This window comes from Merops nubicus, unplaced genomic scaffold (assembly GCF_000691845.1).
Source record: "Merops nubicus isolate BGI_N331 unplaced genomic scaffold, ASM69184v1 scaffold1375, whole genome shotgun sequence".
Taxonomy (NCBI): Eukaryota; Metazoa; Chordata; class Aves; order Coraciiformes; family Meropidae; genus Merops; species Merops nubicus.
Genome location: NW_008611394.1, coordinates 2,630 through 74,718, shown reverse-complemented (window position 1 = coordinate 74,718; position 72,089 = coordinate 2,630). Strand labels below are relative to the sequence as shown.

Genomic DNA, 72,089 nt, shown 5'->3' with positions numbered 1-72,089 from the left:
TCAGCTTTCAGTGCTGTTAAATTACTAATAATATAGTCTGGTGAGAGCAGTAGGGTTATATTCTGGGAACACTACCAAAGAGATAAAGAAGCTCTTTCATTAAAGTCAGAGGAGAGCTGAGAAGAGGGAGCTTGCTGTGTGTTGCTCGTAGTGCTCTAACACATTGTTTGACTAGTATCTGTTTTGATTTTGGTCCAAGCATCTCTACTTGGAAAAGACCACAGTTATCTTATCAGTCCAAGCTGTTATGAGCAATATTAGTGAGAAACCAGTACAAAAGAGTTGTGATGGATGATAACACAAACCCTTATTCACAGGAAATTAGATTTTCTAAGTGCTGAAGAGAATCATTACAAAGCTCAAGTACTAGTAAGTAACTGTTTTCTCCATTCTTTACCCTGGGGAGGCAGCGCTAATGTTCCTACAAGACAGAAGGAATGTTGTTTTAATAATTGAAACTGTGCACTTGATCTTGCATACAGATCTTTTCTTTCATTACACTTAAAGACAGTTCTGGTTCTTATGCGGCTTTTCTTCACAGAGGCACAGAAATATATATTGAAGAAAACAGGATCCAGACTCTTAAAATATATTTATCAACCTGCATCTTTTATGTCTCTGGGTCATTAGGGTTTCAGTTTTTGTTGATTCGTGGTTTTTTTTATTTTTCTGATGCTGGTTAGGTAGACACCTCAAAAGAAAAAGAAAAACAGAGACTTTATTTCAAAGGCAGCAGTTAGTGACAGGATCTTTAAGCAAGTGTTAGGTCAGGTTCAGGTAATAAACTATCTGATGTAAGTGAAGGTTAATATGCTTCATTAGTTCTATGTGTTTGTAAGATTAGAAATATTGGTATCTTCTTTAAATCTGTTATATAACATTATATTCCGTTCTGCACTTGCTAAAGCATTATTGATAAATTTTTACTAATGACTAACTTGTCGGAATAGTAAATAGGATCACCAAGCATCTGGAGGGGAAGAAGATGGAAGCAGTCCATCATCAGGAACTTGTATATGTGTTTTGCAGGAAGCTCACTTGCAGCACTATACCAGGTTCTTCAGAACGAGGGTTACGAGTATGAGTTGTTAGTTTTTAGCAACTACTATGCTTATTGCAGACCCCAGTAGATGCACAATCCCTACTTCAAAGATATAACACTCTCAAGTCACATTTGACCCAACTAGAGATCATTGATAGGCTGTACTTAGAGAAAGAGGTTTATAACTTACGAAGGGTCATTTGCTCTCATTTTTGACAATAAATCATTGTCTATCTTATAAGTGATGTTATATTACTTGCAAAAAAAAAAAAATCTTTTTAGTTATATTTTAACAACTAATGTAACGTTTGTACTATGAAAAATTTGGTTTATGCATCTCGGAAGGTGCTTTTTACTCCCATTTTTTATCCCCTGCTCAAAAGTGCTATAATACAAATCCAGTTTATATTATAATTGCATTTTAGCAACCAAATCCAAAACAGAATAGCCTTAGTTACTTCATTGTGACTACAATCGTCCAGTGTGTACCTCTCATATTTTTTATGCAACTTCTAATTCTAATGAGTAACACTATCATTTGTGTTACACAATAATATGCAATATCATTGTGCAATAAGTGATGCCCAAGCAATGTCAATCTGTTCAGGCGGTGAAGATACCCCAATCTTTACAAACATGTATGCATAATACAATGTATAGTCAATCGGACTAAAGGTCAATTCCTCTTCCATATAGTTTCTGTCTACATAACTCAATGCTAAAAATGACTTCACGTCTACCTGTTCTTGAAAAGTATATTGCTTGATGAAAATTTATACAATTTCATCTGCCATCAGTATTATAAATTTATGATTGCTGATCATTATTGTTCCTCTATATTATACATTTTAATCAAATGTTCCCTGGGGCAAGTTTTCATTTCATATTGTTAGTGTGATTCTTATTGGAGTACAGAAATAAATGTCATGGAAAAACACCCAATAGCAAAAGGCAACATTTTTTTATAGATGGTTCAAATCTTATTAAAGTCCCATTTTGACATGTGTAATGAAATAATATACGCTAATTTGATATTCTCTCTGTGAAAAGAAGCTGTGTTTTACGCAATCGCAGATCTTTTGAGAGTATATGGGCATTCCAAGTGTAAGCAGTCCTGTGCTTCAAATGTATGCGTATAGAATATAGGGTTTTTTTCTCTTGCTTTTAGCTGTAATAGTAAATGGAAAAAAACTTAAAACCTTCTCTTGCTGCAGATTTTTTTTGGCACAGTAAGTTACTGAACAAAACAGAGCTGCAGGCAGTTCTGAGTATTGGATTGCAGCTTTCATAAGGGAAGTGGTTAGACTGGAAATTTCTCGGTCATCACAATACAGTTTATATTCCAAGTAGGCAGCCATAAAGGAGGAGGAAGAAGATAGCCTTCCAGATATCTCAACAAATCTACCCCTGGGTTTGAGATCTGGAAAAAAAGTAACAGCTCTAGTAGATACTCCACTATGTTACTTGTATGTATTTCATTAGACCACTCAGAATTTCTTACAACACATCCTGTTACTACCTGTTTGGTTGTTTTAACACTTAAAATACAGTAAAGAATATTTGAATAAGACCAGAATGTCTAGCAGTGAATATTGATGACTTTCTGTACAAATATGGAAGGGTAAAGAGTAAGGCTCTGTTGATCAGGAATAGGTTACAGAATGAAACAACTAACTGTCCTAAGTTTCTAAAATATTTTTCCTGATGACTTTTTATTTTTACAGTCAAAGGGAAGGTAAGATCTCATCATCAGCCTATAACTTAACCTGAAAGGTGACGTGCATTCTGCCCCCAGTCCAGCAAAACATGCTGGGGAAAAAAAAAATGCTTCAAGGCTTTGCTGTCCTAACACCAAGAATACTCACCATCCCAGTAAATTAGCAGTCCTAAAAGTTTTATTTTGCTCAGACTTTGTAATATGATTTTGTGATTATAAATATATCATGCTTTTGTCATTCAGCATATTAGCTGTAAGAATGTCATTGTGCTTGCAATTAAACACATTTTAAAATTTTGACATTGTCTCCCTGCTACAATTGCTAGTAGAGAGTCATGCTAGATAATGTTCTGCTTTGTAGAAAACTGAATTTATAAAATTCAAGGATTTGTTTATTTCTTGAAGGAGAAAGTATTATCACATTATCTGTATCCTTGACATCATTTTCCTTAAGTTTCTCATGAAAGATGCAGCTAATAATTGAGCATAGCTTTTAGCCTATAAAGCCACATCTTCTTTGACTTTTTAAATATTGTTAGTTTGCGAGTTCCATTTAGTCTGCAGAAACATCCATTGAAAGCACAAAACTGCTGCTCCTTTACTTCTATCTTCCTTAGGCGCAGTGCTCTCCAAATCTAAAATTTTCAGACAGATTTATTCTGAAGTGTCCTAGGAACAGTCCAGCTGTTTTGATTAAGTAAAAACACAACAACCTGGAGAATACTGGGCTATGTTTGTGAAGAATGTGAATGTGCTCTTCAGGACCCTAATACTATAGAGAAACTCAAAACTTTTTCATATTGGAAGTAACTGATAGATTATTTCTTTAGTTCTCTTGCTGTTGCTGCTGTTGGCTTTGTGCTCCTGCAGTCACTGCGTTTGTGTGGAACAGCATTGTAGGGATAGGGGCTCTGTGCACTACTTGCAGGCTTTGCTTTAGTTTTGCATGGTTCTTCGGTAAGTCCAGAGCATTGCTGAACAAGTCTTAGAAGCTTCACTGTAAGTGAGACTTCAACAAATTCTAACACTGTTTCAGAAGATTATCTTAAGAAGCTTGGGTTTCTGCTGTAACAAGTCTCAATGTGTCACTCAAAAGGCATAATCCTGATCGTTAGGCTAAGCTTCACAGAAATTTCTCTCTCATATTTTGTTTTGAAAGAATTACTGACATTGCCTTGAAATACAATATTGTGTGTTGGAACCAGCTCTTAAAGAAGCTCTTTAAGAATGGAGAGGAGCTCTTTTAAACACACATTTTCCAGTGAAGGCAATTTTAAATAAGCATTTCTTAGAATGTCATTTATTAAGCTGTAATGAGCCCTGCGATATATAAGGCAGAAAGATAAAGTTTTTGGAAATCTGAAAAAACCCACAGTCTAGGAAGTATTAGCTAATAATTTGACAGGGGAAAATAACATTTCTTTTGCTAAAGCTAATTTAGGAGGGGTAGGATAAAAGTGGTGCAGCATCCTGTTTAGTAGAGTCATTATCTAAGGGGATGAGATGAAAATATCAAATGCCAAATGAGATATGTTAGTTGCACAAATTTTTATAGGGAATGTTTAACCATAATAAAGTATAGACAAAGTCTGTACTGATTAATTCCCATGGCGAATTTAGATAATATTTTGAATATTGTATTTTGATTAATATATTAATATAAACATTATATCTTAATAGTTGTGTTAATACTCATATTGATTAATAATATTATCTTTAGTATAATAAAAATCACATGTAGAAAAATAACATTACAACTTAAAATACCACAAGAACAAAGGTTTTACTGGAAAATATGCTTTCTTTCCTTTGATACGTCTTCCCTGTAGCTGTAATTAAAGGATAAAATTCTTTTGAAGCAGGGTGGTTTCAAATAATGCATGACTCAGACCTTAAAAGCAATTAGGAATGGATTTTTTTTCTATATAAATGTAAACTCTTGTTTACTTGAGTGCATGTATTTTCTATCTGCTAATAAAATGCATTTATTTTAATTTTATCAGGTAGTTATCCTACCTGTCAGGGTTGTTACAGTTTCTTTTGTCATCAGTAGGACCCTAAAGGCTTAATCACTTCCAGCTACAGCTTTGCCAGCAGGAGAGGTTATTATCCATTGCTTTCTCACAGCAATTTGTCAGTCTGGGGAGATTATTGTCCTTCCAGATCTATTAGCTCAGCCTCAAAAATAAACTACGTTACTGTAAACAGTTTCAACAGTGTTTTGCTACCATGTCTAAGGACATATATAGGTTGAGTAATGAGATTTTATTTCTGAATTAACTCCCATAATGGTTGTGCCACTGGCTACTCAAGGAAAGAAAGAAAAATGGTGTATTTTACTTTGGAGTACATTGTACCTTGAAAAATAACCAGGTTTGATCTTAAGAACTCATTAAGCTATACTTTAATAAAGTGCTGTAGTAAATTGGTTATTGATTCTGAAATAGTGACCGACAGGTGATCAGGCTGCTTTCTCAGTGCTCTTTATCCTGATAACTCCTTTTTTATTTTTTAATTTAGCTAGCAAGTATGAAGTTGTCCAGTACTAGTGCTATAGATGGCAAAAGCATTATATTTTTTAGTTACAAGGATTAAAGACTGTAAAAAGCTCTTAATAATTTATAAAGGAGTGACACTTTGGGGGGAAAAAAAATAATTCAAGTAAAAGTAATAAATACCTACTGATTTTTTTTTTTTTAAAGCTAAACTAGCTAGCATTAATATAATTATCATTGCTTATTTATCTCTAACAGTTCCCCAAAAAATTAGAAAAGATATTTAATCAGGTATCTTTTTTTCTCAATCAGTCCAAAGTCTTTTATTAGGAGAAGAAAGTCTTTTATTTCTCAAAGAAATTCTTAGAGTTTGCCCACTTCCTGAACCCCACTAATTTTCTCAAGTTTCAGGACTCAGTTTGCCTTTACAGGTAACTACAGTGAGAATGATTCCCCTAAATGTGTTTTTTACGTGATCTGGAGGAAAAAAGAAAGATAGTGCTAACTCCATTCTTCTGAGCTGACTAATAATCCTCCTTGTGACACAGGTCAGCAAAACAAGTATTTTCTGGGAGGTTTCATTCCCACTTTCAGTATTCTGGCTTTCATGCAGACATTCTTGGTGTAACACTCTACTTCTAGAATATCAGCATCAATTTAAAAATCACTCTTATATATAAAAAGACTTGGGTGTTTTGTTGAAAATAGTATTTGAACTATTTCATTATGTTTACTCTATTGTTTATACTCCTATTTTTATTGTTTGGTGTATTTTTTTTAAATTTTTTCTTATTTCTGAGGACAACAGAGCCAGTAGAGAGATTTTATTTCTTAATAAGAGAATGTACATGTAGGTCACAAAAATCATCGTTAGAAGATCGTATCAGAAATATCTGAAACAATTATTGGTCTTCAAAAAAAAAAAAATCTAATTTCTGTCAGTGTCTGCAGTGTCTTAGTACTGTAGGTCATCAGCAACATTTTGTTCACTATATCCTAGTAGACCTTTCAAAACTGTTGAATTATGAATTCTTTAAAAGAGTGAGTTTATGCCCATTTTAATATAACTGAGTTTTTGTTTTGCCTTAATCATCCTTTGTAGCCCTCCATTGGACTCTTTCCAGTAGTTCCCTGTCTCTCATGAACTGGGGGGCCCAGAACTGAACACAGTACCCCAGATGTGGCCTCACTAGGGTAGAGTAGAGGGGAAGGATCACCTCCCTCAACCTGCTGGTCACACTCTTTTTGATGCAGTCCAGGACATGACTGGCTCCGATCCCTTTTGACTTTCCTGGCCACAAAAGCACCCTGCTGGCTCATGGTTAACTTTTTGTCCACCAGGACTCCAGGGTCCTTCTCCTTGAAGCTGCTTTCCAGCAGGTCAACCCCTAACCTCTACTGGTGCATGGAGTTATTCCTCCCAAGGTGTGGGACTCTGTACTCACCCTTGTTGAACTTCATTAGGTTCCCCTCTACCCAGCTCTCCAGCCTGTCCAAGTCTTGCTGAATGGCAACACAGCCTTCTGGTCTATTTGCCGCTCCTCTGAGTTTCGTATCATCATCAAGCCTGCTGAAGGTACACTCCATCTCTTTAACCAGGTCACTGATGAAGATGTTGAACAAAACTGGAGCCAGTACTGACCTCTGGGGAACAGCACTAGCTACAGGCCTCCAACTGGACGCTGTGCAACTGATTACAACCCTTTGAGATCTGTTGTTTGGCTGGCTCAATCCACCTCACAGTCCACTCATCTAACCCATATTTCCTGAGCTTATCTGTGAGGATGCTATGGGAGACAGTGTCAAAAGCCTTGCTGTAGTTAAGGTAGACAACATCCACTGCTCTCCCTTCATCTACCCAGCTAGTCACACCATCATAGAAGGCTATCACATTATTTAAGCATGATTTCCCCTTGCTGAATCCATGATGACTACTCATGATAACTTTTTTTTCCTCCGTGTGCTTGGAGATGACCTCCAGAATGAGCTGTTTCATCACTTTTCCATGGATGGAAGTGAGGCTGACAGGTCTGTAATTTTCACTGTCCTTTTCCTTGCTCTTTTTGAAGACTGGAGTAAACACTGGCTTTCCTCCAGTCCTCATGCACCTCTTCCCTTCCCTGTGATCGTTTAAAAATTATGGGAAGTGGCATAGCAACATCATCACCTAGCTTCCTCAGTACTCATGGGTGCATCCCATCAGGGCTCATGGATCTGTGAATGTTCAGTTTACCGAAGTGATCTCTACCCCTGTCCTCATCAACCAAGGGAGAGTCTTCCTCCAGACTTTCTCTCTTACCTCAGGGTTTGGGATTTCTGAGAGCTGGTCTGAGCTGTAATGTCTGAAGCAAAGAAGGTATTCAGTTACTCAGCCTTTCCTGTATTTTCTGTCACCAGGGCTCCCATCCCGTTCAGCAGTGGGCCCACATTTTCCCTAGTCTTTCTTTTACTACTGATGTGCTTGAAGAAGCTGTTTTTGTTGTCTTTTACATCCTTGGCCAGCTTTAATTCTAAGAGGGCTTTGGTCTTCCTTATTGCATCCCTACATACCCTGACAATGTTCCTATAATCCTCCCAACTGACCAGTCCCTTTTTCCACATACTGTAAACATATTTATTCTATATGAGTTTTTCCAGAAGCTCCTTGCTCATCTATGCAGGTCTCCTGCCTCCTCTATAAATGCCAAACTATAATAACAACAAAGTCCAGTGTGTTTTATTCAATTGCAGCCAACAGCAGAAGTGGTCTAGAAAAGAAAACTAAAAATCCCCAACCACCTGGAGCATTCTGTAAAAGAAAATAGCAAGTGGACTTGCTTGCTTTTAGGGCTGTCAAAGCCCAATACCCAGTAGGACCATTTATTGTAGTATAGCAAGAATGTTATTTTCAGGATCCCTGGGGAATCTCTCTAAACTGAGCAGATTTTCCCTGGCAAGAGCCCCCAGCTCCATAACCCTTGCTCTCATGGGACTTGGCAAGTATATATATTTTTTTTTATTAGTGAGAGGACCTTTGGAGCAGGGGGGATTTCTCTACTGAAAACTTGCTAGCATTGCAATTCCCAGTGATCTTCTTACCAACTTTCTCTCCCACATTTATTCACTCATAAATTGATCCTTTATTTGCTCCCTTTAACACAAGCTGGTATATGTTATTGCATATCATTACTTTATTCTGATTTAGCTGAGAATCTTGAACAGTACATAGAAAAACATTAGTAATGGGGAATGGAAAGAAATAGGGATTTTATGTGTAGCAAATAAATTACAATTGATTTATACCAGGATGTCTCAAGTTCAAAATCCAGATGTATTTTTTGACTCACACCAAGTAAGCTGGAGAAAAATGAGATACAATATGCCCTTCAGCAAATCATTACTTGTCTGGAAACAACTGAGTCAAAGCACAGTGATTAGGACTGATAGAGCTGTGGTCCCTGCACATGTTCTTCCTTCACAATTGAAAGCTCTCTCAGGCTCAATGTAAGAGTTTGCTCCACGTAGCTTGTGACAGAGCACTGCAACTTCTTTGGCTGAAGTTAAAATCAAGCATTTCTTCCTATTCAGTAGCTGCAAGTAGTCTTTCTTTTGTTCTTTCTAGTAATTGTTTGAGGTTTTAAAAAATAATTTGTTATTTATAAACATTCTGTATGAGATTATTTCCTAAGGATCAGAGTCAGCTTGCATTATTGCAGTAGATATTAGGCAAACATAAATTAATGTCTTTATCCTCCCACATGCAGGGGAACCTAAGTGACTAGTAGAGAGATAAAGAGCCACTGACAAAAGCAGAAATAAGACATAAAATACAAATCAATGCATGGTTTAGATGCCTTTATTAATATTTGCAGCTCTCCATGTTTCTATGTAAAACTTCAGTCTAATTGTGGCTCAATGCACAAATAAAAGAGTTTGGCTGAGGAACAACACAATCCAGTTCTCGATTCCTCATATATGTACTGATACGAATAGAAAGAGTGAAAGTCTTAGCTAGAAATTCGGAGAACAGGGTTATGAAAAGCAGAGACCACCAATGGAACAAAGGAAGACATCAACTTTATATTAAGGTAATTAGTCTAAATGAATTACCTAAATTGTGGAGAGTTTCCCCAAGGCAAAAGGGAATCTTGCTGCTGGAGGAGGGGCATGGGGAAGAAAGTTTGAGAGATGTTTATCCAGGTTGCAGAGCAGCAAACAGTAAGTTTGTCAGGGCAATACATTTATGTCGAGGCAAGAAAATTATTTTAGTATCAGATTTTGAACAGACTGCAGGAAATACTAAACTAGGAACACAAGTGAGAACCATAATGTGAAGGTTATAAAGAGAAATGGAAGCTGACTGAGGTAAAAGAAAATAGAGCACTAGCAACTGAAAACTGCAACCACAGAAAACTATGTTTTAATAGTTACAAAATCAGCAGGATGTAATCAAACTTCCCAACCTGTTGCAGCAGTTTATTTCTTTTATGTTGCAGTCTGAATCACGGCAGGGAAGATCTGTAATCAGCATTAGCATTCTGCAGTCAGTCTTTGTGTGTGTGCCTGTGAGCGCAATTGTCGGTTCACGGAGAAATGCATCTTTAAAACCCATCCAAAAAAAAATGGAGGTTTAAGCTCTTATTCAGTAAGTGACCTTTCTTCTGTTGTGTTATTCCTTCCTTAAGTGCTTTGCAACTGTTAGCAAGGCATCAGAATGGAGAGCTGGTGGCCAACCATTTGAAACTTTTTTCCTAATGTTTTTGTGCAAAGAATTGAAGTTTAGTTATAATCCGGATTTCATATCTCCTTGTTCAAGCAAGTAATTTTATTATGATTTTTGGCTGAAGAAAGCAAAAGGACTTTGCTCCAATTATCCTCATAATGCTCTGTGAATTAATCAGCCTCTTAAGTCTTGTAATTCATAGAAAAACTAACAGCAACAGATTTTTTTTTTTTCAGATACCTATTGCATGTGTTAAATAGAACTCATTATTATGACAGTGTATAATCATCTGACACTTTTCATGCTCCTGTTAGTTACTAATTTAATGGGTTTGCTATACATTATATGCTTCAGCTCAAATAGAATAGATACCTTTCAAAACACTCATGAACAAAGCTGACAATAAATGCAATTTCTAATATAGAAAGTAGCTTGGAAAATCTCTTTCGCAAGGATTAGCAGGAAAACATTTTTTTGTGTTCCTTCAATACTGAACAACATTCTGCACCTTCCCCCCAGCTCTGTGATGTAGAAAATGAGCTCATAGTTCAGCGCTATGTGAACTTTGGCAGCAGCGTAGGCCTAAGAAGCTTCCACTTTCCCAGGTTAACCATTCATTCTTATCCCACCCAAATACATCACAGCCCCAGGCATACAGACAAAGTTATTTGCAAAGATGTGTTGTCAGCTGCATCAGGAAATAGAACCAGACTTTCAAAGGAAAGAGCTGTTCTTAACCCATGTGATGCTGTGATGGGAACTGGTATCAGGGAAGAGAGGACTAGTCAGGCACCCTCAGCTCAGGGAGTCATTGAATCACTGACTTAGTCTTACTAAAAAATAAATTTTTCATTTTTTGTACTTTGTAAATTATTTAAACTATTTCAAAACTGTGCAAATGCATCCTAGTATTTCACATATTTACAAAGATGTGACTCCTGAATTTTAATAAGCCTTTAAACTATACATGAATTTTTTATCAGTTAAGTTCTTACATTCATCACTGCTAAGGAGAATTGGTTGGTTTAAAGTGGCTTCTTTAATTAAGACTTTTAGAACACTAGTGAAAAATTGACAGTATTTGAACAGCGCTATCCAGATCATTAATTTTTAACTCTATCCGAGACTAGTCTCAGAATGCAACTGTAGTCAAGATGAATGAAAACATTGAATAGAAGTTCTGCATTTTAGAACATATTTGTGTAACAAATTACAAACCAGTCCTCTCAGAGGATGGGATTTACAAGAATGTAAAGTTACCAGTAGTAAGAGCAGTGTTTTATTTTGTGTGTTCTGGTTTCATTAACAATGATGTAGCTACTCTTGTAGCTTTTATAACTGTGTGTATAGTTCCAGCTTGAAGCACACCACAGATGACAGTCTTAGCAAACACTAAGTTAATTATAAATACCTAGTATTTTTACTACTTTGTAAGTAGGGATAACGCCCTGCATCTAACTACATTAAGTAATTCATAACTCAACTCTCTACCAAGAAAATGTAAACGTAAACTTCATGTTATACTTGTTTCTAAGGCCCATTGATCATGGGAAGTACTGATACTCCTTTGTTCTATTTCTTCTTTATAATATTTTTAATGAAGCACTTAAAGAATGGTACTATTTTTAGTGTCTTTAAGTCTCTTTGCAAAAGAGAAAAGTGTATTCTTCATTACTTTCTTCTGCCCCTTTTCCATCTTGTTCAAAAATGTTATTGTTAGGGAAGCAATACACAGATCATCAGTGGAAAGTAGAGCACTTTACCTCAAGACTGGCAGCTTAGCAACTGAAAACTACCAGTGTTTAAGAAAGGCTTGATGCATTCTGTACAAAGGTGGTGTAATGTCACTGTAACCACCCAAAATCAAAATGAGCTTTACGCAAACCACCAAAATCTGCAGAAAAATATTGGCAATACAAGTATTAAACATAAAACTTAAGCTCCAGACATATCCTACTGAACTCTGTCAAAAATTTGCTGTTGACTTTGACAGTGAGCTTGGAAGTGACCTACTCTTGAATGACCTAGGTCAGAGCTGACTCACTTGGGGCTAGTTCAGCAGAATTGAAAAGTGTGCGCTGGTTTCATTGCACCATTTTGTGAGAGTTCTCTGAGCTCTCAGTGAGCTCTCTCTCCTAAGAATTAAATTCATATAAAGCCTTTAAAAAACACATTACAGCCTAGAGCACTGCAGGTTAATTATTTCCACTCAGAATAATTAGATAATAGTGTGAACACTCTGAACGTATACTCCACAAATTACTCATTAAAAGTATCTCTTTCTGATCTTCTCTAACTCTCCTAATGAGTGTGAAAATATTTTTCTCTACAGACATGCTTGTTAAGGGGTGTTATTGAACACCCCACACACAAGATTTGGGGGAGATACAAACCCTTGCCCCACTAGCCAGCACTAGACACATGGGCTGTGACCTGTGGTCTCACTCCAGCTGCTGGCACAGAGCCCCTCATTCACATGGGATCCTTCCAGTAGCTGTTTTTCAGGGTTGCTGTGGCTGAGACCCTCACCCACTCCAGTGGGTGGCACTACAGGCCAGGGGCATCTACACCCTGATCTGACCCTAGCTGCTGTCTCTGGAAAATATAAGCCTGTTTGGGTCCAGCATTGTACACGCTCACATACGCCATAATATTTAGGTAAGAAGTGAAATGTAGAGGTAAATATCTGAAAGGTCTCTCAATATTTTTAATATATCTCTATTTATTTTTTTATTCTAATTCTTATCTCCTCTTTAACATTTTTATTTTTCTATCTTTCCAGTTTCTGCTGCACCCTTTTTTTTTCATTCCAACTCATCTCCTATCACCTATTTGATTTCTTTCCATCATCTGTCATTCAATTTGATAGACTAATCTTTTTGTCTTCAATTGCTCTCTCTCTGGTCTTTTTACAACAGTATTTTTCTCTCTGCTTTTATATTCCACAGCACAGACGCTGCATGTCACTGGCTGTTAGTCCCCTTTTTAGAACTGATCCTTCACTTTGGAGCATGAGTTATTTTTCCTCTGCTACAAAACTTAGTGAATCTCTGCTAAACCAGATAAACTCAGTTTGCTATCACTATTTAAACACAATTAGTAATTCAGCCTCTTTAACAGGCTTTTTTATGGGTTCATGCTGTGTGTACACAGCCTGCCACGCTGTGCTTACCACCCCCGAAAGTGAGGGAGGGATGGGAGGGCCCATTTCACTGCTACTGAAGCATCCACCCTGTTTAGGCTGTGATAAAGCACACTTACTCTTCAGCCTTTGCATCCATAAGCCATCTGCAATATCTCAGGTCCCTCAGTCTCACTTGCTTTCATTTGTCAATTTATTTCTGTTGCACCAAGTTGCTTGTGACTAGACATAGCAATTGTGACTTTAGTGTCCTTCCTGCATTTGAAATAAAGCATGCTTGAACCACATCAAGATTTCATTTTGCCCACAGTTTATATTTGCTGCTTGTTTTTTTGAGAGAAGCTGTCATTCCATTAAAGCTATACAAACACGTTTGAATCAAAGCCCAGTGAAAAACAAGAAAATAGTTATTTTCTCTCTTTTGGTTCCTACATACACACTGGATTTTAAGTCTGTTGAAAATGTTATAGGCAAAGCTGTTAGCTGTTAAGCAAAAATGCTCAACTACAGAACTTCAATTCTAAAATTCCTTTGAGCGATACTAAATTAGGAATGTCATTAAGAGTAACGTACAACTATTTGATTGCTCAGGATAGTAAAAGAGCCTGACTTAAAGCTATTATACTACACAAATGTTTAATTTTTATTTTTTTTAAATTTCTCTGCACTATGTACTACACTCTTCTTCAAGTATTGTTCTTCTTTCAACTTGTCTTCCCTGTAGCCTGAAAACTACTTCCTCCTAATTTGTCTTCTTCCTACATCCCCACAAGATAACTTTCTGTTGATGTAATTTATTGTGTGATCATTAGTGTATATTACAGTTAATTAAAAAAAAAAAAAGTACTCTTTTCATAAACATCAGAAGGGGGAAAAATGGAGAAAACTGCTTAGTTCAGAGTAGCAATCAAACAAGTCTGATACATTGTGCATTCTCTCATATGCTCACATGGTCCACTTCAAGTGAGGTTTTTCTAAAGCAAGCAAGTGATCTGGTGTATATACATTTCTTGTCATAGGAGACAGCTTAGTTTTACACAAGTTCTGGGACTGTCTGTACAAGTGTGTTAATTGGTATTAAATAAATGAAGTGGTATTGAAAAACAAGTACATTTTAAAGCTTTTTATTGAAGAAACTCTCTGTGATTTTCAGTGTTTGTGTTCCTACAGATGTTTATAACAGTTTTAGATAAAGTTTGCATTAAACTTTCTTACAGAAACTGCAACATAAGCAACTTTTCAAGTTGAAAAGCTGCATGTATGTCAGGGGAAGACATGGTCCAAATAATAAGGCTGTATATGGGAAATTTAATGAAGACTGTAAAGATAAAAGTGTGGCCATTTCTCTGTTTTATGGTTTTTTATACTTTGGCACTTCTTCTCTCCTGTGTTAATAACTTTTTCTTCTCTTCTTTTATCCTTTTACATTTGCCAATCCCACAAATGACCAACTGTAGTTACTGTTTTTGACAAGATCACATGCTCTTTTTCCTTCATTTTCAATCCGTGTTCAAGTACTATTGGCCTCCAGAGTTCCTGATTGACTTATTAGTAGAGAAGTATGGCTACCAGCTCCTAGTCTGTGTCTGTCCTTCAGAGGCTGATTTAAAACAGTATAAGGGAATTTAATATGGAAAGCAATCTGATTTAAAGGTAGTCCCTAAAATGCTGACATCCATTTTTTCAGCTCTATTCCTTCATAGCTTCTCCTTGTAGCAGATCTAATGTGGTTTCTAATAGGGCTTTATTAGTCCATGAAACTGATAGGTGTATTTTGCAATGAAAAACAGAGACTGGAGCAGTTAATGGAAGAATCACTAAAAATACATAGGTACAGAAAAATGAGATTGGCAAGAATGTTTATCTAGCTGGGCAAAAACGCTGAAGATCTGTTGACTAGCCTGCTGGCAACTCACATAGTTCCTTGGCAGGTGCTTCCAAAAAACTGAGGCTGAGACTTATAAATGTTTGTCTTGGGCCATTTTATTTCATTGCCAGACTGACTACGCAGAAGGAACATATACTGTGATTTGGCTCTCTTCCACAAGTCCTGAACTGTGAATGTGAAATCTGTGCTTCATTTTGTCTCCCTTGCCTCTCTATCTGTGCTGAACCATTAACAGTTTAGTGGGACTGCCAGCCCTTAAGGCCCTGGTAAAAATTCCATCATACAGCTGAAACTGAGTGTAAACCGTTACGCCAAGAAAACATGTCATACATTTCTTTTTTTTTTTTTTTGGTTTTCAGAATCTGTTACTTCCTACCAAAATTTGAAATTTAGGAAAATTACTTGTGCATCTTGGCTTTCAGGTGTTATTCTAACCCTCTTCCAAAAAGATCCCATCCAGAGCTAATGCAGCATAGGCATTTTTCACATTTACATGGGAAGATGTAAAATTCTGCAGGTGAACAAAATCTAGCAGTACTGGGAGCTTAGCTGTGCTGCCAAGGCATTGGATGTGCCCAGGGAATTGTAAATACTGCTGAGTAAAAACTGGAGAAAGACAAACAGTGGAAGCTCATCTGCTGTCTTTGCCAAACATAGGAGGGAGACTTAGAGAAAGGAAAAAAAGTAAACAAAAATTAAAAAACAAAAATAATAATAAAACAAACAAAAAAACAGCACAGGGGGAAAAGGAGTGGGGAAAAAAAAAGACATAATTTTTATAGGTGACTTTTCTCTTTTGTTGAACAAAGAATTTGTTGGGAAAATTGTTTATAGTTTAGCTAACTATTAAATAGGATGATTGCCTGTTCCAGAAGCTCTTTTAAGTACTCTGATGACTGTACCTTCCATATGGACATTTATCACCCAAATCCCATTGCAAAAAGGCAGCAATGAGATGGGAGGCAAGGCAGGAGGGTGTTTCTTTGAAGAGGGGGCATTTGATGCAGGCAGGAAAGGTAGGCAAGGGTCTGGGTGCAAGGGCAGCCACAGCACAGTCCATCTTGTGCACTTAATGTGGATATGAGACAGACTACGTGGTTTATGTGCTACACCAGCAAAAAGTGGCTTACCTGCCCTCACTGTTATGCTAACTACAAAGAATTTGCAAAGAAAGCAATCACACTTAGAGATGTTTTGCTTCTGAAAACTCCTGCAAAAATCTGTTGGCTTCATAGTCTTTCCTGGGGTATTCTCACCTGCCTCTGTAACAACAGGGCAATAGGTACTATGTACTGTCCTTCTAAAGCCGGGATCATAGGTCTTAAAAAAGTAAATGTGTAAAGAGTTAAGATATTCTAGATATAGACATGTATGATTAGATATATATGGTAAATTATAAATCACATTAGAATGATAAAATTTTCATATTCTAACATATTTTCCTTCTCTATTTTAAAGTATTTTATGACTATATTAATTTATTATTTAAAGAGGAAAACAAATTGTGCTTCTTTGTGTATTTTTTTTTGTCAGCAGCAATGTCAGATCTACATCAGCCTGTCAGCTTTGTGATATTGGAGTGACTAGGTCATACATTTACAGTGACCTGGAGGCCTTTGGCCAAATATGATTTTTAAAACTAACAATTAAAAAAAAAATTGTAATGACCATACGTATGCAGGGTATGCATCATATTAATATTTTATTAATAAAATTGTAGAGTTACAATTCTCTAGTTTAAACATCTGTAAATCAGACTTTTAAGGCATTATGAGTTGCAAATACAGATATAAATCATGCTAAATGGCAATCAGTACTACAGGATGTCTAATCTGTTCAATATCTATATTCAGAGCATATATGAGTACTGCAGTACCTAGATAGGAGAATACATAAGCCATATGCAAATTACAGAGTGTTTTCTGAAGCGTGAGCACCTCTTGGGACAATCACCCCCAATTCCAGGTAGTGTTGTATTGAGATGAGTTCTAGGACACTCCCACAGTGAATTCCGGGGAAAAGTGTGTCTCAAAGTTTAATTTTCATTGTAGAGGAACAAATTATCAAACTTAAGAGCAAGTGGCACTAGTTAACTAACCTGAATTTGAAGAACCTTCACACTTAGCCCAGGGGAGTTTGTGACTGACTAGGTTAGGGATAAAAGCTGTGAAATCTCTAATCAGCTAATTATTTAAAAAAATAAATAAATCAAGAAGAGTTTGTAAAATTCAGCTTCATCTGGATATCTCTTTGCAGGATAAGAATTACTATTATTCTATTCTATAAGTTCGAAGAAAGCACCATCAGTCCAGTCTATCATTATCTGTGTTGCTGCTTCACAGTTTTTCATCTTTTCATGAATAGCCATTTCTGAAGACCTGTAATATGATAAGAATCTCTTACTAGATAATAAATTTTAATCTATTTTAGATTAATTAGCTTCTTAACGGCCACAGTTTTTTACACAACCTGTTTCAAACTGGGCAAATAGCTACAGTATTCACAGAAATTACCACAGTATTTCACCTTAATTAACACTTCTAATGTTTCAACATATGTTAAACACTGACTCAGCATAGACACAACATGCAACATTTTCTCTGTATTAAGTAGTCCTTTACACATGAAAAATCACATTGAAGGCTGTAGTACTGATCAGGAGGTCATGACAGTGGACTGCAATAGCTGCAGATTAAACTGACTGCAGCCACTGGAAGTGAAAAGCTTCTGTGCTGCTTCCTCATACTGTGAGAAGATAAAGCAATTCCTTCACCTCTGCCCTGATCTTAACATCAACATTTTAAATTAGCTGCCAGAAGTGAATACAAAAATTATACTGACCTCCTAAGTTACTCCTTTGATATTTCTCCCCTACATTTAATTTTATTTTTTACCTTGATCATACTACTGCAAAACCCATATAGTTTGCATTGGATACCATGAGCTTTTGTGTGAGCATAGAAGTAACAAAATTGTTTGCTTACTCAAGGCTTTGAGCTTCAAACCCTTTGGAAGTAATATGTCCCTTTAGGTTTTGCAAAGCACTGTATCTATCTTCAGTAATTGCATAGGTTGTGGACCTATGTAATTATGTAAATGATAGACGGTGAGTAAACCTTTGCAAACCTTAACTCAAATTGACAAGCTAGATGTAGATATTTCTAGATCATATCTATGCTAGAAAAATTTCTAATTAAAAAAAATCTTTAAGGTGAACAAGTTTTCTTTCAGATATGATACTGCAGTCACTGCCAGCTGAGACTGCAAGGTATCCATTTAAAGGCTCAGGTTTTGTACTGAAACTAAAAATATGGAGTTTGAGACACACATTAGATCACAGATTGTCTTTTATTTTGTGCATTTATCTGAACAGTGTTTCTGAGTTGAGCTGATGGTTAAGTGCTACAGATAATAAGTGTATTCATTCTTATTATTTGTATTAAATGGTTTTGTCATTTCCAGAGATGGTCATTTAGCTTCATCTGACCTTGTGTTGAAACTGCATTGTTTCATCCATTCATCAGAGCTGCTTTTCTCATAGAGGCAGAACTTGCCTGGTAATAGTCAGTTGATTTTTGAAGGCTGTGATTGAGTTTTCTCAATTTCCTGGTTTTCCCCATTTATTCAATTTAATTTCTTTCAATGTTTTACTGACATATAAACTGAGAAATAGTTTTTCTTTCATTTACAAAGTCTAATATCCTTAAAGCCTTCTCACTTTCTCTTTCTGTTCCCAAATACAAGTACAGACTTTGTCAAGGTATTTGGTGATGGAGAGACAGCTATTTTCCATCATGTCACTAACATCAGTATTCAGCACAAGTTCAATAGTGGGGATAACTAGGGGTTATCCTGATGACTGTGCTGCTAGCACAGAAACAGCCAGTCATGTCTTTCATTTCCTGCCCCATCTGTTTTGAATTCTTACCACTGTAGCCAGAGTCATCACAAAGCAATATTCATGTTTGAGTCCATCCAGTAGAGATGAAAACTGCAGGAGTTGCATAATGTCCAAACCAAGCTCTACCTTTCTCAGGAACATAAATCATTTACTCAGCTGTTTACAGATGTTGAGTCTGTTATTTGCAGCAAATATTCATCCAGGAGATGCTTGCTCATATCACCCATTTTTTATAAAATGGTTAGTTAAACTTCACAGGTAGTTACTTTGACATTTTCCTTCACAGTAAATATTAGTAATGCTGTTCACCTAGTTTATAGCACATGAACATTAACTATTCAGCTATGTCAGTATTTAAAAATTAAAATATAAATAATACTTTTTTGATAATATATATAGAATGTCAAATATTAAAGAGAAGGGAGACTGGCTATATATCATGGTTGATACTTTAATATTCAGAAAAGGCAAAAGTACCAGACTGGTTATCACAATTGCTGAATGAATTATATGGGAAAACTCAGCCGTGGAATGTGACTGCCAGAAAGGACAACAAAAGATAACTTTGAGATTTTGTTTGGTTTTGGTTTTCATATTAAACTTCAAAATCAAATAGACTTCAAAGTCTTTAAAATATTTTAGTGTTAACATTTTTACAAGCACTTTTACCTTGTGTTGTTTCAACTACATAATCTGATACCTCTCTGTTAGATGTTTTGAAGTGGGTTATAAGACCTTTACAAGAGATGTACACATACAACAACAAAATGAAAAAAAAAATCCCTTCTACTGGAAAAATACCAAAAAAACCCCAAAACTATTTTGTTGTCCTGCTCAAAAATCCTGGTTGCCCTTTGCAACTCAGGATGGCTGCCATCTGTCTGGCCTTCTCCTAACAGGATTCTGCTATAATGATGAACTCTGCAGCATGTACAGAAATTGTTCTCAAGCCTGTGTTAACAGTCCTGATAATATATTTTTTAGGTTTCCTCTACGCTCAGAACAGTACCAAACGCAGCATTAAAGAGCGACTTATGAAGCTCTTGCCCTGCTCGGCTGCCAAAACGACATCTCCTGTTACTCAAAGCAAGTTTTATTTTTAATTTTATTTTATATTTTTTTTAGGTTTGCATGCATCGAAAGTTATACTTTCATTAATGGCTCATCTGAGAGACAAGATATCTGCTGAAGTAACCATATGCTCTGCTGAGGTTTGAAATCAAGTGATGAACAGATTAGTGGGCTGGTAGCAGATCTGTCCCCAAGAGCAGGACGGCAAGACACCAGTGTCAGGGTCTGCCACGTAGGAGCTGCTGGGTTGGCACTTATGGTCTGCAAGCTAGCTGAGAAGTGGTTCACTGGTTAAATTAAATGGCTGCTCTCAATGAATTTGAAAAGTGGTATCTTTATGCATACATGTCTGTCTGTGCTTGCTATCCAATACACAGGATAGTATCAGCAATGCTGGTCTGGGAGGAAAGGCTTGGCCCTGCAGGTTTTGACTGTGTAACTTCAAACTATTTAGGGAACGGGACTTAAAGTTTGTGTCTGAGAGAGAATTAATAATAAGAAATTTTTTTTTTTTTAAAGCCTGTGAACGTGATATAAATGAATAGCACACTGACACTACCCTTAATGTCTTACTATGCTGTGAGGAAATCAAATCTCTTCAGGGTAGCTAACAGGTAAAAACAGGGGATGAAGGAGGAAGGAAGAGAGATCCATCAATCTGTACATACATACGTACATATGCATACCTATTTAGAGACAGATTATAATAGTAATACTGATGTCTTCCTATATAAATTGGCTACTATATCTGATTTTACCCTTGTGGACCAAATTCAGTCTGGATTAATTTGGCTCAATTCTAGCCATTAATCTAAAATTAGAAGCTGAGTGGTCTCTGTTCTTCCTGTATTCTCTTCTGATAAAGTGTATCAATCCATCTAAAGTTAAAAAAGCCTCCAAAAGCAGTTCCCCATATCCAGTGAGTATGGGACCGAACTGGGACCTGTGGTCATAACAAAGTTACCTTGGGTCACTAGATATACCCCAAGGTAACTTTGTTATGACCACAGGCCCTTATTAAGTGCTTAGACTTCAGTGGTATTGACCTAGGCTTTCTTTTTGCTGTCCCACCTCACTGCCTTTCATCTATTTCCCTACTTTTTTCCCTACAGCAAAGACTGTTGTACTTGCTTTCCTTACATATTTGAGATCTCAGAGATGAATAGGACTAAAGATGTGGATGCACAGTGATTTTCATGGTGGCTTCAGCTGATGTGTTTTACTTGAAAATAGGATACCCTAAAAAAGTCTATTACTGTCATGACACCTGATAGTAATTAATTCTGTAGAAGTTGCTTTCAGCTACATGACCTGAGTAATATAGCTTTAGACTATAAAACTATATTCTGTTTAAGAATACCTTGGGTTGGAAGAGACCTTTAAAATAATCTAGTTCCAACCCCTCTGCAATGGGCAAAGACATCTTTCACTAGATCCAGGTTGCTCAAAGCCTGGCCTCAAATACTTCCAGTGACAGGCTATAGAGTAGAAAAAGGAAATAGAAGAGAAGGGATAGGAGGTTTGATCTGTTTGAAGTTGGAGAGCAACACATCTTTATTCCTTGCACATTTTAATGTGAGTTTTTTGTCTGCACAGGTAACAAAAATGTTTTGAGTTCATCTTAATAAGCTTGACCACACAAAACTTGTATTTTCTTGCTAAAAGTTATAAACCAGAAGAAATACCAAAATAAAATTTACATCAAGTATTTCAAATTTGAGAACCAGGAATTAAAAAAAGGATGCATTCAGCATGTTTCTCTGTACTTTTGTCAATAGTGAAGTGCCATATTAAGTAAGAATGTTATATTAAATGAAAATACTATATTAAATAAGAATAACATTGTAGACACACTTTTTTATCATCCCATTTTGACATTATGTACTATTTTATTTCTGCTAACATGAAAGGAGCAACATTGTAATGTACTAGGAATGAAGCCAGGACTACCTGCAATAACAATCACATAATATGAATTCCTTAGAAATTGTAAGGGGAATATATTTAAAACAAGTAATTTGTTGAAATATGCATAGCCTGAATTTTCACTTCTGCACTTGATTTCTATCACTATGTGCAGACAAATGTTACCTGAACAAACAAAACCTTATTTCAGCATTCCCCTTGAACAAAACATGTCAAACACTGCTGCTTCATATTTGTGTGCTTTAGCCTCGTAAGCCTAAACTTAAATCCTTCCTTCCTTAGCTAAATGCATGTTTTAGAGATAGGACTAGACCCAAGAATGGTTTTGGAAAAGAAAAGTGTGTGTGCATGAGTTATTAAATAGAGGAGCTATAATTTGGGTTTGGTGAAGATAAATGCATGTGCACAATTTTTACAGGTGTGAACCGAGCCCTAACTTTGGACATGGTTCTCCAGCTGCCATTATTTGAAGAGTATGTCTGCTTTTTTGCATTGCTTTTACCATTTCATTCTTTAATGAACAATGAAAGGTTCAAAACATATCTCCTATGGCAAATACATTAAAAACTGTCTTTACTGTTTAGTTAGAAAAAAGCTACCCATTAATTAAATCAGTAAGAATATTTTGCTTAATATACTAATGACTGAATATTAATTGTTTTTCTGTTTTTCAGTTGACATATGTTAGCCTTTTATGAAAAGAAAAAAAAAAGAAATCTTAATTTTCTTAGGCTGAAGGAACTAGGAACTAGAGAAGTGAAATAACTAATTTTTCACTAATGCCATAGAAATAATTAATGTTTAGAAATAGATATATTTTCACACATTTTCACTGCATTTTTTAATTTTTTTTTTTTCCCCAGCCTGGATAACAGCAGTCACATGTGAGGAAAAAATTAAAATCCTGCAAGTGATTCATGAATGCTATAGTATTTTAACAAGCATAGTTGGCACATTATAAGGAAGTTTACGTTGATGTTATTTTTTGTTTATATCTATAACAGACTACAGCAATAGAGTGTGAAAAGAGTATTAAACTGAACCTTTTCATTAACAGACAGACATCATCACCACACTGCAGTCATCTACATTCTCACCGATTCATTGAAACATAACAAAAATCTTTATTACTAAGGTTATACCAAACATTTTGCTCAGCATCACATTGTCTAGCCTTTATCTCTAGCCTCGCATTTATTGCATGTAGTCATTTAGCTTCCAGAAAATCTTGTAGTTGTCTCTCTAGGTAGCCAGACGTTTCTAAGCATGGATGCTTAGAGAGATCATTTACAGTCACTTTCTGTCTAAACAATAGTCCATTTAACTCTGATATAACTCATGCAGTATAAAACACAGATGACTTTTTAAAAATATTTGTTCTCAGGTCGATTTCTTTTGCCAGTTTAATATAAGCCTAGTGTTGACTTGCAGTTGACAAGAAAAATTTGACTGCATATCCACAGCATGACATTGTTACAGAGACTTTAGTGACTATATAAAGAATATAAAAGATGAATGCATTAAAACATGATGGAAAGGCTTTAGAAACTGTGCAAAAACAAATCCTGGATGTTCTGATAAGGAATTAAAATGGGACTCAAGAACTTTGCTGCACCTTCCATAGATTAGGAAGACAGTTTCTTGACTCTGGAACTACTTTATTCCAATTTCATTGGAAAGGCAGGATTATCAAGACTTCTTTTTTGCACCTCAGTACATCTTTTTAAAAGACAGCTGAAATTTTCTTATAGTCCTGTGAGTTCAGATACCAGCCCTTTCAAACTATTATCAAACAGCATAAAGTCTATATAAAGTTGTGTCAGGTATTTTGTCAATAGCTTTTAGCTAGGAAGTTTTCACAAAGATGGTAGTGGTATACAAGTTCATTGTGATAATGTATATAAATATATAAATGAAAGAGAAACATATTAGAGTTTGTCCATAAGCCAATACACGGTGGGCATTCTGAGTTAAGACTGGAAGTGACACTGGTATCATGTAGATGATGTTGAGATCATCTTCCCAATATGAGTGATAATGGCGACATCTCTTTGACAGGAGAAAAGACAAGGCCATACAGTTTTGTGAAGATTTCTTCAAAGAGTTTGTATATTATGATTATAAGTGTCTAAATGTTATTCTTTTTTTGTTTAGCTGAACTATATCTTCTGATGCCAGATATCTCCCCAGTTGCTGAAAGCTGTTAGCATTGTAGCAGAACAAAAATATGTGAAGATATAAGAATAATGTTGTTTTAATGGAGTGTTCTAATATTGTGCTGGTATGAAAACTGAACTGATTCAAATTGAACTCATTTTAATAATGCAGTTGTACACTCTGATAAAATAAAATATATATCTTCAGCATTCTGGAAGTGACAATTTGGTTTGTTCTCTTGAGTTATGTTTCTATAGTTGGTATAACTCTTAAATCAGAATAAGAGAGTGATTTGATTAAGTCTGGACTACTACATAAGCTATGTTTAATGCTGGGATTACATAAAAATAGATATACACATTTGTATTTTTTATCAGATAGGCTGGCGCTCTATATAAAAATATGTATAGTGTGAGTTTCTTTAGCTATTTTATTGAAGTTTTACATTTAATACTCTACCTGGAAAAAAAAATGCATTGTTCTCTCTCATTGGTTTAGGGCTGCAGTAAGCTGTGAACTTTGAATGTGCATATCCAGATTCTTACTCATATAATGGTGAGGTCACTAAAATCATCATGTTCACCATTCAGGCTGCTCACCAGCAATAATCATGTTTTCCCTGAAGAGTTTGTTATACCATATCCAAAATCAGGTCAGCTGTTGAATGTGCAACATCAATCTCACACACTTTCCTAAGTGCAACTTCACAATAAAAGGAGAACACTAAAAACCCCAGTCTGATGCAGTGAATTCACATCCATTAACTAACCATGGGGAAAGTTCCAGTATTCTGGAGTCAGTAAAGTTTTACAAAATTATTTTCTTTGATCGGTGAGTCATAGAAACAGAAAAATCATATATAATGTGTCATGCATGCCCTTGCAGAATGTTGGCTTTCCAGTTTATTGCTGTTTCTACTGATGTGATAAGATCTAGATAGCTGGATCCTTATTGCTGTTCCCTTTTCTTTGCAGCCACAGAGCAGATAGATACCCTTTTCCTATGAGTTTGAAATGAATATATCATTTGTCTTTAAAGCTGAAAAAGCTGTTCTTTAAGAGAATGTCATTTGACTAACCTTTTTTTTTTTTTTTTCCTGCAACAGTTAGATATTTCTACATCCTATATGTCTTGCTGAGCTTTCCTTCTCTGCTTCTTGTATTCTGCAGACACTGTAGAAGATGAAATGGAAATGGCCACAATACGACATAGACCTGAAGCTCTTGAACTGCTGGAAGCACAGAGTAAATTCACAAAGAAGGAACTTCAGATCTTATATAGAGGTTTCAAGAATGTAAGCACTTCTATTTAAATTTACCATCCCTTTCTAGGATGGGCCACTACAATCTCAGCAGCATAAGAATAACTGGTGGTGGAGCCTATGGTATTCAATAGCTAAGTACTGCATGTTTGGTGAAGTGAGGAAACAATCACTCTGCAACAACTGGGCTACTTAATGACCCAAAGATGCAGACTTATTAGGCAGTATCAAGAAGAAAAGAACTATAACTTTGTATACTAGATTTTGTTCAAGAATAGGTTGAAAAGTGTTTGAGGTTGCTTCTCTAAAGTTGCAATAGTGGGAGAGAAAGTAAGTCCTGAAGAATTTTGCCAGGAAGAGAAAAGATTTTTGGCTTTTTGTTCACAGTAGCTCTCACAGGAAGTAATTGGCTTAAATTGCACTAGAATAATTTTTTTTTTTTTTTTTTTTTGTTAGGAGAACAGCAGTAGAAGACTTTAGTTCTTTCTAGTTCTACAAATCTATAAACTTGTTAGAGCCTTTTACTAGGAAGCATTAGTTGTGATTTTTTGCTGACACATGCTCTTTTGGCAGGCCCAGCGTTTTTTATTGGCAGGGATCCTTACTGATGATTGAAGTATATGGGTGCTGTGTACTTGCTCTTCTGTGGTTCTGGGCTTGGTGTTGGCGTGTGAGGCATCCATGGTTAGCATAGCAGAGAAAGAGGGCACAAAAAGATTTTAGTTAGTTTTAGGTTCTGATTCTATATTAAAAGAGCTGCCCCTGGTTTAATAATATTATTTAAAAAAAAAAAAAAAAGTCTTCTTTAAAAAATAACCTTATTCTCTCAGTTTTATTTGACTATGTTTTAGGTGATTAACAGTTCTGTAGGATATTATATGCTATTAACACTGGATAGAAAATACTTGATATTAAAAAAATAATTATAACAATTGCTTTCAAATCATTGGTTTGTAATTTTAATCCATGTACTCAGCTGTGAATGCTGCAACTGTTCAGGTGCTAAGTCCCCTGCTGAGCTGAAGGTAAAGATAAATTTAATTGCATTTATCACCTTTTATGGCCTTTGGCATTTAGCACTCAAATGAAATTGTGTAACAAAGTATAATAATGCTAAAAACACAATGGAGCTTAACTGTGGAATCAGAAAGAATATTTTCAATAGCCTGTAAAATAAGTGTAAATCTTGCAGAATTCTTAGATATCATGTATTTTTAGTGAAAGCAAGCCATGCTTTCACTAGAAAAGTGAAACTTGCAAAGCATGTTTTTATCAAAAGCTTATACAGAGTCATTTAATGTGTCCTGTCTGGATATCATCCTTAGTTCCAGAAGGCATGTAATATTGGCATATTAGTGATTAACAGTGATTGCTCTTAAAAGCTTTTCATTTCCTCAGAGTACCAGAGAACATTCCCTTGCTAATGACAGTATTCCCTAGACAGTGAAAATCATGAACTAATGTTCCTAAATATCTAAAGCAAAAAGTTACAAACTATAGTGGATAAAATAAACCTTCTGACTGTTTCTTTAAGAACAAGTATGTTTAGAGTCTCAGAAATGAAGGACCGTGATAATTCTCTGGTATTACTATGGTAAGGAAAAAGAGAATAGGTTATAAGGAAGTGTTTTAATTGATTACCATTTTACTATTTTTTGAAAAGAGGAAATCCAGCTCTTTGTATGCTTTTATATTGTAAGTAAGGTCTACTTACATCAAAGGAGTGTTGATGGTGATACACAGCAATACATCTTTATTCAGGTGTTTCATTTCCTTATCAGTACATGATAATTCAAGACGTGTGTATAAATACCTTTGACTATTTAAAGTTAATGAGCACAAACTTTTGCTTTGTTTAATCTTGTTTAATATAATACCAAAATTATCAATTACTTTCAAAAATGCTGTAAAGTGTTCCCAGGGCTAGTGACTGTTATAAATAAGCTTAAAGCAGTAGTCTTTAGACCAAACATTATACTCCAGAAAAAAAGGAATTTAAAGCTTTCATTTGAATTGGGCTTTGTTTTGTTTCTCATATTTATCAGTTTCTACTGCAAAATTTGGTGCTAGATCACAGTTCCATAATCACTTCAGGGAATCGGTAGAGCAGGTTGATGGAGGATGAAGATGTGATGAGGAGCTTGCCTATGGTGGTTAAGTTCATCTTTCCTTTCATATATCTAGCTTTTATCAAATACAGTTTGAGCAGCTTTGGTGGTTACTGGTACAAGATGACATTACTGTGCCTCCCATGGTCTGTGCTTACTTGGTCTCCCCTGACTGCTCAGTCATTTACTTCTGCCTGCCACAGGCCTCCTCCTTTCTCCCTCCTCTTCTTTCTTGTCCTGCTTAATGTTGTCCTGCCACTATCTCCACCACTGTGTGCTTCATGCGTGCTCCATGCACTAATATATGCTGGGGGTTACCCAGCTGGAGAGCAGCTTTGCTTTGTTGAGCATTAGCCAGCAATGTGCCCTTTCAGCAAAGAGAGTAAATGGTCTGGGCTAATATCCAAAGTATTGCCAGCAGGTGGAGGCAGGTAATTCTTCCCTTGTGTCCAGCTCTGGGCTCCCCAGTACAAAAGAAATATTGGACATACTGGAGGGAATCCAATGAAGAGCCACAAAGATGGCTAAGGGACTGGAGCATCTCTCATATGAGGAAAGGCTGAGAGAGCTGGAACTGTTCAGCCTGGAGAAGAGAAGGTTCAGTGAGGACCTTATCAGCATATATAAATACCTGGAGGGATAGCATAAAGAAGACAGTGTCAGGCTCTTTTCAGTAGTGCCTGGACAGGGAGAGATCACTCACCAATTAACATCATAGGCAAAAAAGACCCAGCTTGGGGAAACTGGTTTATTAACAATCAAAGCAGAGAAGGGTAGTGAGAAATAAACCCAAATCTTAAAAAAAAAAAAAAAAAACAACAAAAAACAAACACCTTCTCCTCACCCCTCCCTTCTTCCTGGGCTTAGTTTTAGCCCAAATTTTCTCTGCCTCCTTCCGAGTTGCACAAAGGGGACAGGGAATGTGGTCTGTGGTCAGTTCATCGTACATTGTATCTGCAGCTCCTTCTTTCTCACACTTTTCCCCTGCTCCAGTGTGGGATCCCATTCATGAGAGTCAGTCCTCCACGAACTTCTCCAGCATGGGTCCCTCTCACAGGCTACATACAGTTCTTCATGAAGTACTCCATCGTGGGTCCCTTCCATGGGGTGCACTGTTTCAGGAACAGACTGTGCCAGCATGTCTCCCATGGGGTCACAACTCCTGCTAGCATTCTGCTCCAGTGTGGGCTCCTCTCTCCATGGGTCCATAAGTCCTGCAAGGAACCTGCTCCAGCGTGGGCTTCCCACAGGGTCACAGCCTCTTTGGGCATCCATCTGCCCTGGCATGGGGTCCCCTGTGGGCTGCAGGTGGGTATCTACTCCACTGTTACCCTCCATAGGCTGCGGTGGAGCAGCCTGCCTCATCATAGCCTTCGCCATGGGCTGCAGGGGAATATCTACTGCAGTGCCTGGAAAACCTCCTCCCCTCACTGACCTTGCATCTGCTTAGTTATTTCTCTCACATATTCTCATTCCTCTCTACAGTTGCAGGCTGTTGTGCAGTTTTTATCTCCCCTTAAATATGTTATCACAGAGGTACTACCACCGTTGCTGATGGGCTCAACCTTGGCCAGAGGCAGGTCCATCTTGGAGCCAGCTGGCATTGTCTCTGTTGGACATGGGAAGCTTCTATCAGTTTTCAACAGAAGACACCTCTGTAGCCCCACCACTACCAAAAACTTGCCATGCAAACCCAATATACTCAGTATCCTGTTGTCCTGATTTGACCAGGATAGGGCTAATTTTCAGCAGTAGCTGGGAGGGAGCTACAGTCAGGACAGACTACTGAACCAGCCAATAGGTTATTCAATACCATGCTGATGTCATGCCGGTGACAGGAGGTCCAGGGTCATGGCATCCGGGGTCACACCATGGTTTCTATTCAGAGCTAATGTAGTCTGTCTTTGTATCTCTTGCTTTATATATTGTTTCATTATTGTTACTGTTATTACTGTTGCTTATTGCTCTGTTTGTGGTGTTGTATTAAACTCTCCTTATCTCAGCCCACAGGGGTTGTATTTTTATCTCTTTTCTTCTTCTCATGCAGGGGGTGGGAGGAGGGTGAGCAAGTGGCCACATGATGCCCAGCTCCTGGATGGGTCTAAACCACAACACCTGTTTTCAAGAGTGACCAGATAAAGGAAAGAATAAAGAATAAGGGCAATTTAGAGTGATAATGCCCTTAACATACTCTTCTATCACACTGCACTCTCCTACTGAAAAACTTTCTTTGCTGAAAGTTGTGTCTTCATCTTTTTATCTTACATACTTCAACAAAAGCTTCTTCAAAAAACAGTGATAATTACTTTTTGAGCCTGCCAGAGTATTTTGACATCTACAGGATCTTGTGGGAAATTAGTTCCATACGTATTTATGCTTTCTCTTAAAAAACCATATCATTTCTGTGTCAATCCTTCTGCCTTTTCTTTTAATAAGATAGTTACAGTATTTCTGCTGTGAGAAAATGAGTAACCATTACCATGACTTCTTCAAAATATTCACTGTTTTACACGCATCTAACACATTTCCTGGTTAGTCTCTTCCTAACAGAAAGATTTTTGTCTATCTAATCTCACTCCAGGCTAATGATTTCCCTGAATCCTTTCTACTTCAAGGATGTCTGTTCTGAGATAGGGATGACAGGAACTTCTTACAGCTTACGTCCAGATATTTATTGTTTATGACTTCAAATTCCTTACCTATAGATCTGATTGACTTCAGATGAGAAACCAGCACATACTCCTTTATTTCTGTAGTGTTGGTAATTACAAAGTTTGATTTATTATGTGTTTTTTACTTATGAAAAAAATAAGAATGTAAACCTCTAAAGGTATTTTAATTGACTTTATTTTCCAGTGTAGGCGAATTACATGCCAAATCCTGCAAAAAGTAATTTGAGCAGAAGGAGCATCGGGTCTCAGATAGCATCTATGTGTATGTGCACACCTGAAAGCTTCAGAGAGCCTCAGATGACACTGTAGTAGAGCTGAAGCTCTAGGAAGTATGGAGTATAAGATAATTGCAGGAAACACCCAAATAGTTAAAACATTTACCTTGGCAGTGGCTGTTTTGGTAGTAGTCAAGGGCAACATTTTAAAATACATGAGGACTTACGTTAAAGCAGATGTAAGGAATTAGGGTAATCAAAGGAAAGCCAATACCTACATTTGGTAGTTCAGCCATTTTAAAGCTTCTACACTATCCTTTAAAAATTAGTTTAATGGAAGTCCTAAGCCCTCCCGAGGTTCAAAAGGTTGTCCCTAGCACTCTGGTTTTACAGTGATCCTGCACTCTTGTTGATGAATTGTTGCTCAGCTGCAATCACAGTGGGACCTCTCCGTTTTGTATTTGGCTTCCTGTCATCCCATTTCTTGTAAATTGAAATTGTGATTGCTGCAGTCATTAACCTTTCAAACCAATGGCTCTGTGGCAGGCCTAGTACAAGTGGTACTTCACAATAAATTGCAGACTATCAAGCATGCACTCAACATGCAGTCTTTCTTTCTCTTTTGTCCATTGATAGGTCTCTCACAGTTTTAAAAATGTCCCTGGGCTATGGCACATTTCCATTTTAAAAATACTTAGATAATGGTTTTGCTACATAAAAGATGCTCCTGTGCTAAACTTAAACATTAATGATCTTTTAATTTTAGTTGATTATTCTTGTCAAAAATTCTGTCAAACTCTGTGTTGGAAAACTAATAGCCTTTTCCAGAAAAGAGATCTTACCCAGCTTTATATCAGAGAAAGTGTAAATTGAAGTCATGCATGCATAAAAATGTCCCTGGATACATATTGTAACTTCAAATAGGCAGCTCCATACTTGTGACATTTATTGGGAAAACGACGTTTCTAAGATACCTTTCTTCCCTATTGCTGCTAGCAAATGAGGCAAACAATGGCAGTAAGATAATAACTCTGATAATGTTGCAGCTCAAAGATAGATTCCCCTATCATACTACCCATCTGTGTAAGAATATGTTTGTGCATAACTCAAAATATGCTAATTTATTCAAAGATTTTTTCCATTTCAATTATGGCTTGATGGAAGCGCTGTATTACTGTATGTTGCATTTGTGAGTCTCACAAAGTTTAATGAAAACTCATTTTGTAGGTTATAAAACTCATTTATTGATTGTCTAGAGCATTTGAGTTCTGCATAATAAAATACAGCTCTTCTTGTTGTCTATTTTTTTAAAACTTCCTTTCCTTTTCTTTGTTCTTCTGTTAGTCTCTTACAAAAAAAAAAAAAAAAAAAAAAGTAAGGAGAAAGTGCTTCTTTTATCTAATTAACTATATTTCCAATCTAATGAGTAGGAAATAAAAACATTGTTCATTTCATGTGGGTTTATCTAAGGTATATGTATATACCCAACTGTAATAATATTCATAGGATATTTTTGGTAAGTTGGACTAGATGACCTCCAGAGGTCTCTTTCAGTGAACAGTTTCATGAGTTTGTGATCTGAACTGCACACATTCAGGTTAAATAAGTAATTTAATATACAGGATTTAATATACAGCTAACGATTTGAAACCAATTGCTGTTTCTGTATTGTGCATAGCAGCCCAATTCCATTAAAACCTCTCTTATAGTGTGAATTTTCCATTTTTAGCTGTGAACAGTCTCCAGAAATTAATAAAATCTGCGTAAATACTTCTCATAGAAATTCAAATCGATGTTTGGTATGTCTTTGTGTCTCTGAGTCATCAGTGTCCCCCATCTCGCAGAGTCAACAGGATGCTGAGATCCCATTGAGTTCTATGTGGAGTCCATGTGTTTGTATCATAATGTATAAATGCAGACTCAAGATTAATACAGACCAGAAGAACAAACAGAAGAGAGCTTGGTCAGATAAAACCATTTGACCTATATCCCTCTGTGATTCTGAATATCAAACAGGCAAGGGGTTGCTCTACTAGGTATAGTGCATTGAAATAAACCCATAGTGCTGGAAGTTTTTCCAGAGATGCGGACTCCTCTGTGCAAATAGTGTAGGAACAGCAGTGTTGTGGACACAAAGAGGATGTACATACAAAGGAGAACCAATAACTTATCTTTTCAGATAGACACACTGATGACACCTGATTGGTTTAGTGCTTCATGCAGATAAACCTCCTAAATTTGTAGCATAGAAATGTCAGAAAGAAAAAAAAAAAAAGGGAATTTCTGAATCTTACTAGAAAATCAGATAGTAATAATTCAAACTGAAAATTAACAACTCTCCATGTTATAAAACACCTGTGACTTTTAGCTTCAATAAACTAAACAATAAACAGCAGCATAATGAAACTCAAAGCAAGTAAACCTAGAAGCAGGATACCATGTCGGGTGTCAACAGATTTCTGTAAATCACCTTTTTCTATTTAGAGAAAGTTTCTGAAGACATATATGATGCGCATTGCTCAAACCTTCATTTTTAAAAATTATTTACCAGTTCTGCTTCAGATCAATTGTTTTCTCAACTTTAGATGACTGACAAAAAACTTTTAAAAAACCCAAACCAAACAAACTTTACCAAAGCAGAATTTTGTTATTATATTTCAAAAACACTGGTGTACACTTAGTGGAGGCTTAGATGGAACTTTTCTGTAGTTCAAAGAAGGCTATGTGAAAACCTTTCAGCAAACTGAGCAATAAATAATGCTTATATTCATTATCTGTTTCTTTCAGGAGTTTGTCAAGATACTTGAAACTTTTAAAATATAAGAGTAAACTTCATCTGGAGGTACAGTCTGACAGACCTAGCATATAGTTGTCATTTGTCACAAATTCACAGATCTTAATGCATTCAGTGGAGAAACTCATTTCAATTAGTCTCACAGTTCCTGGCAGAGATTGAAATATTCTTTTTGAAAGTTAGTAATAAACTCAGTCTCTACACTTCTATTCATCTCATCATCTCATGACTTATTGCTGTTCATGGAGATACTTCATGTCATGTTCACTAGGGAAAAAACTGTCATCCAGCATACTCAAGGACTGTGTTCTGTAATAGTCATTGCTTACTGCCGAATTGGCTGTGGAAGATATAGATGCCAAGTTTTTAAGTAGCACATAAAAACATCATGATTTTAAGCACCCGGTATCAATAATAGTGCCAAATACCTGTGAAGTTCTTTACTCCAAAAAAGTCCATATTATACTTCAGTGGAATTGTATTGGTATGTGTGCTTGCCAGTCCCTGCTATTTGAAAATGGCAGTACTCTGTCCTGTGCCCTGGTGTGCTCTCAGCAGGGATCACGGTCAGGCGTGCCATCAGTCATGCCAGGCTAACGCTTGATGCACAGCATATACCTTCTGCTCTGCCAGCCAGCTGCTCAGTGTAACTCATCTGCTTGTAGAGCTGTTTTCTACCTTTCAAGTCCATCAGTATGTGACAGCCAAGGAATATGAATTTTTATCTGCTAGAATATGACCAGCAAAAATATCTTCTTTGGCTACAGGTCACTGCAGTTAGTTTTTTTTCCTGCATCTGGACTAAGCAATACAAGGCTTAGTACTTGAGTTATGTGAAATTGTTGGATTTTGGTTTCTGGGTTTACAGAAGTAAAATTTGCATTGCACGACTGATGATGTTGTCATTTAGAAATTTAGTAAGCAGACACCTGTCCTGGTTTGAGGTAGAACAGGGCTGGTTCTGTTCAGTGATTTTAACTTTTCAGCTAAAGCTCTTCTAATTAACTGCCTTGTCTGAAGCTAGCAGCATGTTTTTGCAGACTGCCTGCTTTAAGCAGTGATAACACTCTATGCTTAGAGTTATTACCAGGGATTGGTGTGCAGACCAAGGTCACTGCCAAGCTTGTGTACCATACAGAGCGGGGGAGAAAGTAAAGCTGCACCTGGAGGGAGGAGTGGACAAGATGAGTGACACTAAGCTTCACCAGTGGGGTATTCCATCCCATATCCATCATATCCAGTAAAAGCTGAAGGATCAGGAGGGGCAACCCCAAAACCTATCACTGCCTCTTCTGGTGGCATTCCAAAGTCTTTACCTTCTGGCCAATCCATGATCACTTCTAGGATTCCTGGATGACTGGGTTGCCCTCTTTGAGCTCTCTGTGTGATTAAAGCAAGCCATTTACTCCAGGTAGCATCAGTGGCATGATGAGTGGAGGGGAACTCACCCTTGAACCTCCAGCCTAGTACTGGTAATCACAGCACCAGGAGAAGCTGTGCTTCAGTACCCGTCACTTCTGAAGCAGCTCTTTATTGCAGAATATACAGTAAAAAATCTCAGCTCTTGATCCCCAACTCTCTCAGCCTGTTCTCTTAGGAGAGGTGTTCCAGGCCTCTGATCATCTTTGTGGCCCTCCTTTGGACCTGCTCCAAGAAGTTCATGTCCTTCTTGTGTTGGGAGTTCCAGAGCTGGATGCGGTACTCTAGGTGGGGTTCTCATGAGAGAGGAGTAGATGGGGAGAATCACCTCCCTTGACCTGCTGGCCACACTTCCTTTGATGCAGCCCAGGATCCTGTACTAAGCTGTATCCCTGTTATACTGCAGTTAAGTGACACAAAGTGGACACACATATTTTCAGTTGGCCATCCTAAGCCTGTAAAAGGAGAAGAGAGGGAATTGAATCTTTACAATTTTTTTCTTGTTTAAATTCCTGATCAGTTTAAGCAAAATCGACAAATCAACCATGTGTAGGTTTTGTCAGAAAGCAGGGAAACTGTCAAAAGTCCCTTCTTGATTTCAACAGAATTAATTTCTGATTAGAAATATCTTTAGGTCTGCATCTTTGATAAAAAAAAACACTGGTAAAATGTCAAATAAACCAACAAATCACAAGTGACAGAGTATCAAGGTCAAGTCAATGCCATGGAAGTTTACTACAAGTTTTGGGCCAACCTGCATTTAACTTTGAGTAAAAGTCTAAAACCCAGTATCTAACAGTGCCGATATTCTTTAGATCAGCTGGACATTTGCACAGTTTCTCTTCACTCCAGTTATGAGAATGACTCTCATGTTAACTTTCAAGTAAGGGAATTTATTCAACCCAATCAATTCCAGTGTGAAATATGCTTAAAGGACCTTAGATACGGTGAGTATAACAGAAGAAATAGGAGCAAATGACTCAGAAGACAGCATGATTCAGTAAACACAGCGTGAAACTAGAAGTCTAAAGACTCTAGCCTTTTGGCTCTCTGGCTGGCTTATTAACTGCCACACACCTTTAAAAGCCTTAACTATCACACTAAAGTGCCTTCTGGGTTGCAAGACCATTATACTAGTGCTTTGCTGCCTGCATGGACTCCACATTGACAACTGCCTAATTTAATGTCTCTGGTTTGACAGCCAAAGCCTTTTAGAGTGTCTCTGGCTATCTGAGAGATTGCTTCTCAGCCTTTGATCAAAGCCTCCTTAAATACGCCCTGGGAACAAAGTGGGGAGCACAAGTAGGGGGGCTTGTGGTTGTGGGAAACTGAACTTTCCCAGGAGCTGGAGATAGCAAAGTTCATCCTTACAGGAGGGAAAAATGAACACTGAATTCCTCAGCGTTGAATGAAATGTCTATTCTGTGAGCAGTATATCTGAGTGAGACTGTTTACCCCTCCATGACCAAGCTCCATATCCAACAAGCAGAACTAACAGTGACCTCATGCATGAAAAAGGACTGCTCTAGGAAGCACTCTATATAGTATTTCTAACAATTATTTACTTGCTCCTTTTACGCATCTCTGACACTGTGACCAGCTTCACTGTGGCCTCACAAAAAGAAGTGTCAAGAATAACTTTTACAAGTAAAGCCCCAGTAGATGGATATAGCAGTATTTGTCTCTGGCATGCTATCTGACATGCACGAGCAATTACAGATATCAGGGTAACAGATACGATTATGCTTGTGATTAAAAATTTTGGCACTAAGTACTGGGTCTAGCTGCACAGGAGGCATATTGTACAGGCTACTAAATTTGGATCAATAGGCAGAAAATTGAGGTTCAATAACTAACATCCACACTGTCTTGCTGAACAACTGAGTTTATCTCACATTCCTTTTTTCACCTCTTTCCTGAGTTTTTAGGTCAGAAGCTTTTTGTCAGTCTTTCTCCATGTCCTGAACATTGAGTCCCCAGTAAAAATCACTGTACAATGGGTGATTCTCTACTATTAACAAAGTTTTAAAACAGGCTGGTAGTTACCTTCCTCCAGAGCAGTATGAGAAGGAAGAATGACATAACATAAAACAATAGAGAACTTTATTATGAAAACAGATGCAAAATTAGATTCAACTTGACACCAGAGATTAATGGAAAATTTATCAGTTTCTAATGCCTCTATAGATTCACCAGTTCTGGATACTTGTAACATTTAGCTCCTGAATTCATACTGTTATTCTTCTAGGCTAAAAATCCTACCTCTCTTAAAGTCTGTTGCAAAACTTAATTCATTTCAATGGAACATGCCCAAATGTCATGAAGAGTTCTTGACCCTCTTCATGTGTTTTTGGCTATAAGAATGGCTTCTCAAGTATTCTAGAGCTCTAGATAGAAATGTGGCAATTACAATTTGTTTAGCTGTTTTGCTCTCCACCACATTACCTGTCTTTGATAAAAAGAACTGCACATTCTTCAGTCTGTCAGACAACCCTAATTCAGTGGTAATTGGCTCTAAAATCTTCCAGTCTGGTCCCAGAGGAAGATATTCCCATGAGGCAAATCAAAATGTATTCCAATTTTTTTTATTATTTTTTATTTTTTATATTTTTTACAAGTAAATAAGCACACACCTGTCCTTGTTACCCTGTGCTGGAAAATTCTGATCCTTTTTCTGGTTTTTCAGATTTTTTTTGTTTCCTTCAACATTAATAAGCTATGAAAGGGTATGCATCCCAAACAAGGTGTTCTTGCCATTCAGTTGAGGTTGTGTGAGGCCTCTTGAGTTCTGTTTTCCAACAGAGGACCTGAAACTGGAGATTGCAGGTTTTGGTCTACAAACAAGATGCCTTTCTCCATGTAGTCACTGCCTTCTGCATTCAGAGTTTCTGGGAGCAGCATTATTTGAGAAGTCATAGGACATTAAGAATTTTTCTGCTTCATTTCCCAATGAAGACCTAACTAAGATCCCAAGACTGAAGCCCATTCCTTTTCTATTAATGTAACTGCCTCAACACTAAACAGTCCATGACAGGCTAGAAGCATAAGAACAGGGATCAATTATTTTTCTTTCTTATCTCTAAGTAGCAAAATTCTCCAGATGTGTCTCTTATTATCCCCCTGACTTGATCAAATAACCACACTTTTAATTTAAAAAAAAAAAAAAAATCCACTGCCCTTCCAGTAGTGTTGAAAATAAATAAGTCACATAGCATCTGCTTAACTGAGCAAGAGATGTAGTACCATCCCCTCTGAGGGAGCCCAAGTTACAACAGCCTTATTTTCTTCTGTTCTGAGGAGCTGCAGTTATGGAACAAAGACAAATTTTGTGTGGCATAAACTTAAGTGGGTTTTGCAATAAGTTTTATGCTCAGCAATTTCAATCTGAATGAATATCCATGAAGAATGATAAAACTGTGAGAAATGAAATCTTTCTTAGACCTGCTCTGTATGATAGATACCGTTTTTTTCACGTCTGATTCTCTAGTTATCTTTTTCCCTTCTTGTTATCGTTTTTAACTGGGAGATGTTTTCTGCTTCTTTCTTGTTTCTCAGTGCTGTTTATGCTTTCAAAATAATGTGCCAGAATGTATCAAACATCGTTTATTTTGTTTTTTCTTAGTATTCAGTTCCAATTATTTGAATTATGCTGCAAATTTTAGATATTTTGCCAAAAGCAGTGTACCAAGTATTTGCATATGAAACAAGGAAAGCTTCAGAATAGTCTGAAGGAGGTTTACATAGTTTATTTAGATTTTTTGCTGATCTAAAAAAAGTTACCAGTTCATATTCCTGAATAAACATCAAATTCCATTCTAATGCCTTTTATTGAATTATAGAAACAATATCTCATTTGTAAGTAGCAATGGTACAGCCTTCCCTATCTTATGGAACTGTTTACTTCTCCTTCTCAAGGACATTTAGATTTATGGCCCAAAGTATTGCCACAGAGCCCACTCTGGCCCTTCTACAGTCATCATAAACAGTAAAGTTCCAGTGGTCAGGTATCTTCTCTGTATCACAGAGCCATGTTCTGGGGAGCCCTTTGGACAACAGAATAAAGGATATATCCACGTGGTGTGCTGGGAGGCTGGACAATCACAGATGTGACAGTGCAGTTTTGGTACATAGAGAAGGAAACCTGTGACAGACATTAATTGTCAGAGAGCCTCCAGGATGACAACCATTGCCCCCAATGTGTGACAAGGAAGATGCATTTCTTCCCATGGACCACATCTCCCTCACTCACAGGAGCTTCATAGACATCGTTGCCTCAATTGCTTTATTTTCACCACTGTACTTGGTGAATCAGGTCCTATTTATGCTAACATCAGGCTCAGTTTTATGAATATTTATGCAGGTAAGCACTTTTCTTCTTATGTTTGCAGTGCTGGAGCCCTTCTGAAAGAAAGTGTTTGTAGTGGAGAAAGCAAAAACCTTTGTTAAAGGATACATATGTTACTGTATAAATATAAATAACGAATACACTGTTTGATTTCCAGGTTCTAATCTGCTCCTCATTGACTTTTATGCTCTTTGCCATTTTTATGAACTTATAGGATTCTGTAGGCGCTGAAATTCTTTGGCGTATTTCATTGTAGTTAGCACTAACCAAGTCTGCCTTTATCACTGCAAGTCTTTGAAAGAAACAAAGAACCACCACTCTGACAGTTACTGGAACAACAAGAGTTAGGATATACTTTCAGGCTGTGTGTCTAATGCAGACATGTGTCTCAGGAATGCAAAACTTACAGTGTTCTTACTCGATAATTAAAATGGAAATATTTTATTTAGTGTCAGTACTTTGTATCAACATCCAGTTGGCCAACAAATGCACAAAAAATCAGATCAGCATTTTAGACAGAATATAGTTCTTTTTTCCACACCTGACACACTGAAAATGCTTTATAAATACCTTGTGCTAAATTACAGCTTTCTGATTTTCAGACATGGCTATAAAATATGAACAATCATGATGATGCAAGTCTGCTAAACTTTAGCAGATGGTTGTTAGTACAGTTTCCTCCCCAATGTATATTCCACTCCTTAAGGGTACAAGGACTTTTTGGGGAAAACAAAACAACCAACCAACAAAACTGATTGTTTTTCTTACTCCCTCATGGCAGAAAAACAGAATAAAGGCCTTCCTGGTTTTAAAGTAGGTACTTGACCTATACTCAAATATTGCTGTAAGGGACTGGTGGTATCCTTAATTCTGCTCATTTGATTCACTTGAGCATGTTTAAGGGAGCTACCAGCACTTGCCAGCAAGGAGCTATTCCTCCTTCTCTCACCTAGGATTTCAGTCAATTTGAAGGGACTTGACCAAAAGCACTCGCACAGGAACATGTGAAAGGCAAGTCACAGAAGCAGTGCTCACCTAGATGTATCTTCTCCCAAGAGGCTGAGTTTGCCTTTGCCAAACTGTTCAGAGCAGACTGCAATACTCAGTATCTGAAGTTCTGCTACATTTAGTTTAACTGTAGCTCCTGCCTATTTGTGAAGTCAGAACTGTGAAATGTCCTCCTGCAGTGACAAGTAAGGGCACAAACAGTAAGCACTTTTCAGATGCCAGAGACTCATCCATAAAGTTTGGTGAGTTAAGCTTTGGGGTGAGCTTTTAAGTTCAGATCTTTAGTCATGTTGTGTACTGTTGTTTTACTGCCAGCACTAATAACAGGAAACTAAAAATTACACTAGTTTGTGGTCATTGCTAAACAAAGAACAGCACTGATTAAAAGTGCTGCTGGCACCTTGCCTGCTACATCATGGAAGCAGCCAAAGTGTTGATTGTTATTTACTGTGTGAAGCCACACGCTGGATGTGAGCCAGTTCATTTATTTCTGCTTGTTTTCCTCTGAAACTGCTATAGCGAGTAGGGGGTGGGAAGAGGCTTTTGTTCATTAGAATATCTTCTGGTAGGAGGCTCAAAATCTTACACATCTTTGCTGTGTGACTGGGAAGCATTATCGTAATTCTTCTACATGTGGCTAAATAGAAGCAAGAAGTTTTCTGTTTTACCTGCTGAGACAAGGCTTGAAAGGATTTTTTACATGTATTTTACTAACGGATGTCAATAGAGACTGATGTTATCAAATCCACTGACTTCCACAACATTCCTGGAAACATAGGCTGTTGCCATTGAGCTGTAAAATAAGTCTACAGCTCCTGTAAAAGAAATGATAATGCAACAGCCTGAGGTGTTGCCCTGTGAGCCTTTAGCTGAAGTCATTCTACAATACTTTAGATCAGGGAGGAAATATCTAAAGGAAGGATATCCCTCTAGACCTAGCAATTTGCGTACTCCATTAGGTGATGCCTCCTGTGTTCTAGGTCCTCCTTAAAAAAATGCTTATGTTTTACACCTGTAACCATAAATAGGCAAATTCATAGGAAGGCTTAGAATAGGGACAGAAGACTATCTCAGATAACTATCCCTACCCATTTCACAAAAAACCAACCAAACAAACAAACAAACAAAAAACCTTCCTTTTGTATTACTCTGTACAGCTTCTACAAAGAATGAAGAAAATATTTCTTCACCTCCATTACAAGCTCTCAAAGTTTACAAGTATATTCAAGTATACAAGACTAAACTATATTATTTTATATTCTGATCTATAAGGATTAATTCTGCAATAATTGAAAATAATAGCAAGTTGTTTGAGGAAGAAATTTCATCCCTCTTGAAGTCATCAAATAAGTCTGATCTGAGATACACCTTTAATCAACGTATTTCATCATTCATCACTGTTTGGTTACAGCATCTTTTTATATGATTCACTGAAGTTATTTTTAAAAATGTAAATCAAGAACTGTTTCAAAAAACTAAGATGAGAAACCAAATCAGAAAAAAAACCCAAAACAGAACAAAACCAAACCAAAACAAAACCAAAACAAAACCTAAATCAGTTTCAATAGATAGGAGGTTAAATGAATAGCTGTCTCTTTCCTGATAATACAAAAAGTAGAAGTGTTAATTGAAATTAAAAATACTAGCAATTTTAAATGTAATTGAATTGAACAGAGGTTATTAATTAGATAAAATGAGTGAAAATCCATCGAACTAGAAATGGATCAATATAAACACACTTATTCATACATATAATGTATATTGTTGTACATAGTGTGGATAACATTCCACAGATTAAAAATGGCCTTAAAATTAAATTTTTCATAACAGTAATTTCAAGCAGTGTAATAAATAAAAATTTAGAAACCCCACACCACCTTATAGTTTGTGCATTTAAAACACCCACTCTCTGGGTATCTTCATATATCTTAAACACATGAATATACTGGAACACTCAACTCTCCTACAAAGTAGGAAAGATTGTACTATTTAATCTTCATTTTAATCCAGGAAGCTATTTTAGAAAAGAAAAAAAAAAATTCTTTCAGCTATATACGTTTTTTTAAGTACACTTTCTCCTATACTTTTTCTGTTTTCTATTTCAAACAGACATAGCATAATTATGGAGCATGAATTATGCTCAAACAGGAAAAAAAAAAAAATCCCTGATTTAGTCTATTTGTGGTTTCACTGGTATACCCAGATCAACATTAGCTTGAAAGGTTAATAATTAATTAATTAAAATGAACACAGAATTTAATTTTTAAATGTTAGGAAAGTTAGCAAAATATTTCAATTACTTAAGGGAATATGAAAATTAATTAAAGTAAAAATTCATGGGTTTTAGTTGTTTGAGGAATTTAAAAAAAAAAATTAACTGATATTCTATTAATAAGTGGCATGAAGAAGACAGTAGTTCTATTTGTTGTATAAAGATGCAGGTAACCCAGCTACTAGACCAGTATAAAAGGTTGTAAAACTGGAGGGGATTCCCCTATCTAGCAGAACGAAAACAATGACACCTTCTTATTTATACTAGGTATGGTTTATGTCTTTAATCTGAGATGTTATGATGTTATGAAGCCTCAGTTTTAAAGTTTCATCTGCACCGATCACCCTCAGAACAAACACTTTTCCTCTGAGCCTGTCTGGTTGCCACTACTAATAACCAGGCATCCAGCACACATGTGTTCCAAATTTTCTTTTACCCATCTTTTCCATTGTGGTCTGCCTCTGCTCATACTCATCTCTTGAATGGGCGTTGGCATAGGGATTATGTCTACAACCAGGCAAGAAAGACCCTCCTGTCTGATTTTCACCCAGGGTCTGGCCAGCCTTGGGTGGGCACTGACTAGGAGATGATCACCAGGAGCCCCTGCCTTCCACAGTAACTTGGAGGTGGGGCAAGAAGACACCTTTTTAAGAGCTGACTGCTTGCAGTGTGGTTGGGAGGTTTGTTTACATAGTTTGTGTTGTGTGAGGATTCTGGCTATTGAAGGGACTCTGACTCTTCATAGCAAGTGGAGCTCCCAGGATGGCACAAAAAGATCATGAATTTCTGTTGGGGACTCATGGCCTGGCTGATTCTTTCTCCTATGGCTTGGATCCTTGGCCAGCTTGCTCCTTCTGCACATGCTGTGTTGTGAGTGTGTTAACTTATTCCTCACTACAGTGGTTTGGCACCTTGGATCTCTGTTGTACGATTTAAGAGTGGAGGGAGGACTTTGGTTGCTGGCTTGCCCATTAATGATACTATCCTTCTGTGTTGGGCAAGTGGTCAGCAGATCTCTGCACATTTTTTGGTAATTAACAGCAGCTCTTTTAACAATTTTTCAGATGAAAGGCAGGTAAGGTCTGGACTTGTTCTATTATATTATAGGCCTGGCCAGACCCCAAAATGATAGGTATAAACTGTGATAAAATCGTCATCCTTTGTGAGTAGTTTGAGACACTGACTGCAGATCGTCCTCCCAGTCCTTTGACAAACTGGCTTTAGGAGTAGGCAAATAGCAAAGCTCAAGAGGAATGCAGGGGTGGGGAAATAATACAATTGCCTAATCAAAAGAGCCAAAGTAGGTATCTCTTCTGTAGTCATTGCAAGTATCTCATACATGCACCGATTTCCTAAAAACTTCTTCAAAGCTTATATTTGATGTATTGAGGTGTTGAATGGTAAATTTATAGAAAGGAAATTCTGTCATTCATCTAGTTTCAAAAAGAGGTGTTAAATATCAGAAGCCCAGATATTGATAATACAGCAGTTCAGAAGATGTCAGTTCAAAGCAGCTGCTCAGAGAAATTACTGTCTTATATATAATAGACTACAAACATGTTTTCTTTTTTTTTTCTTTCTTCTAATTCATAGGAGAAATAATTCCTTAAAATTTTACCAACACCTAATGGACAACACTTTGCCTATAGCTTAATGTCTGTGAATTAATTGTCATTCTGGGAGGATCTAACAATGGCAAGAAAATAGCTTCTCTGTTCCCCTCATATCTCCTTCTGTTATTTCTTCTAGAAGTATTGAGGGCAAAGGAAAAGACAAAAGCAGTATAAATATATTTGTCTAGAATTTTTAAAAAGCTGTATTAATGAGAAAAGAAAAAGATCTTTTGAACTATCTATTCCCAGGTTAGCTTTCCCAGTCTTAATTTGTAGTGCTTTGTCCAACCACATTTCAACTGTTTCAAGAGCTGCTTCATAAGCTAGTGCATAGAATCTCTTTTAAGCATATCTTCTGAGATATTTTTCAGACTGCATTTGGTTTTCCTTTAATGACATCAAAACCTTCTTTCCCTCAGAAACTTCATTTTGTTTGTATCATCTACTTTGAAGTCCTGCTAAAATAATTTCACTTTTATTAGATGCCCTAGGGTTTTTTCCCTGCTTTTAGTGTTTCTCCTATGTTGGCCAGTAATGTGATCTGAACCCAGCACCTTTTCATGAAGATCACTTCTGGTATGCATTCTGCTTTTTTTTCAGTAAAAAAAAAGGTATCAAAAGTGAACCCAGTATTCTAAGAGTACTTTCAGGGCATAAAGTTGATCACACATACTTCAAAATAAGCACTTGCTTCAAAACTTCAAATAAATAGGAAATATTTTCATCAGAAATACATTTTAAGGACAGCTAGATTTATATTTACTACAGAGAAATTTTGGCCAACCTTAGAGCTTCATGTTGAGAATAAATAAGTTTGTAATTTATTGTAATATAAACAAACAAATTTCATAGAATCGTGAAGGTTGAAAAAGACCTCCAAGATCATCAAGTCCAACCATCAACCCAACACTACCATGACCACTAAACCTGAAGTACCACATCTGCACATTTTTTTTAACATCTCCAGGGCTGGTAATTCCACCTCCCTGGGCAGCCTGTTCCAATGCTTCACCACTTCTTCAGTTGTTGGTACAGACCATCTCATGCACACACACAGAGCTGGCCAGGACTCCCTTGTTCCCTAGTAGCCAGCTCCACTATGGTGTTATACTTAGAGATGCACTCATATTCTGGCTCCCAGGTCATGTCACCTGCTCTCCAACTCACCCTACTTAGCTTCACTGTTGCTCACACCCCCACACGCACTCCAGTTGCTGCAGCAGGGACACACAGGCCCTTCATGCCATGATCTACCCACAGGTGCTGCACTCGCACCTCCATACGCACCCATGAACACACAGCAGGGAGAGACATCACCCAGGGAAGAGCTGGAAAAGAGTTTAATAAGATGACAGAGCAGACTGCCCTGGTCAGGCACAGGACATGGCCAGCCAAGCAACCTGACCAGCTAAACATATATGTGTGACTGGGACTTTTTATCCCCTCAGTCTATTTTCCCACACTTTTCTCCTCCCCAAATCACTTAAATCCCTCCCTTTCCCCACCTTGGATTCCCCATTAAACATCCCATAGCAAGTCCTGTGCATTCCCAAAATGCTCTTCCCCCATATCCCGTAATGTATCCCCTACCCTGGGTGGCAACCCCCTTCAGTCCAAGCATTCACTCATCTTGATGCCCTGACAATGGGGCTGAGGCTTTCCTAGGACAGTCCTGGGAAGGGCCAGGACAGTGTGTCCCTTCCTCCTTGTCCTTACTTTGAGTTCCTGCTTACCTTTGTGCCTCTGTGCTCCTCTGGGCTTGTGGAGCTGGGCCTTTGATGGACTAATGGCTCCTGGGAGCAGCCCAGCCAGGGCATTAGTTGGGCTCCCAAATCTGCAGTCATCTCTGTGATCCTCTGTGTACATGCAGACAAGCTTTTACCACACAACCTAACAAAATCCAGCATGCAGCCAGGAGCAGAATGCTTACAAAATATAAACAGTTTTCTTAAGTGCAAATAAAATATAAACAAGTTTAGTCTAGAAGTGTTTTAGCTTGTGGTTTTGTTTTCTGCTCTGCTTGAGCTATATTCAGTGATCTGCAGACATGACTAAATCATTTTATAATGTGTCAGCTGGATATTAGCTAAATTTCAAAGCCATAAGACATAGTAAAACTGTAAAATTCCTGCTTTGGTCTTAGAGGAATAAAGTGCAGCAGCCATTGAGTCCTCTTCTTCCTATGTTTGTAGGCCATGAGATTTTTAGACAAATTTGGTGCATGAAGTTCTGCTGACATTTTGCACATGCAGGTCCACAAGAGAATATTATCCACTATTATTAATTATTTGCAATTAAATAAAACACCTAATCAAAATAGAACTTATTTTCATCAGTAGAATATATACTTATAGAACACATACATCATCTTTGTATAGTTTTCTTTAATGTTTGAACAGGTATTTTTTCAATATTGCTTCTGCTTGCCACATTAAGACCACCCCTTTCTCATGGTCCACAAGCGGTGCAGTTGCTGAGAGAGCACTGGGTTTTCCTCTTTGCCTTCACAATTTGCTGTACCAATGTAACATGATGCTGTTGTTCACACACTCCCATGCAGGGAGTCCTGAATTGCACCCGCTTTTTCTCCAGGAAAGAGTTTCTTCTCTGCATCCTTTCTCTGGCTTGTCCTACAGAAACAGCACAAGGCAAGACTGACACAAAGTTAGAATGTAGGAGAATATTAGGGAAGATACCCTTTCATGGTTTTCACTGGATGTGCCAGTTCGTAAAAGTGAGACAGGATTTTGGATCTAAGCATCTGTTTGATGCCTTCTTTGATTTTGCGCTGTTATGTCTGGCAAATGGGGTAAATTTTGGTGATAGCAGGATTAAACATTATGTGTGAAGGAGCTTCTGAAAGGAAAGATTAGTATCTAGCAAAGATTTTGAGATGTGGGGATTCAGAGGAGGTGTGATAGATCTGTTTTTCCAAGAACTAGGAAACAGGGACTATATGAAACAGGGCATAGTGTCCTATTGCAGGGGTAAAGAGGAAAGATACGGGCAGGAGCAAGGCAGCAGCCAGAGGAACTGAGAAAAGACTCTGGGGAGTGCTCCTCGTGTGGAGTGTAGGGAAATGAGCACAGAAATGACCATGAACAAGATCCATCCTTCAGAAGAACTGAGCATCTCTGGAGGACCCAAATAGATTGGCAAATCTGTGGAAAAGACCTTGGGCTACTCTGTGTTGGAGGCAAACTGGGATGTTACGTTCAACAGCAAGCACTCAAAGGAGGCATTTGAAAAAAGCTGTTGCAGATTTGCAGCTGTAAGAAGGACAATTAAATGCCTCAGAAACCTTGACATTGAAATTACCATCACCATGCCATCATTGCTCTTTGACTTTTATGTCACTTCCAGTTTTTCTTTTTCAACTTTTACTTTGTGCAACATAACTTTATCACCCCTGCTCAACCAATTATTCCATCTAAACATGGTGGACTGGCAAAATATAGAGAGACTACTGAGGCTCAGAGATCTAGATTTAGGTTTTGAAAGCAGCATTTGGTAAGATTTGGATCTAGTGTTGTATCTGTACAAGAAATACCTGCTCATCTCAGCTGCTGCAGGATGGCTGATGAATGCTCTTGTGGCAAAAGTCTTTAGGGTGGATGTCATGCTGATATCAATCTATCAACTTCTGTGTTAGGGTACATAGAGGCCCTTTCAGAGAGAGATTGATCTAGTGTTTCTGCTTCTTCGAAGGTATAATGACATCATGTTAGACATGTTTCACCAAAGTTCTTACTTTTTCCATCCTCAGAGTGACTGTTTGTACCTTAGTTACTCATCTCCGCTACTTTTGGACGCATTTTATTTTGGAAGAGGATCCAAATAGGAATAATTTGTGCTCTGAGTGTCACTGGGCTTGTGCTGATAATTTACATAGTGCTTAAATACTATAGTGAATGAAATTTTCAGATTATCTGAGTTCCCTTGTGGTTAAATTTTCTATAGGCCTAGAAAAAACACCATACATTTCTAGTATAAACTTTGCTGATATAATACATTAGTGCAACCGCACTGAAAAAATCCTTCTATCTGATAAAACATTGACAATGGTTTGCTGATAATTTTGCTGAGTAATTTTACTACATAGCCACTGATGTTTTGCCATGGGAGGCCAATATAGGCTAAATACACATCAATGTGCAATGATTAAAAACCAAATGCAAAATGTGGGTATTTTTTTCCAAATCAAACTAGATGTTTGGTCCAAAACTACTATGTTTGAGAAATTAATTTGGTATTGCAACCCATGTGAATTGCATAATGATCATTTCGCTCAGTTTTCTGCAGATAAGGTCATAAGGCTTATGTTCCAATCACATATATATCGATAAGTAGACATAGCAAATTTAAATTCACCTTAGTTATGCAGCTTTACAAGTAGGAAATGTTAATTTTCATAAGCCTTAAAAGCATTAAAGACTGAAAAAAAACAAGCTTCAGAACCTATTGTCTCAAGTCTCTAACCCACACCCTTCTGTCCTGGTCAGTATATTCCTCTTCATAATGGCAAATTATCAAGATCCACTTATCAAACAAAGTCTCTTATCCCTTAGAAAACCTCTGTTGCATAGAGAGACAACTTTCCAAGGCTGCTCAACAGCACAAATTTTCACTGACATTAAGGGCTAGCTTAATTCAGGTCATTGGCACAGTTGTGGGTACCAAAAAGAGTGAAAAAGTTTTTCCTGGTTTCTAATGTGAGCTCACATACCTCAGACTGTGGCCACTGAACTTTGTTAAATTGGCACTGCAAAGAGTTCCTTTATCTCTGTTGCTGCCCTTCAGGTGGGCTGCTATTAGCTTATCCTTTAGAGATGGTCTAGACTAACTAAGCTCAGGTCTCTCCTACTATCCTTGTTAGCTTTGTGCTCTTATCCCTTGTAGTCTTCATGGCCTCCTGCCAAACCCTCTTCAATTTCTCTACATCCCTGGAAGGGTTCCAAGACTGTCCCAAGTATAGAGGGAGGGAATAACTTCCTCAGCCTGCTAGCCTTGAGAGTTATCTTATCTGCATTTAGAATTCTTTGTTGGCTCATGCTCAGCTTGACATCCACTGTAACCCAAAATCCTTTTCAGTAGTGCTGCAGTTCAGCCAGTCGCTTCATAGATGGTACCGGGGCAAGGGATGATTTCCTCTCAAGAACGTTACAGTTCTTTTTGAGCTTTCTGAGCTGTTGGCCAAAATTTCTATATTAATTTGGCCTAGATTATGTTATTAAATCAAGGCCATTTGTTAAAGTCTCGTGTTGCTTTGATCCAAGCCCTAAGACACAAAAATAAAAAAATAGGAACTGGATGGAACTATGAAAAGCCACTGGGGGTTTAAGTTGTGGGATTTTTTGTAGAATTAGCTTTAAAGTATATGCATGGTATTTCAAAATTATGTACATGTTCTCCCATTACATTTTCTGTTTATGGAAAATTAAAACTTTCAATCAGAATAGAAGTTTATGGAAAAAGAGACAATATTATCAATCAGTTAGAGATAATTAAGTCAATGGACATGAACATATATCTGAAATGAAGCAGAACAAAAACTGTCAGCAGATAAAGCATGGAGAAAACACCTATAATTAAAATATATTTTAAATTCCCAAAGCTCCTAATACAGATTTATGCATCATAAAAAATTGTTTATTATACAGACAAAAGTCAGAGCTTTGAGCTTGTTTCTCCTACATTCTCTTTCCTACATTTCACTATTACTCCCTTTTTTGTGTGTCTTTTGGGTTTGATTCTTGTTTGAAAGGAGTGTTGATTAGGTAGTAAAGATGAATCCACTTATTGCAGTATTCTCAGAAATACTGAAGAAAAGATAGCTTAGACAGCATGAAGCTTGTAAATAATTTACAAGTTTTGGAGTGGTTCATAAGACCATGCACTGGAGGTGTAATTTCCCAGCAGTAAAACTGCAAGCAAGAGAGATATCAAAAGGCAGAATAATATTTTTTATTCCCTGTCTCTTCTTTCTGTCAGTTTAGATTATTTTCTTTTTAAAGGCAGGAGCACTGGACTCAGGAAAAACAGTTCAAGATTAATTTTTCCTCCTTTTTATTCTCCAGAAGGAAAATATAATACATCATTAATGCAATTTTAAAAGACTGTCGAACAAATTTTCTGTAACAAAATAAATTATACACAGCTGGAGGAGAAAGAATATAGGGAATGGTTTAAATAACCACACATTTTTCTTTCAAACCATTGAATTATTTTCCTCTCTTCTATCAGAGTTTAATGAAAGGTTAGAAAGATTTTTTTAATTATAGCTGGTACAATGGAAGACGTCAGCAATAACTTGATATAAAGCCATGGTGCATACTTAACAGTTACAATATTAAATATCTTTCACTGAACTGGATAAATCTCCTGATAAATACAAGAAAGCCATGTTTATGAGTCAAGAGAAGAGCAGTCTTGGAGGTAAATGTTGTTGGCTACATATATATTTAGACTGAAATATTTAAGAATAGAATTGAAATATTCAAGCTAAAGAAAGAAAAGTTTGAACTGTTATATCTAATAAGAGTAATTGGCCAGCATCACAGATATTTAATTAGTGTCCTTAAGATACCACCACTCCAGACCTCCATGGGTGGAAAAGGTAAGGTGTTTCTGGCAATGCTGTAGGAAAGCGCAGAGGAAAACACAAGGGTCAACCTAGATAAACTGAAGAGGCCATTCCTGGTTCTAATATGTCACTGTGTGAAAGAAGGTTGCCTTTTCAAGAAATGTTTCTTTCAAACAGTATGGTGAAATGAATTCATTAAGTGACAGAAAAAAAGTAGCACTTTTAAAGGTAAATGAAGTATGTAGATCATGGTTTTTTCTAAAAACAGGCTGCTAACTTATTTTGAACAAAGAATAAGTCAGACAAATTTCTGCAGAGTACTTTTAACTCTCCTCAAACATCACAGCATTTAAAAGCAGTCAGAAAGCATGACTCTTATTCTTCATAGCTTCAGACTAACAACTGTCACAGCTGGAGTTGCTAGCATTTCCTGAAAAAAGGGGAGAGCACTCTTTGCAGAATAAGCATATTTTGAATGTCTTTCTCATCCAAGGAAAAGGTAGAAAAAATTCTTAATAGGCCATAGAATTATATGAACTTAAATGCATATTTTGTCATTCATTATTCACTAAGCATCTCAGAAAAATTTTTAAAGACACACAAAATCCGAATTGCACAAATTCAAATGTAGAGATTTTGGTTTTAGTTCAGTCAAAATGCACCTAACTTTTTGTCTGAAAAGACATTAGTTGCAGAAAAGAAAGAAGCCACAGCTTGTTTTTCTAAATTCTGAAATACTGCATTGTCCTTTCACACTCCCACCCATCTCAGGGAGAAAGGTGCACCATCCTTCCTTAGGCAGGTCTGGGAGTGATGTAGAGTATATACACCAATGTGTGCTTGGATATGGAACTTACAAATACCTTTGTTACATTTCCTATATTGAATAACTATAGTGCTATATCAACGAATATCTGACCCTTCACTGTTTGTTGTGGTGGGGTTTTTTTTTGTTTGTTTGAGGTTTTTTTTTTGTGTGTGTGTGGTTTGTTTGTTTGTTTGTTTTTTTTTCTGCTCCTTTGCTTGGACTTATACAACTCCAGAAGGTTTCACATAAAAAGACAAACAGTGTAGTAAAACTGCTAGAGACCACAAAGACACTAGACTATCTGACTACAGTCTTTTGGGGAAACTGGTAAAGCAGAGAGAAATGTTTTAGAATGCACTCACACCCAAATACATGACAGGTAGGGAGATGCCACCTCAATTAATGGATTGCTCCTTTCTTAGAAAGGGTAGAGATGCTAGGTTTATTTCACTGTCCCTCCCATTCCTCAAAGGCTTTTGTTTGAAAGGCAGTGTGGCCCAGAAGTTGATATATATTTGGTCTCACAGAGACCTGTGCTCTAATTCTGTCTCTTCTTTGGTGACAGCCTCTGTACCCAGGACGAAACAGTTTCATACTTCTGTCTCTGTGACTGCTGTTTGTCTGTCTGTTCTGATCAAACAGATTTGTTTCTTACTGTGTGTTTGCAAGTGCTTAATTATGGCACATGCTTAGTTATGGTGAAGAGCTGATTTTGGCTGAGGATAAGCAACATAAATCAAAATAATCCCTGATGTGTCTTTCAGCTGGTGCATTCATCTCTCAGTTAACAAGGTTACACTATTGGTTTCTCAGCAGAAGCTGTCAGAACTATGAATATCTCAGCATTCCTTATTTTATCTAGTAGAAATGTCATTTGCTTTCACAGGAAAAGCTGTTATTACACTGGTAAAAGATGTTACACTACTCATTATCTTAATTTAAAGCTATTTGCTTTCCCCAGGTTAGGAGTAGGAGCACATGAGTTTGAGCCATCAGTCCAAATAGCCTAGTAATAGAAAAAAACAAATGTATAAACCTTAACACTTAATTTGTCTTTTGTTTACCTTTGTTTCTAGAAATGCTTTCATTTAAAAAGCTTTCTTTCACGCTCCGTGTTAAGGAAGCAGTTAAGGCAAAAAGGAATTAAATGCATTGTCCAAAGTCATCTGCTCAATCTGGCAAATTCAGAGCTATAAATCATCTGCCCGTTCTTTGATGTTTATGTGCAGCTCAGTAAAAAATACAGTACTGCTTCTGTTTTTCCTACCTCTTTACAGAAGTAACTTTTGTGAAGTCACTGCTCTAATCCTCTTTTAAATCCTCTCTCACTTTGTTTCATTTTCTTTGTATCACTCTGCCCTGACACTTTCTGTGTGTTCTTTTTTACATATTTCAATTTATAAAAAAGCTATAAGGAGGCAGAAGGATCTGCAAGGTTTGCTTCTGTGGCAGGGTCTTTTGAATTCATTGAGTAACACTCTTCTCATAGAATATGACTGCATGTAGTACCAGTAATACCTAATTGCAAATGCAGTTTACAATTCAGTTTGGTTTCCATGCCATATACATGCTGCTTGCAGGGGTGGGGATGACCACTCATGACCCACAGCAACACTGATAGCTCCATACGCTATTCACATCTGTCACTCAGGTCTCAAGACTGAAATTGATGTATATGGCACATAAGGAATTTTTGTCCTGTGGGAACTCTTTTGGAAGATACTTCAAAGTGATGAATTTTTAATGTATTAATATTTGGTTGAAAGTGCAAAATCAGACATTAAACTCTCAGGGTCCCATACATGTTTGGTACGATCTCATGAACGCATGATTTGATGAAGCAGATTTGATAGTATTAATTTTCTTGTCTCTCCATTTTTTTTAGGAATGCCCCAGTGGTGTTGTCAATGAAGAAACCTTCAAAGAGATTTACTCTCAGTTCTTTCCACAGGGAGGTAAGTACTTGGTACACACAGTAAGTACTACAGTGAACAGAGTTTTGTTTGTTAGTTCCTAAGTCTGACAAAAGAGCCTGTTCAAATTAACAAGATTGCTGTCTCAAGCTCTGTCTGAACTCATGGGGTTGTTCTTGGACAGTTGGACACATTTTAAAGTATCTATTTCTGAGTAAAATGCAATGATATCTGTAAGAAGTCTGTTTTATATTATGAAGTTACTACCTGTGTTTGGATACCTTTGAAAACTAGGCTTCTCTGAGTGAGTAATTTATTTTTAAACTTTCTACACAGTTTTCCCCATTCTCTTTTATTCCACAAAATCTTTCACAGTAGGAATGAAAACTGTAGGAGGCACTACAGGTACCCTCTAGTATTGATGCCAGAAGCCCCTTGATGTCTATGGAGTTCCTCTACTTAAACAAGGGGCTTTGCTAACTTTAATTTCAATTAATTAATTCCAGGGGTTTCATTAGTTTCTTTGTCTTCATTATCTTTTAGTGCAATGAAGGTAACAGAAAAATGTGTAGCAGTTTTTTGCCTTGAACCTCAGGTTTTATTTTAATTTTAATTGTTTTCCTTTCTTTTTCTTCCTCTTGCTTTTACCATTCAGTTCTGCCTCTTCATGTTCTCCTACAGCTCTTCAATCCTGCCTCTTCATCTTCTCCCACTGCTCTTGAGATTTGCATGTTTCCCTGGGACTTTTCACTTGTATTTAAAAAAACAAAACAAAACAAAAAACAAAACACACATTTAATTGGTAGGAACAAAATGTCTCTCAATTAGTTTTATTTTGAATAAAGACTTAGAAGGTAAAGAGCAGCATTCAGTGTGGATTACCATTGCTGAAATCCTTAACAAGTAGGCACACTCAATAGGAAAGAACAAAAGGCTACAAGAGTTGACCTGCCTACTGATTATTTCTCAGTCTAGGCTTTTAAACTAGGCTAACAATTACAGTTTCAGATATTATATTTTTTAGTTACACTGGCTAGTGAAAATAGTTCTCTGTATGTGGTTTATTACACCTTTATTACACTTAAAATACTAATAAAAAAGTTTCCTGTTGTTACACTCCAAATTGTTTATGGGCAAAGAGAAAGCACAGATTTTCTAAAAGTAATGCTAAAATGTATTTTGAGAATAAATGTAATTTTTACAGCCTAATCTTTATTAGTTCAAATCTAATTGTTACAGAAAGGAAAGAATGTTAATGTAGTTAAAATTTATATATACCCCAGTCTCAGCTTTTACCCCTTCTCCTGGTGCTAATGCTCACACTTCCACAGCTCCTCTGAGTCTTTAGGGCAGTGGCATCCTCTGGGGGAGAGGTGGAGACTGCAGTGCAGTAACAGCACCTGGAGTCCTTCCCCAGGAGGAACAGGATGTTCATGTTGGTGCTTTCTTCTGCTTCACTCTAGGATTCACCTGGGGTCATTTCTACATGTTTGCTAATGCATTTTTATGCCTTTCTCTCCCCTGTTAGTTTGCAGCTCCACATTACAGCCAAATCTATTATAGATGGTGACTTTTACCTGTGTTAGATACTATTTCTTTGTTCTGTTTTCTATTTCTAAAAAAACCCAGTTTTGTTCATCTCCACACCTGCATTTCTTTAGCTGACCGGGGTGAGTTGTTTACAGCTGTGGGGTCTCCAGTGCCAGCCTGCACCCCATCCCCTTTCATCCCACACCTGCTCTCCCATGTGCTGCATCCTGTCTCTCTGCTGCTCAAGGCCTGTGCTCATGTACGAGGCAAAAAGTTCTTCTCTCCACTGCATCATGTTAAGAGCTGTAAATACCTACTCCTACTAATAACTAATAACTGCCTGTTTCTACCTGTAATTGTAATTGCAACTGTAATTGTAAATGCAATACTGCATTACTATTGCACATGGTTACACTACTCACTGCAGTTTCAACGATGGCATTACTCTATCTGCAACAAAGGAGCTAGGGAGCTACAGTTTTCTGGGGGAGAAAAATGCAGTTTTCTTGCTTTATTTAACTTCAGTAATATATAGTAAAAAGATTTTTAGCAGGGTAGAGAAGTATCAAATCCAGGTAATCCACTCATAGTAGCAGGTGTTGTGTACTAGTAACAGCATTTTTAGCTTTCTTTATAAAGCGCTTTCAGAGATCTTGGCAAAGAACACTGAGAAGTGACCATCAGAAGCTATCCCCTTGCTCTCCTCATCCTCCATGGCCTCCACGCAACAGAGTGCAGCCTTAGCAGTATATAACGACAGAACAAATAAATGTGAAGGCCTTATGTAGTTTTCCTCAAAATTTCAGGAACAATATTCTGTGGAACAGCAGAAGACCTGAATGTCCTTGGAAAAGTAACAGCTCACATCAGTAATCCTTTAATTTCTGTGGGCCCACTGAGACTTCAACTGTTTTGTGTGGGGTTTGTGCTGTTTTGCTGTGTTGACTTTGCCATTTTCTGAGAAGTATGAGAGCCAAAGTATCTTCTTTGTTTCTTACAACAGCCAAGGTATTTTCAAAGCCCAGTTAACTGCCTGTATTTGCACACCCCTGCATGTTAACAACAGGGTGGGATCATCATATTTAAGTGTCTAGTTAAGCAGCCAGACTGGATGCATAAATCTTTGAATATATTGCCAAAATATTGTGTGCAGCTGAGGAATTTAAATTTCAGGTGCATTTAAAATATTGAGTTTTGTATGTCTGGATATTAAAAAGGAAAAACAAAAAAGTTTGAAAGTTGTCCCCAAATTAGAACGTGTGCCATACATGTGGATCTGTGCCCCAATGGTCTATGTAATGCAAAACCAGATTATCTGTGCAAACAGAATGATGTGTAAGTTTTTAAGCTTCAGAGTGACCAGTTAATCACAGAAAGTAATTTTCCAGTGTCATCCACCAAGGCAACTTTCCATCAAGCAAGTTTGAAGACTATCCAGGACAAGGTACAGGAGGAGTAGAAAGAGTAAAAAGGGGGCCACAAGAGTAACAAAGGATATGATTCTGGATTGCAGTAAAGACAATGTATTTTAAAATGCAGAAATGGCTTTGTAAAAAGCTCTCCATGCCAGGAAGGCACTCCAGTAACTTCCTTTTGGAAAACCACTGCCTTACAGGTGAAAGAATAGGTCCCATTAGTTGTTACACTCCTTGTCAGTTATGAACAGAACAGATTATTTTTATGGTTTGATGTATAATGACTACCATTTTTTGTCTCTGCTGTTTAAAATGCTTTCATGGTGTATTTCAAAGGAATTCTGGTTTAATATCTGTTTCTGTCTCAACCTGTCAAAATATCCATTTAGCCTGCTAGTTATGAAATCAGATCTCTGGAAAGAAAACATGTTTTATTTAAAAAGTTAAGCTTTTGTCTAACATGATTAATGTTCAAAATTTAGGAAGGCAAGGGCATAGGGAATCATATTAAGTAGCTGTAGTTAAAAGACTAGTGTACCTTATCTTGCTGTGTTTCTGAAGGCAAAATTTCAGACCAGAACTTCTTCAACAAACAATCTTAAAAAAATGATGATTTTTTTTTTTTCCAGAAGGGGTTACCACAAAGAAAATATTCTTCAACTGAATATTCTTTTTCATATACCATAATACAAAAAGAGTAGCATGATGTGTGGGCAACAACCTAAAAAAACTTTGTGTTAACCTTGGTGTTTTCTGTAAATGTACAGAAAACAATTAGGAATGTTTCACATGTTTTTAAGACGTGAATGCCAAGAGAATGGAAGGCTATTTAAAATTCAGTTTACATCAATTATACCTGTATAATACGTTTTTTTCCCTGGAGATGCTTCACATAGTATATTCTGTGGCACAACAGATGTCTCAGTAGATTATAGAAAATATAACTATTAAAATCCTAAATATAAACTGAAGTCAACAAATTTACACTTTTCAGTTAAAGCAGGAATTTATACGCTAGGTCACACTTCAGCAATTACACTGATGACTGAATACATGGATGAATAAATAAATGTCTCAGTAGTGGTGGAGTTTTTTTCAATTCCCTGAAAAGGCATTAAGAGACACAGGGTTTAAAGATTGCAGAGTTTTTTCTTGTTACAAGTATTTTGCATCATAGGAAATTCAAATATTGAAGTGAGACCAGATAGATTACTAATACCAGGTCTGAATCTGTGAAGTATGAAGTTTTGAAGTTTGGTATATTTGATTCCTAGGTGTCGAGGTGAAATTTCAGGTGAGTGACCCAACACTATCACTCAGGTTAACTCAAAACAATATTTTGCGTTGTGACAAATAAAGGTTTTCAGTTTTAATATGGAAGGTAAAATCGTTTAGTGCCATGAAACCAGAAAAATATATCTCCTCACTTATGAGGTTTTTCCATGATAGGGAAGGTTTTGCCCTGCAAGGGGGACACAGATTTTGTAACACTTCTCACTTTACTAAAAGTTTGTGAGATTAATTCTAATTATCCTAAAATTAATCTAAATTCATGAAGGAGAAAGAGGAAAGCAACGAGTATTAAAAGTAACTCAGTAACTCAGCCTACATTAGTTTGCATGGCTTTCGGAGAAGGAAAAGGTATTATGGAATGCTGACTTCCCATAACTCCAGTGGCTCGTACCTCACATGAAGAGGGTAGTCTGGAGAAGTTCTCTCTTCACAATATGTTACTCCAGAAGCAGGTTGTTCCTCTTGGAAGGCCTTCAATGGAAATGGAAAGATGTATATTTATAAAAACTTAGTGGCTTGACAGATTCATGCTGCCTTGTGTTTCTAAAATGAGTTGATACGCACTGGTCAGTAGGTTTGGAAAGTATAGAAGTAATTAGTGAAAGGATGACTCATTCAAGGTCATCTTTCAGAGCCTTATTGACCACTTCAGTTAGTCACAGCCATTTTTTTCTGAGGTTTTTAAACACCTTGCCCTCATATGATGTTCATAGGAATTAAGGTGCAAACCAGCTTTAAGAATATGTTTCTCTGGACCGGAGTTTGTCTCACCTGTAGGTAAGCATGTGACCCAAGCAGACCAGCAGCTTTCTGACAAGCTCAGCTTCAGCCTGTCTTCAGAGTAAGAACGATACACTAGATGCACAGATGGTGGTGTCTGCGTCCCTCATTTAAACTGAACAAAAATTACTGCTTTTTTTTTCTTTTTTAACATACAAGCTGGATCCCTTGTCACGGTCATTTAGTAGCACTACCAATAACACAGGTTGTTTCAGATTACAGTAACATGACTTCTTTGCTGTTCATTCAGATATCAGTGATTAGCAGAAACAAGAATGAAAATTAATAAAGGTATTCTAGACCAGAATTACATATTTTGTGTTCCTAACAGTGTAGCTACCCACATACTTGCACTTATAATTTATCCCTCCTGCCTGATAAGAAAAAAAAAGTTCAAATGGAATTGAAAATTTAGTCTTGCTATCAAGCTTTGGTATCCAAATATATTTTGGTATTAAATTTTTTTATAGAATGAAATTAAAGGAAATAAGATGTGCTTACTATGAATTATTTTTACTGTTTTAAATTGTAGATTCCACAACATATGCACATTTTCTGTTTAATGCATTTGACACTGATCACAATGGATCTGTAAGTTTTGAGGTAAGTGATACTTTTATTTCTTTCTCTGCAACTGAATATTTTGCCATTCCCTGTAATTAAGTCCAATTTGGTGGCTTTAATTTTATGGCTTACATTATGCAAAATTTAGCTTATACGACTCAAGTTTCAAGTTTTTCCAATGTATTAACAAAAGTAATTATTATTATTTTACAGTTGTATATCCCAAAGTGCTAACTCAGACTGTACTGTTACATAATATTTTTGTAAATCTGTTAATTTAAAAGGTAACCAAATTTGTACACATTACATAAAATAATCCTTATTTTCCTGCCTGCCTGTGCAATGTGAGAAGGACTCTGAACTACAGCTGTTCTGGGGATGACTCGGCCAAAATAAGTTTTCTCACATACCCTATTAGTTTCCAGGAGTAGGTTCTATGGAAAAAAAAAAAAAAACAAAGTTTGAAACTAATTCTTCCTCCATTTAACAATCCAATCTGTGTTCAAAATTCTGGTTTTCCCTCCTAAGGCTGATGTCATCAGTGCAATAATGTGGTAAAATGGCAACTCACTGCAGTAGTTTAGATGAAAACAGGGTGTACAAAAATACTGCAAAGGAGCCATTATTTTAAGCTACAGAATTGTTTTTTTTAAAAAAAAAAAAGATATTTTAGTCCATTTGGAAAAGGATATATTTGTTTTGTCATGTTTAGTTTTGTTTTGTTTATAATAGACAAATGTTATCCTTGCAATTTCAGTTTAGATTGCAATTATTACACTCATTTTAAATTTGTTTAAACACCCTCTACGTTTTGACTATTTACTTGGGTGATTGATGTTGTGAAGTCTGACAGAAACTTTTTTAAAGCATTTTCATTCCTTTTTTATTGTTGTAATATGGACAGAGAAGTCTTTCCAAGCAAATGCACTGCTATCAGAAATCTATACCTCAGCTGCGACTATAACCAGATAATTTTGTGGGGGATTATTTGCATTTGCTAGAAAAACATGAACCCAGTCTACCTTTTTCCAGACAGCTGAAATTAACAGGCTTTGTGTGAAACTAGCGTGAGAATGGAGGTTTTATTCACATATGTTAATTCTATAAGGAAACTTTCTGGTCCAATCAGCCATAGCAGAAGCATTAAGAGAAAACATTATTACCATCAGTATTGGAGAAGCATTTCTGCTGTTGTCATTAAGAATAATGAGAACAAAAGAAGGTTTTATATCTTTAACTGACAATCAGTTGACATTTGTAACTCAGACAGAAAGTCTTAAGAAATGCAGTAGATATGAAAAGTAGATATGAAAAAAGGCTTTGGAATAAAATAAACAAGGAAAAATAAAAGAAGCAGTGAGTTTTTTATTGCCAAAACAGACATTTACAGCTTACTTCTGTCCCATATAAACTCAGAGTGATCCAGACTTTTATATTATTTTCAGTAATTGTGAATCCAGTATAACTTTATTGTAGGTGCAACTGTGCTATATTCCTTCTATAGCAATCTGTATTCTAGTTTTCTCATTTCCATTAGGAAAAAAAACAAACCACAAAACCAACAACAAAACAAAACAAACAAACTCCCCACACAAAAAAAAAGCACAAAAAGTAAAGAAAAAGGGAGTGATTTAAAAATTTGGAGAATAATCATTCATCCCATTTTACTTTCTATATCAAAGTGTGAGAGTAAATACAATTTAATATAATGAGCTATGATGAAAAAGTCTCTCTCCTATGTAAAATGGATATGAAAATCTGAACTGGTACTGAAAGAACATAGGCGAGAATGACATTTGTTTTGTTGCACTCTCCTTTTTCTAAGGAAGCAATGGTAACTGGAGTTGTGTGGAAGAGAGACTTTGTTATAGCCTTTTGCTCTTTTTTCCTCAAATTTCCAACCACCAATAATGAAGTGACAGATTTTAGTACAACTTAAATGCACACCTTCACTGGATGAGGTTGTTATGTCCTTAGAGTTTTGTCGGCCCTAAATCTCTGTATTCTGATAAGTCAGGTTCTCCAACTGAAGCATTTCTGTAGCATAAAAAACCAAAATAATGAAATTTGCTGCTTGAAACTCTCTCCTTATCCCATGATTGTGTATCAATGTTAAGACTAATTTATTTCATTCGTTATGCAACTAGCTTTGCTTTAAAACTAGTTTTAAACTTTAAAACTTGAGGGACAGAGTTCCAAGAAACCTAGTGACCAAGCCATTGAAAGGCTTTTTTGGTATATTAGTGAACAGAGACAGATGTGAAAGCAAGATTTCCACTTACTGCACAAATATTGTAACTGAACCAAAACGAAGATCTGGGCCTCAAGGCTGTTTATATAGTCAGGAAAGTTGAGGTTAAATAACTTCTGACATATAGTCAAAGGTAAAGGACATTGCACCTGCATGCAGATATACAAATCAGTATGCTTAGTTTGTTGGAGATGCAGATTAAGGCCATTCTAAATGTGATCTTGATGAAAGGAAAGTCACTCTGTAATCCAACTATACCTCAGTACCTTAAAGCACAAAGCCCAAATGCAACAGGAATGTTTAAAGTTTTTTGTCATTTTTACTCAAAACCAAACTTGTATTTGTTTCTTAAAAAAAATGAAAAGCTGTTGTTGATTTTCTGATTGCTTTACTCCTTAATTGTTACCTGTGAATTTTGCGTTAATTAATAAAATAATAAACATGTCAACATAATTTTATAGGATAGTCCAGATCTTAAGATCAAACACGTCTTTGGTATTTCACTAATTATAACAGTGACCAACAGTCATTGTCTCCAAGGCAGTGATATGAGGCTAGCAGTTTAATGAATGAATCCAGGTGTGATTCTTTTTGTTCAACACAGAAAGTCTTGCTCATGTCATGTAAGAAATGACCTAGTTTTTTCAGGACAGTGATGATTTCATAAGCATTTTAATACCAGCTGGTGTACAGTACCTATAAAGAAATAGATTTCCTCTTATAGCAGCTCCTCCTCAGTGATCTTTGTTTTATGCATGCTTGGGCTCCACTGCCTCTGTGACTAACATTCATCACTTGATTCTTTTCCAAAATCCTAAGGGCTAAATCCAAAAATGGATTTAGGTGCCCGCTTACCTACTTCTTCTGGCCTTGAACAAGACATAAAGGAACATGACCAGATGGAAAAATAAGCTTTCCTATGAATTTAAGACAGCACACTATTAACCTTGTTAATTAATTTATTAGTGAATTATTTTTCTCCAAAGATTTACTGAGGGATAAAGCAACCAGAAAGTCATCAACAATCTTGCTAGGAGATAATGAATCACTGCTGGAAACAACCAACCAAAGAAACACCAAAAACCAAACAAACAACCCCTGCAAAAATTAATCCCAGATGACAGCCAGAGGCTCTTTAGAGCTGTAGTGCAGAACTGAAGCGTGAGCAGGCTGTGATACTGAGCACACAGAGACTCCAATACAGGTGCAATGATGCTCCATTTTGCAATCCTTCCCTGAGATATCCTTCTTTCTTGCAGAACCAGAGTTAGGAACAGGAGAGTTTGGCACTGAATGGAGGTCTCCATAGGTATTAGTACACTCAGCAGAAAGCTAACAAGTTAGAAGCAGAAAGCTGTGAAAAGCAGAAAAGGCAAGTACCAAAGCACAGACTTCTGAGCTTCTAACTTCACTGTTACAGACTGAAGAGAGACCTGACCTAGAGTTGTGTACAGCCTTCCTCCAAAGTTTTAGGCTCCTTTGTGACCATAGATCAGTGGCACCTCTTCTCATTAGGTGCTTAGCTGAGCAGGACTTTCCCTCTCAGAGTTGTCAACCTTAGAGAATGTAAGTGTCCAAGCAGCACTGTGAACCGTACAAAAATAGGCTCCAAAAGTAGAATTCCTGTCTTCCCAGAAATCAGATGTCTAAACCAGGAAGGAAGACACATCTGGATACTCTAATACTGTAATGGGGACTTTTGTTCATGCTCCATGCTAAATCGTGTGCCTGATTCACGTGTCACCGAGTTGTTGGTAACAAGCATATAGACAAACGCTCTCTGAGCTTGGCTGCTACTCTCAGCACTGACACTTTACTCTTCCATTCTGCACTGAACTGCTAGCTGTTATACTGCTCCTCACACACACATTTCCTTTCACCATGCACAGCATTTTTTTTCTATATCCTTGAATCAGAATTTCTATCTCTATATGATTATATTGTTATACTCTTCAATTGCATGAAAGTAAGTATGTAGGAAAGATACCCCATTCAAACTGGTGCTTATTCAACTCATTAGAACTTCCTCTTATGATAAGTCCTTCCTCCTATTCCTGAGATTGACTCCTGCACAACACTCAGACAAAGGCAGTGCACCTGCACTGAACTATATATGATCACCAAACATGTTGATGCAATATGGAAGCCCCATTCAAAATAGCATAAAGTCAAGAAGGTTTTATGCATGGCTTTTAAAACCAATGATAGAAGGGCAGCCCTGCAAATATGGATATAAATGATGCCAAGAAGCCACCTAGGATGGTGCATCACAGAAAGAAACAGTCAGGAAAAGCAGAACAGACATAGTTTAGATAGAATAAATGCAAACATGTTGCTGGTGCCAAATTAAAAACAAATTCAGAGCTCAGAAATACAATATTCTAAGAATATAAAGTTATCAGAGACCTTTGCAAAGGACTTCAGGAAAAGTTACATCAAAAGTGTAACAGTGCAGAAAAGATTTGAAGACACGGTACTGAATTAAAAAGGTTAATTGCTAATGCTGTAATGTGATCCATTCTGTTCTGAATTTCTTGAACATTTTAATACTTAATAGTATATTGTTAAAGAGCTGTTTGGAGATTTAACCCCATGACCCTCAATTAGTCATTGAGATGTAGAAAAGACAAGGTGAGCAACACTCTTTCAAGATTCATGTATCCACTTACCCCAGAGGGCACAGATATCAGTAAAACAGAAACTTAGGAGAGACTAAGGAAACCCAGAGCCTATACTTGAATAGTTAAAAAGACTGAAGCTGTCAGAAGAGCTGTCTGAGGCCGTAAGATCTGTGTATGCTTAGATTAATCTAACTCCCACTTAAGCTTTTTTTTTGGTCCATTAAACCATGGGATTTGCTTTTGCCTGGTATTAAGTTCAACAGGAACAGCTTATGTGAGACATTTCAGAGGATAAATCCACTAATAGAAAATTATGGCTTATTTTATGGAAAATTACTCAATTTATTTATTGAGCGTGGCAAACAGTGCCTACATTGTTAATTATTTTTTAAAAAAACATCATTTTTTATCACTTACTCTGAAGAAAAAAAATTAGAAACAGCACATCTTTCCAGACTTCTGTGCTTCTGATGAATGCATTATTCTGGATTTCTGAGTATTTGTGAAAAACTGCTCAATTCCAAACTGACCAAGACCTTTGTCTATTTAGGATTTTGTTATGGGTCTCTCAATTTTACTCCGAGGGACAGTACAAGAGAAACTGAACTGGGCTTTCAATTTGTATGATATAAATAAGGATGGATATATAACTAAGGAGGTAAGGTCTACTTTTTACACTAATCACTGAAATTAAATGTTGTATGTGTAAGTCCTGCTTTCAAAGAATGGCTTCATTGTCTAATTAGACATGTTAGCAAATAAACATATACTATGAACTAGACTTACTAAAAATAATTTTCTTATTTTAAAGGCATATCAAAAAAAGGGAAATGGGAAAATTTTCACAGAAATTGCTAAAGGTCAGAATATGTCACGCACAAAAATGTTTTGCTTCAGCATATGTCAATATATTTGCACACACAGTCATTAGCATAAAGTAGTTTGGTAGGATATTTGGACAAAAAAGAATTAAGTGTGTGGGCCATAATTGTTACTCGCTTTATGAATCTATTTCTAAATATTTTTCTTTGAAACAGAAATTATATGAAAAGCTTCTTACATCTTTTATTCTGCAAAGATTCAAACATGTACTTAAATTACAGTGGAACTAAATGAGTGCTTTCATAAAAATATGTTTTTTCAAAACTGGGTCTTTATGCAAATATATTTATATTACATTTACAGTTTTACACTTTTAGAAAAACACTTCATGATTATTATAAAAGGGTTATCTGTGGAATAATTTCTCAGCATACTGGCAGATGACTTGTTTTTATAATTTTTCTTACAGTTTTCAGAAGTCTATTCTATTAATAAAATTCAAAGATTTTGATATAAAAGGAGAACTCTTTGCATATGTGCAGTTTTGTGCGTGGGTGTCTATTTTCTCAAGGGAAATCTCAGTTGTAAGAAGTTGATGTGCTTTGCTGTTAGGGAACTACTTATACTGTTCAGTTTTATTCACAAGACCTCAGGAGATTCTTCTCACAATCACAGAATCATAGAATCATAGAATGGGTTGGGTTGGAAGGGAACTTAAAGATCATCTAGTTCCAATCCCCCTGCCATGGACGGGGACACCTACTAGACCAGGTTGCTCAAAGCCCCATCCATGAACTTGCACACATTCTAAATTATTTAAAATCAAATTTATACATCTACATCTGTTTAGCGAGTTTATCTATCTATGAAAGTTGAACTAACATGGTAGAATTTCTAGGAACATAGTAGTTCCTTCTTGAAGCAGTTCAGTCATAAAATAACAGGCACAATGTCAAAATTTTATTCTAAAATGTAAATCCTAAAACTCATTTATGTGTCCTGAGTTAAAGCAATGTCTACAATGCACCATATGTTACAAATACATCTTTTTTTTTTCTCTTCAGGAAATGCTTGATATCATGAAAGCGATATATGATATGATGGGGAAATGCACCTATCCTGTCCTTAAGGAGGATGCACCTAGACAACATGTGGAAACCTTTTTCCAGGTGGGTCAAGTAACATAGGAGCCAAAAAGACTACTCTGTTAGCAGTTATGGAAACATTTTCATTGTTGTAACAGTTTTGCATATACTACCAATCTTGCAGTCCCTTTTCTTCTGTGTGGTTCTATCCCAGGATTTTCTGATCTACTCATTGCACCTTGATTTTTCAATGATCAGCACCTTAACCTCATTCTGTTATATCACTTACTATGTTTTTATGGCATTTTGGCCTGGTTGTTCCTAGGCTGGTCTGTAATTGAAATGAACAATAAAAAGCACTTGTTCTACACAGGATTTCAGGAGGATAAACATACATTCTTATTCTTTCTGAACAGAAAATGGACAAAAACAAGGATGGAGTAGTTACCATAGATGAATTCATTGAGAGCTGCCAGAAAGTAAGTACCAAATGACAAGTACTGTACCTGTAATTTTTGGCTTATCCTGTCACAGCTATAGAGATTTTTGGAGTGAAAGTACTCCTAATTATTAACTGGAGATACTATTTTCCTAAGGTATAGTACGTATGTAAACCATTGTACGAAATGACTAAACAATGTAAATAAATTTGTGACCTGAATCTGTAGAAGAGATGTTACATGCATGCTGTCATTGCTTATTAGACATCTGTGACCGCATCCCTTCTCTCCTTAATGTTTTGTTGGTAATTGCTAGCAAATAAGTTCCTTCATGTTCGTTTTTATTACTGTCTTCTCCGCATGCTGGGGAACACATTCCTGTTACAATTGACATATAGTCACAGCAATAATAATTATTATGTTGCTTGAAGACTCATCATCTATAGGAGCATTTCTCAATGAGTGGGTCATGACCTGCTGAAGGCCTTAAAAAGGGAGAGTGCACATGACAATGTGACAAGCACAGAGCTTGCCAAGTGCTGTCTGGCAGAGTTACCAGCAAACAAGTTTTCTCAAGGCAAGGGAGTGAGAACTGATCAAGCTTATCAGTTTACACTACCCAGGTGGCTGTTAATTTCCTTCAACTGCTGGAAGCAGCTCATTGCCTCTAGAGACAGGAATGAGAATAAAGCTCTTTTTTAGGAATTACAATCTGTTTTCCCTTCTGTGCCCTTTAGAAACCAGCTTGGTTTCAGACCAGGAGATGATATGAGGAAAGATAAGTTGCATTTTCAGAAATTTAAGGAACTAGTACTAATTTGTCAGTTAAAAAAGGCAAGAAAAAGAAACATATTGTATATAAAATACATATGAGGCATATAACCTGCGTGTACTGCTTCTTTTCTCCTGTATCAAGAAGAGAGCAGTAGACAAGAGAAAGTGGGTGGCAGAGCACTGGAACAGGCTGCCCAGAAGGGTTGTGGAGTCTTGTTCTCTGCAGACACTTAAAACCCACATGGACACATTCCTATGTGACCTGCTCTAGGTGGTCCTCCTCTGCCAGGGTGGTTGGACTAGATAGTCTTTTGAGGTCCTTTCCAAACCATAACATTCTGTCCTTCTGTGATTCTGTGAAAGGAGAGAACACGACTAGCAAGATACATGCAGTTAGTGAGGGATAGATTTTTAACCATTTGGAATAAGGAAAGCTGAACAGGAAACAGCAAAGATGCTCTAGAATTTGTCTATTTTGATATGCATCTGTAATTATTCTTTGGGGTCGCTCTCATGAGTAGAGCTACCTAGTAAGTGATTCTTTGGTTGATTTCAGTCCACTGATTTTTCAGGATGAAAGACAGACAACAGCTCCTCTAACCGTGGCTGTTTTCTGTATCATTAGCAATGGGTACTGGGTCGTGTCTTTTCTGTCAGCAGTGCTCTGTTGCATTGACCATGCTTCTAGCTTCTCAGTCTTGTTCAATACAAATGAAAGGCTATCCAGCTGAGGTCTGAAGAGTTCTGGAAGTTAAATGACAGATTAATGTGGATATGACAGCAATTATGGTGATGGGCTGAGCGATTAATTTACAAAGAAAATGAGTACCTTCAGTAAGGAATTGCCTGCTTTCCTTTTCCAGTGTGATTCACAGTTCCTCACATCTCTCAGAAGAATTCTTATTTACCTCTTCTGAGTACTCAAGGTACATGTGAGAGAGATGCTCTCTAAATTGCTATATGACAGAGACACCATTCCTGTCACGCCACTTAACCATCACTTGCTTTTAACTTTAAAGGTGCCAATGGTTTTGACGCAGAAAGTATCTTGCTGCCTAAAGTTTTATCTCTATTCCTACTAAGACCTGTTCTTCTGTTAAGACTTCAGAGTTGCAAAGTGTGTAATTCATGTTTATATCAAGATTTGGTTGCAGAAGTGAGATTTGCGGTTAGGGTTCAGTACACGTCCTTCAACAAACTTGATTCAGGAGTTAATGTGGCTTCAGCTTGTTCAGCATTGCATTACAAGGGACAGTAGTGGCTGCTTCCTTTTAAAACAAGTGTAGGAAAAAATTTTTTTAATATCCTAATAAGTTTGAAACTGAGATTAAAAGGTAAGGTTCAGGTACCTTTCTATCCTCAGAATGCAGTCAGTCACATCACTCTAAGATGTGTCTCAACTTTCATGAGCATTTAACAATGGCAAAATCAAAATTAAATGTTTCTGTGATTCTTTCTGTTGTAAATCTGCATGTGTTTTAGACCTGCAATGCAATATTTTTGTTTTCCATGTATCCTGGTGTTACGGAAAAACAGTGGCTATAGTTATTGCCCTTGACTCGGTTTCTCTTTTCCAAGCTGTAAAGTACTCATTTATTTAAATTTTCCTCCTAGGAAAACTAGTCCACACCTTTAGTCGCCCTTGTCTTTCTCTCCAGACCACTGCTAGATCTACTATTACCTTTTGCTTACCAAAATTGGGACATTCAGGATGGGGGCACAGCACACTGGATGCTCCCTAGGTTTTGACAGCTATGGTGGCTCCCTCGTCTCCAAACCTCCCTTTGACATTAAGGCTGATGTTGGAACACATCTGCTCAAACCTACCCTGCCAGTTTACCTAGCAGATACTGGTACCTCAGATCTTAAAATGGGAATGCCCCCTAATGAAAATGGCGGCCAGAGCTGCATCCGGTGCATGTGAAAATGTGCTAAAGGCATACAGAGGACAGGCTTGCCAGTTCTAGCTCAGGCTTGAAACTGAAGTTGAAACAGTGCCAGGAGACAGGCATTACAAGAAACCCTCAACCAAAATCTAAAGCTCAGATCCCATCCAGTCAGAACCTTAAAAAGGACTAGAAGCCTGTTTTGCCAGGGAAAGGCTGCAAGAGCCTTTTCTTTGGCTGCCATCTCAGGCAAGAGTTGCCAGTCTCTGAGAACTGCCATTTCTCTGAGTTGGAAGCCAAATTAGTGGGTCTTAGGAGTACATCCCTTCTAGTGGTGGTTTGTGATAACAGAGGGAATTGTGGCATGCTTACTTTAAGAGCGAGAAGGAACACAGCAAAGCATCTCTGAATACAGAGGCTCCACTTCAGGCCTCTTGGAGAGGTTCCTGAGATATTTTTTTATTATAGCATCAAGAGCCTCTGCTGTGTTCTTAAACACTCATACATGCATGTGCCTCTTTTTAAATCACCTCCTTGTGCTGAATACTGGTTTGGCAGAACTATCAATGCAGTAGCACTGTACAGCCTGAGGAATACAGCAAGTTGGAGACTCTTAATTCACAGTCTCAATGCAAAGAATGGTCTGTCCATTCACAAAGTGTTAAGCAGTTATGGAGGGAATCATAGAGCATTCAGTCCGAGTGTGGTTTCTCTGGTTACTTGATAGAAGGTCCTATCTCTGCCAACAACTGAGGTCGGCAAAGGTGCTTCCCCTCATCCTCCCTCTATCTTGGACAGGGCATGTGTATGACCTGTTTCCCTACCCTACATATCCATGTGCTTCAATGCCAGCCTGTCATCCACACGCCAGGAGTCCCTCTGCTCCCACAGGAGAAAAGGACAGTCCTGCCCTACGTATGCTGGTCTGAGTCCCAGAAAGAGCTGCTGTCTGTCCTGCTTTCTATAAGTCACCAAACAGCAGAAATAGGTCTTGGGGAACAGTAGTATGGATAACTCAAGGGCTAGGCAATACCCAGCTCCTCACCTGCCTTTTTTTAAGATGGAAAAAAAGGCTACTAAAAGCCACCATGTTCTAAATATTGTGACAAGACTGTATTTTCCAGTGAAGATTCCTCCCATTTGGCTAACTAAAGGAGGGGCATTGGAATTCTGTAGAGAAACAGAAAACTTCAGACACTGAGTTAATTTTAAAATACTAGTTTCATTAGTGATGATACATTATAAAATTGGTAGGCAGTGTCCAAACACTTTCTAAATTAAGAGCAATTTGATTTGCACATTTGCTGAGCTTAGCTATCAATGTATATAGAAATATTTGTAAATAATTAAATGACAAATGATTCCAGTTTACCCAAAATTTAACCCTACATGCATTGGTGATCTTCAGTAGTATATTGATGCTTCAAAATAATGTAGTAGGAAAAAGTTAATTGTGAATAATTTAATATAGTAAACTTCGTATACAATTTTTTAAGCATTAACCTATGTATTTTTTTGGAAATTACATATCATTGCTTTCATAAGTTAATCAGCACAAAATAGTGTGTAGATCACTTCTTACAGCAACATCACTTGAGATGACATACAGAATCAAAGATTAAAAACACCACTGTGGATGTTTCATAAAATAAAAAAAAAATTACTCATATTTGTCATTTTCTGCAAAGTAAATTACCCACTAGACTGAACAGTGAATAATTTAACTGGAAATTGATACAGAACATGTGTTATTAGAACAGTAATGTATAGAAGGCCTACATACCTATCAGTAGCAAATAATACTATGAGATAACCTTTCTAAGAAGTAGGGTGTTTATGCACCACTTTGATTAAATTTCCTAAAATATTCTACCAATTTCAGTCTTTTATTCACTAGAATTAAAGGTGGCTAGATTATCCCTCAAGAAAGTACTAAAGAGCGTGCATTCAGAATAAAAAAGAGGATCATTACAGTGGACACCAGGAAATGCTAAATGAGCATGTAATACACTCTTCCCGTGCAATCAACAGTTGACCCAGAAATGCCACCGAATATGGGCTATTACCGCAAGCAAACTCTGCTAGATATTGGAAGGTATAGCTTACCAAAAAAAAAGTATTTTTTCCCGACTGCTGTGCAGAGTAATTTACTGATTACAAACTGGAATACAGAGTGATTCACCAGTAACCATCATGTAGAACTTGGAAGTTGAAGGTTTGGTTACCCATGTAATACAAAGCAATCAGAATGCAGAAGTAGCATTGGAAATATCTTTTCAACAGGAACACACAAAATCTGAGGTGAGGACTCAAAATATGTTTTGGTGATCTGCAAACAGCCTAACTCTTCAAAGTTCATTCAGAGATGCACACTTAAATCAACTCTATTTTAGTCATCCCCAGCTATGCAATAGGATGCCCTAGAATTGCTCCTGTGTATAATTTCGTGTACAGATTCACACTTCAGATACAATTATTCCTTGAATATGTACTGCCTATATGTGTTTTGTTATATAATATTGCAGAGAATTTTCTTAACATGCTCTTGTATTCTTGACAGAAGAGTTTTGATTTAATTAATATATACAAAAACCTATTTAAGTATAAATCCATTAACTGCCTTTTTTCTGCTAAAAATTTCTCCAAACAAGCTGAAAAATACTGTAATTAACTGTAACTGTAAAATACAGTTAGTTCCACCCAGTTTCACTCTAGATATTGGGCAGCTACATTTGTAATGGTGTATGATTTTTGGTTTTTTATTCTCTTTTTTCCAGGATGAGAATATAATGCGATCCATGCAGCTCTTTGAAAATGTGATTTAATGAAGACCTTGGGTCTGCAACTCATGGACAAATACAAGCTATTCTGCAACATTACCTAAAAGATTAATTTCCCACTTTATCATAAATAAAATTACTCAGCTTTACACTGAGACATGTATTATGCAAATAATTTTTTTATTATGAACTTTTCCCAACAAGAAAAACTTTCTAAATTATACACTTTAGCACTTCAACAGTGGTTACTTAGTTAACAGATTGTTCTGAAAAGACAGGTTTTAACTCCAGACTCAAACAAAATAAGACCTGAAATTATAGTTTTATTATCATTCTAACTCCTAGATAAAATAGACATTATGACAAGGAGATTAAATAAATACTCTTAAGTTTTGCTATTCATTTTTACTGGATTAAGCTCCAGGTGTTTGAGTGTATTTCTTAAATCTTAGCTTCTAATTTATACAGAGGCTTTACCATGTATTTTTTTTTCACATTTGTATGGTGTAGTCCTCATTCTTTGAATAATACTTTGAGTTAAAGTGCTATAATCAATGTGCAACGCACATCTTGCTGCAATTGCCTTCTACCTTTGAATTACTTTTCTCTTTAAAAATTATCCCCAGACCTAACAAAATAGGTAACTTCAGAGGAAGAACTGTTACAGAACAAAAAAAAGAATCTGCTTATAGGTACACTGAGCTTACTCAGATATGAGTAATACTGATACTTCTATCAATCATGCTTACATAGTAGATCTCCATTTAATTTTATCATGACATAAATATCAGGCATC

General features: G+C 36.8%; 1 protein-coding gene across 3 annotated transcripts; it reads left to right on the top strand.

The window, feature by feature from the left end:
• The first annotated feature begins 19,879 nt into the window (after positions 1-19,879).
• On the top strand, positions 19,880-71,456 carry LOC103773806 (Kv channel-interacting protein 4). 3 transcript variants are annotated; one of them, XM_008941185.1, is made up of 8 exons: positions 19,880-19,973; positions 25,211-25,335; positions 53,025-53,094; positions 58,603-58,673; positions 64,057-64,164; positions 65,393-65,497; positions 65,830-65,892; positions 71,291-71,456. In XM_008941185.1, the coding sequence occupies exons 1-8, from the start codon at positions 19,922-19,924 to the stop codon at positions 71,336-71,338; spliced, it is 642 nt and encodes a 213-aa protein (XP_008939433.1). In that variant the 5' UTR covers positions 19,880-19,921; the 3' UTR covers positions 71,339-71,456. The 3 variants fall into 3 exon arrangements, with proteins under 3 accessions (XP_008939433.1, XP_008939434.1, XP_008939435.1); XM_008941186.1 differs by lacking the exon at positions 19,880-19,973 and adding an exon at positions 23,692-23,715 and having other exon boundaries at positions 25,204-25,335; XM_008941187.1 differs by lacking the exon at positions 19,880-19,973 and adding an exon at positions 40,102-40,122 and having other exon boundaries at positions 25,219-25,335.
• Positions 71,457-72,089: the final 633 nt, after the last annotated feature.

What these genes read in the sequence shown, in the direction of transcription:
- LOC103773806 (XM_008941185.1), top strand. Translation starts at nt 19,922, where the DNA reads ATGAAGCTCTTGCCCTGCTCGGCTGCCAAAACGACATCTCCTGTTACT. An exon ending in ATGGATATATAACTAAGGAG is followed by an intron (nt 64,165 to 65,392) that starts GTAAGGTCTACT and finishes TTTTCTCTTCAG; the next exon opens with GAAATGCTTGATATCATGAA. An exon ending in ATGTGGAAACCTTTTTCCAG is followed by an intron (nt 65,498 to 65,829) that starts GTGGGTCAAGTA and finishes CTTTCTGAACAG; the next exon opens with AAAATGGACAAAAACAAGGA.